The sequence below is a fragment of the Piliocolobus tephrosceles genome, chromosome 10 (assembly GCF_002776525.5).
Source record: "Piliocolobus tephrosceles isolate RC106 chromosome 10, ASM277652v3, whole genome shotgun sequence".
Lineage (NCBI taxonomy): Eukaryota > Metazoa > Chordata > Mammalia > Primates > Cercopithecidae > Piliocolobus > Piliocolobus tephrosceles.
Genome location: NC_045443.1, coordinates 54,698,698 through 54,765,442, shown reverse-complemented (window position 1 = coordinate 54,765,442; position 66,745 = coordinate 54,698,698). Strand labels below are relative to the sequence as shown.

The following is a 66,745-nucleotide window of genomic DNA, read 5'->3' as shown; positions in this document are numbered from 1 at the left end:
TTTTGTGTTTTTTAGTAGAGACGGGGTTTCACCATGTTAGCCAGGATGGTCTCGATCTCCTGACCTCATGATCTGCCCGTCTCAGCCTCCCAAAGTGCTGGGATTACAGGCTTGAGCCACCGTGACCGGCCATAAAATCATTTTTAAAGTAGAAAATCAAATTTTGTGTTTCCATTAGTGTATTTTTAATGTTAAAGCTAGTTTTAGGCTGGGCGCGGTGGCTCAAGCCTGTAATCCCAGCACTTTGGCAGGCCGAGACGGGTGGATCACGAGGTCAGGAGATCGAGACCATCCTGGCTAACACGGTGAAACCCCGTCTCTACTAAAAACTACAAAAAACTAGCCGGGCGAGGTGGCGGCGCCTGTAGTCCCAGCTACCCGGGAGGATGAGGCAGGAGAATGGCGTGAACTCGGGAGGCGGAGCTTGCAGTGAGCTGAGATCCGGCCACAGCACTCCAGCTCGAGACTCCGTCTCAAAAAAAAAAAAAAAAAAAAAAGCTAGTTTTAATAACATTTTATAAATCTATTCAGTTTTAATTAGTTTGACCATAAGGTAAGATTTATATAAACATTTTATAATGCTTTACAATATTTTTTTTCTCAGAGCAGAACAGTGTTCTAAGCAAACTCTGTTGTGCTTCTATTCCAATGTCCAATTTATGGGGAAAAAACTAAATAATGCCAATTTAACTTTAGCCAATATGTTCACACATAGAATCTCTTATAGTTAATTTTTATAAACCTTTCACAACTTGTTCAAACCTTTAGCTTTATTTAACTTAAAACAATCCTTTAACCCTCTAACCTAGGCAAAAATTTACATTCCCATGCTTTCTTATAATCTCTTACAAAAACACATTTTATTCTCTTACACATCTTGTATGTAAACTTATTTTTTCAGTAGTCTCAATTACATGTTACAATGTTAACTCTTAGTGACTTTTACTCTTGGTGAAAACCTTGGTAAGTAAGGGATTTTAATTATGTATTAGGTGTGGAGCCTAGGACCCAGAGAGAAATGCAAATAAGGTCTGACTCTTTCCAGTGACTAACTCCATGTGTCCCAGACCTTACCTAGCTGTAAAGCAGGCAAGCTGTACAGTTGAGTCATAGCAGAATTTTATGAAGCATTTAGGAGGCCTAATCACCTTTAAATTGTACAACATTTTTGGCATAAATTTCTTTTCTTAAATTCTTTCACAACTTACACAGACCATGTACAACATGTTTAGACTTTATGACTTGCCCTAAACATCCCTCTTTTAAACAACCAGTCCTTTTACTTTAGTACAAGAATTTACCATACAACATCCTTTTTATATAAAATCTCTTTTCTTTATAACCTTCTTTGCATAGCTAGAGGGCATGGCTGATTCCATACATCCCCATGCCTTATTTAGAATTTAATGTCTTCAAAATAAATTGAACAGTTTTCAAAAGTCAAAGCAGTTTATGACCTTAAAGCCTTTAGCAAACCTAATATCTGACTTGCATAATTTAGACAAAATGTTTTTATCAATAATCTTTAAAGCTATTTTTATTTGCCAAAGATTACTGACGTCACATGAACTAGAAGGCATTACTGTTTTTATTTTGCTGTGTGTGTGGTGTGTGTGTGTGTGTGAATTTGTTTTTATTGGGGAATAGAGCACAGGTTGGGAGATGTCACCTTGGGCTATGGTATGCCCCACCTCCCAGAGAATGTCCGTTTGCATTCTAATCTTCCTGGGATGCTTTATGGAACTTTTTCTTCTTCTTGGAGCTGCTCTTGCCAGTTGCCTCTTCAGGCCCACTGCTGACTGGCTCCTCTTTGGAGAATTTCCTCTTTTTCTTGGAGCCACTTCTGTGGCCTGCCTCTTCAGGGTCATTAACTGTTTCCTCCTTGGGTGAAGACTTCTTCCTTTTGGGAAGACTGGTGCTGCCACCGGTCTCTTCAAGATCACTACTCATCAACTCCTCCTTGGAAAAAGATTTCTTTTTCTTGGGTTTGGAGAAAGAGATAGATGGGTCTTCCATTCCATTCTCCTGAGGAACCTCCTGGGGCTTTTGCTTTTTCTTCTTTTTGGGTTCTTCACTCGTCCCTTCACACTCCTCTGGAGTACTACTGCTGTTTTCTAAAGATATGAGGACAAGTGCAACCAGCCGTTTCTTTTCCTTCTTTAAGAATTTCTGGCCGGGCGCGGTGGCTCAAGCCTGTAATCCCAGCACTTTGGGAGGCCGAGACGGGCGGATCACGAGGTCAGGAGATCGAGACCATCCTGGCTAACACGGTGAAACTGTCTCTACTAAAAATACAAAAACTAGCTGGGCAAGGTGGCGGGCGCCTGTAGTCTCAGCTACTCGGGAGGCTGAGGCAGGAGAATGGCGTAAACCCGGGAGGCGGAGCTTGCAGTGAGCTGAGATCCGGCCACTGCACTCCAGTCCAGGTGACAGAGCAAGACTCCGCCTCAAAAAAAAAAAAAAAAAAAAAAGAATTTCTTCTCCTGTTTCTCCAGCTTCCTAGTAATCTCAGCAGCCACTTCCTCTGTCTGAACCATTTCTTCCTTCATGACATCCAGATTCTTTCATGGTATCTCTCCGGTCTCATAGAAGGACAGTCGCTCTTCAACTTGTTCTCAAAGCCTTTCCCCAAGTACACTCGTGGGCACCTCAGAGAAGCAATTGATTCGTGAGGCAATACTGCATTTGTTTGCCAGGTATCGGGAGATGTGGCCTTTGTTCTTGGCAGCTGCTTGGCCAATGAAGGTGGAGTGGAAAATGAGTCCATATTTTGGTGTGTTACCCCTTGTCTTCAGGGCTCTAGAGACTTGGTCCCTTTGCTGGGCCCTGAGAATCACTCAAACACCAGGACTAGCTATTTTGCTTTTAAGAGTTTATTTTTGTTTAAGCCAACTAATCAAAGCTCTTTTATATAAACATTACACACAACACATATATAGTTACACAGAAAGACAGACAGAAGATTACTACAGTAGTTGTAAGATTTTTCATTTGCCAGTTTTTAAGTTTCTTAATTGGTTATTGGCTTTAGGGTGGAGCCCTTGGAAAAACAGGGCCAGGAAAGAGGTTGAATATCCACTTTTAATTAAGATGACTTTTAATCATAGCACTTTTTAATGAAATCCATTTAAAATTTCCTATTACCTAATGTTAGCCAGGCTAAATGGCCAATATTTCTGGCTTTCGAAACTTACCAGAGGTAACCTCCCAAGTGCTCAGAGAAAGGAAAATTTGTTTGAGGAGGAGTCTCGCTCTGTCACTCGGCTGCAGTGCAGTGGCACGATCCTGGCTCACTGCAACCTCTGCCTCCTGGGTTCAAGCAATTCTCCTGCCTCAGCTTCCCAAGTAGCTGGGACTATTGGTGTGTGCCACCATGTCCAGCTAATTTTTTTTTGAGACGGAGTCTCACTCTGTCACCCATGCTGGAGTGCAGTGGCGCGATCTCGGCTCACTGCAAGCTCCTTCTCCTGGGTTCACGCCATTTTCCTGCCTCAGCCTCCCGAGTAGCTGGGAATACAGGAGCCCGCTACTGCGCCCAGCTAATTTTTTTTGCATTTTTAGTAGAGACGGGGTTTCACCATGTTAGCCAGGATGGTCTCGATCTCCTGACCTTGTGATCCGCCCGTCTCGGCCTCCCAAAGGGCTGGGATTACAGGCGTGAGCCACTGCGCCCGGCTACTTTTTGTATTTGTAGTAGAGACAAGGTTTCACCATGTTGGCCAGGATGGTCTCAAACTCCTGACCTCATGATCAACCCACCTTGGCCTCCCAAAGTGCTGGGATTACAGGCATGAGCCACTGCACTTGACCAGAGAAAGGAAAATTTAAGATAGTCCATGGAGGAGAAAAGACTAGACAAGGTTATGCAGATATTAAACCAGAAAGGACTTACTTCCTAAACAGGGAATCAAACCTGGACTGCCAGTGTGAAATGCCAAAACACTAGCTACTGAGCTACAGCACAGGGTAGTCTCTGTTAGCTTTCCCAGAAGAAGTCTCGAGTAGTTAACGTTGAGCTTGCAGAACCTTTTAACTACTCTAGATAATTTTTAGAGCAACCTATGATATAAACTCTAAAATTCCTGTTCCCTGGAAGGCAGAGACCAAGAGGAAGTACTGCCATGTGGTTATAAGGTCAAGCACCCAAGGACATAAAACAAGATGGAGACCCCATTCAGTTGTTTGTTTGTTTGTTTCAGGGACATGCAGGAAAGTTTGTTATTAACCAGTTTGCTGGGTCATCTTGGGCAGCGAGTTTATGGGGTCCTAAGCCCATGTTTTATCCTAAGGTATCCCTCGACACAGAAAAACAAATTCATAGCACAAATACATCAGTTTGAGACTGGCCTCAGAATTTTTTTTTTTTTTTTTTTTTTTGCATTAATCACGACTTTACAGAAGAGTAAACAGTGACTTTTACCATTCATTCAACTGTTTACACAGACAGAGAGAAACCAGAAATCTGACTGGTAAGAAATTCTTACCCTTGGCTGGATACAGTGGCTCATGCCTGTAATCTCAGCACTTTGGGAGGTCGAGGTGGGCAGATCATGAGGTCAGGAGTTCAAGACCAGCCTGGCCAACATAGTGAAACCCCGTCTCTACTACAAATACAAAAATTAGCCGGGTGTGGTGGCACATGCCTGTACTACTCCCAGCTACTCGGGGGGCTGAGGCAGGAGAATCGCTTGAACCTGGGAGGCAGAGGTTGCAGTGAGCCGAGATTGTGCCACTGCCCTTGTGACAAAGCAAGACTTCAACTCAAAAAAAAAAGAAAAAAGAAATTCTTACCCTTTTGCCAGCATGCCAGGCTTCTGGGTTCCCTTTCCTTTGCCCCAGCGACCCAGCTTGTGCATCATCACACCAGGGGCCAAGCTTCATCATAAAGGAAAATTATCTTTTTTGGTTCTGACCAGAGTGAAATACATGTAATAAAACATAGACATTGGCCACTCTGCTTAGCACCCAATATCAAACTGGCAAGGCTTAAATTTGCTCACATGGGCCCCTTCATCTCTAATCCAACCTCCGACTAGGAGTTTCAACACATATTCTCTGGGCAATATGTTTGTCCTGAGTAACAGAAAAGATAAAAAAGGGAAAGGAGAGAGAAAGAGAGAGAGATTGAGAGAGAGAGAGAGAGAGAGAAAAAAAAAAAAAGCATTGCCTGTGGCAGGGTGGGGAAGGCGAAATGCTCAGGGAGCCCAGAGAAAGACCCACACTGAAAAGCTCAGTTGGCTGCAGCTGCTGTCATGAAGGGCTCATCAGAGCAGTCCCATCAGCTCTCAACTTTCCCCTTTTGGGGAAGGAAAAAGCTCCCCATGTCCCACAATCCCCTATATGCCTAATCCTGTCACCCACAGTTGTCAGCAAAGAGTGCAAGGCAGATTATTCCAATGGGAATAGCAGTTGACATCCTGTGGTGCCAAATTTGTTCTCAACCAAAAGGGACTTTACCGAGAGGCTTTTTTTTTTTTTTTTTAAGACAGTCTCACTCTGTTGCCAGGCTGGAGGGCAGTGGGGTGATCTTGGCTGCGATCTCGGCTCACCGCAACCTCCGACTCCCTGGTTCAAGCAATTCTGCTGCCTCAGGCTCCTAAGTAGCTGGAATTATACGCACATGCCACCACGCCCAGCTTTTTGTATTTTTAGTAGAGACAGGGTTTCACCATGTTGGCCAGGATGGTCTGGATCTCCTAACCTGGTGATCCGCCCACCTCAGCCTCCCAAAGTGCTGAGAATACAGGCTTGAGCCACCGCTCCTGGCCAAGAGCCTTCGTTTTTAAATGCATTGCTGTTCATTCAGAACGTTCCACTGTAAGTTATCTTTAGCAAGATTTTGCTGTTTCTGTAAGACTTCGCTACCTCCCAGGCCTAAAGTATAAGCTAGAAGGAACTCAGTTTTCCACAAATTAAGGATCACATTTTTACCAAAAATATTGGCTTTACTCTCAGGTTCTCTTGATCAACTTAGCCAATAATTTTTCCTACCTAATCATGCAAGAGAAATGAAACAAAAGGGTAGAACACAAAAATCCCTGTGAAGTTTCCAAAGCCAAATTTTATAATCCCTGAAATGTTACTGCTTACTACCAGTTCCTTTCTGACCCATTCAGATGTAAGACACCTCTAACTGGATCCAAGCCAGTTCATTACTGGATCAAATCCATTCCTGGACCCAGTCCAGTTTCTTTTTTTTTTTGAGACGGAGTCTTGCTCTGTCGCCCAGGCTGGAGTGCAGTGGCCAGATCTCAACTCACTGCAAGCTCTGCCTCCCGGGTTTACACCATTATCCTGCCTCAGCCTCCCAAGTAGCTGGGACTACAGGCGCCTGCCACCTCGCCCCGCTAGTTTTTTGTATTTTTAGTAGAGACGGGTTTCACCGTGTTAGCCAGGATGGTCTCGATCTCCTGACCTCGTGATCCGCCCGTCTCGGCCTCCCAAAGTGCTGGGATTACAGGCTTGAGCCACCCCGCCCGGCCTTTTTTTTCTTTTTTTTTTTTTTGAGATGGAGTCTGGCTCTATCCCCTAGGCTGGAGTGCAGTGGTGCGATCTCGGCTCACTGCAAGCTCCACCTCCCTGGTTCAGGCCATTCTCCTGCCTCAGCCTCCTGAGTATCTGGGACTACAGGCGCCCGCCACCACGCCTGGCTAATTTTTTTTGTATTTTTAGTAGAGACGGGGTTTCACCGTGGTCTCGATCTCCTGACCTTGTGATCCTCCCGCCTCAGCCTCCCAAAGTGCTGGGATTACAGGCGTGAGCCACCGCGCCCAGCTCCAGTCCAGTTTCTGTTGTGACTCCAAACCCAGTTTGAATCAGATATTTGCTCAGAGAAACTTGGAGAGCTCAAAACACAAATCTGTGGAACTCTGAAATCCAAGAGGAAGCTTATTTACAATCCCCAGCCACTCTGAGAGATCAATGGACACAAGTGGGTCCTGCAGTCACCTTGCATGTTCACTTGGCGCTCCTGGGGATCACTAGAAGCTCCACTTCAGATCCCGCTTCTGACACCATCTGATGAAAGAAAAACTTCAGCCAAATTAAATTTAAAGGAGTTTAATTGAGCAATGAGGGATTCACAAATCAGGCAGCCCCCAGTATCACAGCAGATTCACAGAGACTCCAGGGGTGCCTCATGGTCAGAACAAATTTATAGACAAAAAGTTAAAGTGACGTACAGAAATTGGAAGGGAGGTACAGAAACAGTGAGACTGGTTACAGTTCTGCATTTGCCTTATTTAACACCATTTGAACACTGAGCAGTCTATGAGTGGTTGAAGTATAGCCACTGAGATTGGCCAACACTCAGCTATTGTTACAGGTGCATACTATTAAGTTAGGTTTTCAATTTTGTCTGATTATTAAGCTAAGTTACAGTTCAAGCAGAAGGACTCCAATATAGAAGTATGGAGACCTTCTCAGGTCATATTTAGTTTGCTTTAACAGCCCTAAGCAGTTCCCAGCTTGACTTTTCCCTTTAGCTTAGTGACTTTGGGGGCCCCTGAGATTTATTTTCCTTTTACATTTCCCCCCTTTTCTTTTTAAAAATCTTTTCTAGAAAGCATTTTAAAAGGAAATGAGTCTCTGGTTTGAGGTTTTGTTTGATCTCTCATGGCTAGGATGGTTTATTCCTAGACAGGTAGGTCCGGAGCTATTAGGAAAGTTCATTTTTAGCAGGGTGTGAAGTCTCATGTCCTATAAAGAGAAAATAGGGGGAGGAAGGAAGAAAACAACAACAAACAAAGAAACAATCCTGGAAAATCAATATACGCCACATTACTCTGAAGTCCATACATCAGTAGGCAGGTATGAAAGTGCCTTATGTATGTAAATAAATTACTATTACTTTCTTCTGAAGTTTAAGTTGTCTAGCTTCAGTTTACAGGGTTTTATGAAAATACAGCTTAGTTTTTGGTGACTCCAAATTATAAAAAATGGGGGAAAAAGAAGGAAAAAAATTGAAAACATTATTTTGCAGGATTATAGCCAAGAAAAATTTGTCCAAATTGTAGGAAATAATAAAAATTGAAAAACATTAGGTAAGACTAGAATCTAACAACAGGTTACTGTAGTTTTTGAAACATATGTTTTTCTCTCTCCAGTTTCCCATTTTTACTAAAGACAAATCATGGTAGGACTAGTTTGCTTTATTATACTTGGCCTGATTATTTGTATACAATGCAGTCAATTTTTTTTTACATAGCCTTTTAAATTGGCTTTGATGGAACTTTGTTTCATAGAAGGAATTTCAGATAAGACGTTTTTAAAGCCAAGCCCAGCCATAGATTTGTACCATCAAATACCTATGAGTTAGGTGAATTCCTCTCCTCTTGAGGTTTTAAGACAAACTTAGGGCCTCTGAGCCTGTCAGAAAGTGACATTCTTTACTTACCACAGGTCAGTAACCCTGTACAGGGACTGTGTAGACAAAGGTGTGAGGCCTGTATTTCCAAGGGACTTTTATTGGCTCCATTAATCAAGTTTGATTCCTTAAAGGAAAGCACACAATTCCAGTCAAAGCCTTGGTAAAATAACCAGTTTCTTTAACTGTGACGTGTTACAAATGAAAACAGATTCTTATTGCACTTATGCAAATAACTGTATTGTCATAAGTTAAGAATACTCACAAATAGTTTCTAAATTCTGTAGATATCAGGTAGAAAGAAATGAATATACTCCAAATTGTGTTCACAGGAGTGTATTTTACTCAACCATTAAAAGCTGTAAATAGCTTAAAAGTTTTCTTGACTCTGAAAAATGAAACGAAAGATCAGCAATGTTTTTAGCAAAATGTTTAAAAGATCACTTCAGACTTCTATTATTTCAGTCCATGTAGTTAATTTCTCTTCTGCTTGATATTCATAAATATTTCAGCTCTCCATGAGTCCTGAAAGTTATTTCTCTATTCTGTTGTCACAATCATCAAAGTTATCAGAAACCTGCATTCAAAAGCACCTGTTAGAGTTTTATAGTTGATTATAAAACCACCTTCTAAAGACAATTGTTCATGGATGACAAAAAGTTTTAGGGCAGCCATAGCCAAAGACAAGGAAATTTGTTACCTCTGTGGCACACAATAATTTAACATAACAATTATAATTATTGCTGATAATGTACATTAAGCTATCAGAATTATAGGAGTTTCCCATAATTTGGGGACACATGCTAATAACATATTTATAGAGATACAGCCTAAGGAAAACCAAACAACACTTTATATCTGACAGTATTTCCTGTACAATTTTACACCAAATAAGCAAAATATGTCATTTTTGGACTTTAGGGAACCTAAATCTTAAAGGATTAATTAGGTCAGAAAAATATATAATTTATAATTACTTTTTTTGTGATATGGAGTCTTGCCCTGTTGCCCAGGCTGGAGTGCAGTGGCATGATCTTGGCTCACTGCAACCTCCACCTAACAGGTTCAAGCAATTCTCTTGCTGCAGCTTCCAGAGTAGCTGTGACTACAGGCATGCACCACCACACCCAGCTAATTTTTGTATTTTTTTAGTAGAGACCAGGTTTCGTCATTTTGGCCAGTCTAGTCTTGAACTCCTGACCTCAGGTGATCCACCCACCTTGGCCTCCCAAAGTGCTGGGATTCCAGACATGAGCCACCATACCTGGCCATAATTTATAATTTGATTTGGAAAGTTTATTCAATATAAAAAGTTTAAAACACCTGATATCACAAAGTACCATTACAGATCACTGTAAAATAAGTAATTTCATTTAACCAAAGTAATATCTCAAGGATTAAAAAAAAAGAAGGTAAAACTTTCATTCTTTGAGAGAGGAGACTTAATTTTCCAAACAATAAGCCCTAATAAAAACAGCATGAAGGCAATTAAATTTGTTTTTCAAAATTTTATGAACAATCTATAAAATTTTAATCTTTACCATAAAATATAGCTTCCATAAGCCTTTTATAACCTTTATTCAGGAGCTGGTTAACACCTCGAGAAAATCTTGCTAATCTGACACAGGGGCCTATATGCTGGTCTTACATTAGTGTGCCTTTGACATTGATGATTAATTTATAGAGAAACTGAACTCATTTTATCTCTTAAAATTGGCCTTTACAATCTCACATGTCTACCTCTTCCACAATAGTCCCTAGGCCTTGAGGAGTTTAATAACTTTAATTTCTGGCCCTGTGTCTCATAAATGCAGTTCATTTTGATTGGCATCTTCAACTGGGACTGAAGATGGGGTTTTAATTGCTGTCAGTGTTTAAAATTCAGCAGGACTTGGCATCCTTTTTAGACCTAGGAGTCAAAGCCCTGTAACTCAGTATCACAAGTGCTTTAAAAGCAGAAACAGAGAGACACACAGATGTAATAACCTTAATTTTTTTAAAAAATTGTATCTGTTTTTTTCTTAAGCAAACTAAAACTTTGCAATAATATGATAACTTGATCATATAAAAGTTTTTTTAGGTCAGGTGCAGTGGCTCACACCTGTAATCACAACACTTTGGGAGGCCAAGGCAGGCAGATCACCCGAGGTCAGAAGTTCGAGATCAGCCTGACCAGTAAGGAGGAACCTCGTTTCTACTAAAAATATATTAGCTGGACATAGTGGCACATGTCTGTATCCTAGCTACTCAGGAAGCTGAGGCAGGAGAATCGCTTGAACCCAGGAGGCAAAGGTTGCAGTGAGCCGAGATTGTGCCATTGCACTCCTGCCTAGTCAATAAGAACAAAACTCCATTTCAGAATAAAAAAAAGGTTTAAAAATAAATCCTCTCATTGTGACTTAGACCATTCACGACATGCTTGGACTTTCTGGTTTGGCCTGAACACCCTTCTTTCTTAAACAACCAGTTATTTTACTCTAGGACTAAATTTACCATACAAGATTCTTTCTCATATGAAAGTATTTCTTTTTCAGCTTTCTTACCAATAAAAAACACTTCATTTTTATCATTTATTTTACATTTCTCTTATTTCTGGGTTCCTTTTACCTTGTTTTACACATGACCTTTAAATAAGCCTTGAATTAGATGAAAATTGTTCACATTTTTTAAAAGGACACCCTTTTTTAAAAAGAATATTTCCTTACAAATACATTTTTATTGGAAAATAGCCAAATAATGAAATATCTATTATGTAATTTAATATAATTTAGCTTCTAAATTATGACGTTTGTCCACAAGTATGTATCCCACTACAATTACCAAATTATTTTATTTTAATTGTTTTCTGTTTGTTTGTTTGTTTTTGAAACAGAGTCTCACTCTGTCACCCAGGCTGGAGTGTAGTGACATGATATTGGCTCACTGCAACCTCCACCTCCTGGGTTCAAGCAATTCTTCTGCCTCAGCCTCCTAAGTAGCTGGGATTATAGGCATGTGCCACCACACCTGGTTAATTTTTTTTTGTTTTTTTAGTAGAGGTGGGATTTTGCCATGTTGGCCAGTGTGGTCTCAAATTCCTGACCTCAAGTGATTCACCTGTCTTGGCCTCCCAGGGTGCTGGGATTACAGGTATGAGACACCATGCCCAGCCTAATTGTTTACCTATATTGTTTATGAAAACTGCAATAGTCATTGTTTAAAGTTATGGAACCACCACTGCAAAATTGTAACTGAGACAGTAAAAAGATTCGACCTAACTGACTCCATCTAGCTTCTAACTTCCAAACTGTCCTTGTTCATTCCTGGACTTTGGGAGGAACTTAGCTTATAGTTTAGCTTTGAAACAAAGAAAATAGCAGTTCTTTGCCAAAACAAACCTCATTACTAGCTGTGGACTAGATGGCCTAAAGCCACAAGATTAGAAGTTATGGTAATTTTATTAAATAATTCAAGATGTAGCTATTTTCTTTTTTTCTTTTTTTTTTTTTTTTTTGAGGCAGAGTCTCGCTCTGTCGCCCAGACTGGAGTGCAGTGGCCGGATCTCAGCTCACCGCAAGCTCCGCCTCCCGGGTTCCCGCCATTCTCCTGCCTCAGCCTCCCGAGTAGCTGGGATTACAGGCGCCTGCCACCTCGCCCGGCTAGTTTTTGTATTTTTAGTAGAGACGGGGTTTTACCGTGTTAGCCAGGACGGTCTCGATCTCCTGACCTCGTGATCCGCCCGTCTCGGCCTCCCAAAGTGCTGGGATTACAGGCTTGAGCCACCGCGCCCGGCCAATGTAGCTATTTTCATTAAACCAATATCAATGCCTTATTTATTAAAGACTATAAAAGTAAAGTTTTATTCTGTCTTGGGCTGAGTTTATAATTTTGTAAGCCCTATGCCAAATTTTGACAACTTATAGTATTTGGCAGGGATAAGTATGAAATTGCTTGATTAAGAAATGCAAACAAAAATGTATGCTGGCAATTCTTAAGACATTTCTAATATTATTTTACCAATAATCTTAAAGCCAGTTTATTTATTAAAGATTTTACTTAAGTTCTGTAAACTTGAAAAATAATTTGACTAGTCTTTTCTTTTTTCTTGATAAAGTATGTAATTCAAGCGCTTTTACTCTCCTTTAAGTCAATTAATTAGAGCTCTTTTATATATTTTCAGTAGTGAAACATTGTGTACACAACACATAAATACATAGACATATTAGGCATGCCTATCAAAGTACATCTAATAGATTCAAAAAACCCTTTTTTTCTCCCCTATCTTAGACTTTCAGATTCTTGATAACCTGCTTCACAACCCTAGGCAGTTGTAAGCAAAACAGACTTAAATTTGCACATTAAAGGAAATAACCCAGGTGAAAATTAAATAGCAAAATTTACATCATAAGATACAGAGAGAGCTGGGCATGGTGGCTCATGCCTGTAATCCCAGCACTTTGGGAGGCTGAGGCGGGTGGATCACCTGAGGTCAGGAGTTCAAGACCAGCCTGACCAACATGGTGAAACTCCATCTCTACTAAAAATATAAAAAATTAGCCGGGCATGGTGGTGGGCACCTGTAATCCCAGTTACTTGGGAGACTGAGGCAGGAGAATCACTTGAAACCAGGAGGCAGAGGTTGCAGCGAGCCGAGATCATGCCATTACACTGCAGCCTGGGTGGCAAGAGCAAAACTCTGTCTCAAAAAAAAAAAACAACCAATCAGGCGTGGTGATTCATGCCTGTAATTTCAGCACTTTGGGAGGCCAAGGTGGGTGGATCACCTGAGGTCAGGAGTTCGAGACCAGCCTGGCCAATCAGGGTTTAGAGGAAACCCTGCCTCCTCTAAAAATACAAAAATTAGCTGGCCGTGGTGGCAGGCTCCTATAATCCCAGCTACTTGGGAGGCTGAGGCAGGAGAATCACTTGAACCCAGGAGGCGGAAGTTCCTGTGAGCCAAGATCACACCATTGCACTCCAGCCTGGGCTACAAGAACTAAACTCTGTCTCAAAAAAAAAAAAAAAGCCAGGCGTGGCGGCTCACACCTGTGATCCCAGCACTCTGGGAGGCTGAGGCAGGTAGATCACCTGAGATCAAGAGTTCGAGAACAGCCTGGTCAACATGGTGAAATCCCATCTCTACTAAAAACACAAAAATTAGCCAGGCATAGTGGCAGGCCCCTGTAATCCCAGCTACTTGGGAGGCTGAGGCAGGAGAATCACTTGAACCCAGGAGACAGAGGTTGCAGTGAGCCAAGATCGCACCACTGCATTCCAACCTGGGCAACAGAGAGGGACTCCGTCTCAAAAAAAAAAAAAAAAAGATTGGAAGTTTAATTGGCAAAAGAAAGTGAATAGCTCTCTGCTACAGACAGGGGTCCTGGAAAAGTGGATTGCTGGATCCACAGTGAAATGCAGGGAGTTTTATAGATGAGTTGGTGGGGAGGTAGTGTCTGATTTACATAGGGTGCAAAAAACTGGTTACAACCAGGTGTGCTATTTGCATAGGGCACGAATCTCTGGTAGCCTCCATCCTAATATTTTATTTATTTTATTTTATATTTTATTTTATTTTAGACTGGGTCTCACTGTGGTAAACCAGGTGCAATCTCGGTTCACTGCAGCCTCAACTTCCTGGGCTCCAGGTGATCCTTCCTCCTCAGCCTGTCAAGTAGCTGGGACTACAGGCATGCACCATCATGCCTGGCTAATTTTTTGCATATTTAGTGGAGACAAGTTTTGCCGTGTTGCCCAGGCTGGTCTCAAACTCCTGCACTCAAGTGATCCTCCTACTTCAGCCTCCCAAAGTGCTGGGATTACAGGTGTGAGTCACCATGCCCAGCCGCCTAATATTTTATCATGCAGATGAGTTCTTCATGATGAAATATTATGCCTGAACTATGCCATGTTACCCATTTCTTTCTTACTGTACACATGCTAACAAAAAAGGGAAGATGGAGCCTCCATGTTAGACATGCTTGGTCCCCAGCTAGCCCTTTTCTACTGACACAGCTGCCAGCATTCCCCTGTGCAAGCTTCCAGCTTGCTTATCTATGTTTGCAGCTCGATTTTTCAGGCTTCTCTATTTTAGGGAAAAAAAAAAGATTTTGAGGGACTGCTTATTGTTAGAGGGGAAGCTCTGCCGAGGGCTCTTTTGTCCTCACTATCTGCCTAAATAATTTCTTTCTACCTCCTGTGTCATTACCATATTTCAGCTACAACAAATTGCTGCTGTTTCAGAAGTACCAAGTATCAAACCAGAAAGGGCTTGATTTAGGAACAAAACCCCAGGCTGCCATGGTGGAAAAAAGAAAGCAGACCCTTAGCTATTGAACTGTAGCATGGGGCAACAGCCATTACTTTCAGTTTGGCCTGGCTAGCAAAAGGTGGCCTTGTTATGTAAATAAAGCCCCTTTAGTAATCAAAATCAAAAATCTTCCCTCCTTTTTTTTTCTTTTGCTGGACATTTTTCTCCACCACACCACCTTTTTTGTGTGTGATAGAATTTAGACATTTCAGAGGACTTGTTCCCCATAATTTGGAACTTCCTTTGTATTTGATCAAGTTGGATAGAGTTGACCAAACCCAATAGGAAAAAGATCGAAACAACAACAAAAGCAGAAACAAACAAACGAACAACAAAAAAGATGTAAACTTATTTGATCACTTAGTACTCTAATGGTAAGGAGAAATTAAGACCAGCTGGTTGTTAACTTTAACTTTAGCCACGACAATCCCCAATTCAGTTACTGACCTAGGGATGGGTCTCAGGCTGTAAAACTGCTCTCTACCATTTTAGAAGCAGGAAAAAAACTCACCTTCCCTGTTGGAAGCGAGCTGAAACTCTGTAAAGGAGTTACCTGCCTTCCATCGTCATGGAAACAGGAAATCTTGCCTTCCTTGTTGGAAGCAGTAAAACTCCAAAAAATAAAAGGAGTTGCAGAGCAAAATAAACTTTAGATTTCAACCAAATTTGGGGAGATCAGAGATTTTCTGGAGGGGGTGCTCTCAGGCCTCAGCAAATTGTCCTATTGGTTTGATCCATGAAGTTAGCTGATGCTGGTTCCAAGCATTGATAGGAGATTTATCAAAGGTCAGGGGCATCCACAATCAGAATCGCCCCATGGTTACCAAAATGTGAACCCCAAAAATCTGAGACAGGTCTCAGTTAATTTTGAAAGTTTATTTTGCCAAGGTTGAGGACACGTGCCTGTGGCACAGCCTCAGGAAGTCCTGATGACATGTCCCCAAGGTGGTCAGAGCAATTTGGTTTTATACATTTTGGGGAGACATGAGACATCAATCAACGTGTGTAAGATGAACATTAGTTCAGTCTGGAAAGGCTGGACAACTCGAAGTGTGGAGGGAGCTTCTAGGTCATAGGTAGATAAGAGGGAAATGGTTGCATTCTTTTGAATTTCTGATTAGCCTCTCAAAAGGATGCAATCAGATAATGCATTTATCTCAGTGAGCAGAGGGGTGACTTTGAATAGAATGGGAGGCAGGTTTGCCCTATGCAGTTCCCAGCTTAACTTTGTCCTTTAACTTAGTGATCTAGGGGGCCCCAAGATTTATTTTCCTTTCACAGAAGTATCATATAATATTGAACCAATAGAATGTAAGGCATATCTAAAACACCCAAAGCCCAAGCCAGCATAAAAATCCCAGCCTGCCACCAAACACTGGTGGACAAGAACGCTACTCTCCCTTTGTCTCTCTGGAGTAGCCGTGAGGTCTTTATGACTCCCTTGTGCTGGTTAGGGTAAATGAAATCCACGACCAAAAGGATACTTTGATGAAAACAGCCAAGAAAAGCTGACCAAATCCTGGCCCTAAAGTAGCATGGGGCTTTAGTGCAAAAACTACGTTTTGTTAGTTCTCATCACCAGCTAATTGAGCAATACACTGATTTTTATTAACTTGTTGAATGCGAATAAATGTGTGTATGGCAAGCATTAACTGGCTAACAGTTTTCTTGGTTGCCTTTTCTGATTGACATCTTTGAACTAGGTCTTTGCTGTAATCTAAGCAAAAAATTTAAATTAAAGAACAATGACATAATAGTTGGCATTCAGTTTAAATATATCGGGCATATTTATAGCAGTTCACCAAGTATGTTTATTGCAGTACTGTTTGTAATGAAAAGGAAGTGTTAATTAATATATTCATTTGATGTAGTAATATGCAAATTTTTTTTTTTTTTTTTTTGAGATGGAGTCTTGCTCTGTTGCCCAGGCTGGAGTGCAGTGGCGCAATCTCTGCTCACTGCAAGCTCTGCCGCCTCCTGGGTTCACACCATTCTCCTGCCTCAGCCTCCCTAGAAGCTGGGACTACAGGCGCCTGCCACCATGCCCGGCTAATATTTTTGTATTTTTAGTAGAGACGGGGTTTCACCATGTTCGCCAGGATGGTCTCGATCTCCTGACCTTATGATCTGCCCACCTCAGCCTCCCAAAGTGCTGGGATTACAGGCGTGAGCCACCGTGCCCAGCCAATATGCAAAATTTTAAATGAGATATATTTTCATGTGCTCTTATAAAGAGACTTCCAAGATATATGTGTCATGTAAAAAAGCAGTATGGGGTTCCACAGTATAGTATAATTTCTTTCCTGTTTTTAAAAAAAAGTTTTTAAGGCCGGGCGCGGTGGCTCAAGCCTGTAATCCCAGCACTTTGGGAGGTCGAGGCGGGCGGATCACGAGGTCAAGAGATCGAGACCATCCTGGCTAACACAGTGAAACCCCGCCTCTACTAAAAAAATACAAAAAAAACTAGCCGGGCGAGGTGGCAGGCGCCTGTAGTCCCAGCTACTTGGGAGGCTGAGGCAGGAGAATGGTGTAAACCCAGGAGGCGGAGCTTGCAGTGAGCAGAGATTGCGCCACTGCACTCCAGCCTGGGCGACAGAGCGAGACTCCGTCTCAAAAAAAAAAAAAAAGTTTTTAAGCAGACAATTTGTAGGGTCGCTTCCATCAAAATGATTGAGTAAATTCAAGGGAAAATCCTTCCTTCACTCCAAACAGATCAAATTAAAATGACAGGTAATATATTCCAAATACGTATTAAAAAGACAAGCCAAGTTCAATAAACAAAATAAGCAACTCTTTGAATTGTTAAGGGAAAGGTAACAGCTGGGGGCTTAAGTCACAGGTCTGCTGGGCCGCAGGACAAGAAACAGCACCTGCCAGGAACCCAGGTCCTTTGGAGAACTTACTGGATGTTTTCTGATGCATGACAGGGGGCTGTATAACATTGTGACTGCTAGCTGGGCTCCATCCATTTAGAGCCACTTGCCTAGAGTGACTGAGAAGAGCAGAGAGGATGCGACTAGCCCAGCCTGTCCCCAGCCCTCTAGGCTGCCATGCAGAATTGGACTTTGCCTGCAGCTGGCTGGGGATAGGATCAAGCAACATACTCTCTGTATTTTTTTTTTTTTTAATGTAATTCCCATGCCTGTCAAATGTAAATTCTGGTTCTAGGCTATGGAGGCAGACTTGACACCACTCAACATGAAGGGATGCAGTGGGGAGAGAGGGAAACCCACAACTCCAAAGTGGACTGGCATATTTAGCACCCATTACAATCTTTTCCTAATGAAACTGACTCTGCTGGAGTACAAAAAACTGCGTTTTCTGAGCTCCCTCTGAGTTAGCGTTCCTTGTGTCAATCACGTGCACACTTGAGAAATCTGAATTGGGATAAGGCTTATATGGGAAAACACCGGAGGACCTTGAGTGGAAGGTGTCTACTTTTCTAATATAAATTGTGGCAGAGGCATTGGGGTTCCTCAGCAAGCAGTAGCTTCCCAGTTTTGAAAGCTTGCTGCGCCGGGCATGGTGGCTCATGCCTGTAATCCCAGCACTTTGGGAGGCCAAAGCAGGTGGATCATTTGAGGTCAGGAGTTCAAGACCAGCCTGGCCAACATGGTGAAACCCCATCTCTACTAAAAATACAAAAATTAACCGGACATGGTGGCAGGCGCCTGTAATCCTAGCTACTTGGGAGGCTGAGGCAGGAGAATCATTTGAACCCAGGAAGAGGAGGTTGCAGTGAGCCAAGATCACGACACTGCACTCCAGCCTAGGCAACAGAGTGAGACTCCATATTAAAAAAAAGAGAGAGAGAGAGAGAGCTTGCTGCAGTTGTGACCCCAGTTTTGCTGATACCAACAGAGTTGTGTGATTCTGGAGGCAGGGAGCAGTTTCTAGAAGTTCTGCCTAAAGCAGTGCTTCTCCATTGAGTTTCTTTCGGTGTCTAGGGAAGGGCAAGTCTTTGTAGCACAGGCTTGTTCTGTTCATCGTAGGACATTTAGCTCAGTTGACACCTGCCTACCAATTGCTGGCAGCTGGCCCAGCTATTATGACAACCCCAAATGGCCCCACATATTTCCAAAAGCCTGGGGAAGCACTATCACCCATGGCACAAAAAAAAAAGCCCCCAAATCACACTGTAAGCCCCCTAATGCCAAGAAATGAACCCCTGTCATCTACAATGTTTCTGTCATCTACAATGAACCCTAACAAAGATACACACATGTGCAAGAAATTCACATACAAAAAACAAACTAGCAAACTAAAATTTCAAAGCTCTTCATGAAAATTAACATCATGAAAGATAACAAGCTTAATAAACAAGAGAATTTTATTCTAGAGCAAATGGAAATAATAGGCCAACTTGAAAAAAACTTTTAAATATAGTCATCCCTCATTTCTCAATTGTCTGCAGAGGTTTGGTTCCAAGACTCTCGTAGGTACCAAAATCCCAGAATACTTAAGTTCCTTACATGATATGGTATATTTTTTATATACAATCTGTGTGCATACTCTCCTATACTTTAAATCATTTCTAGTTTCTTTATACCTAATACAATGTAAATGCTGTGCAAATTGTTATACTTTAAAATTTGTATTATTTTAATTGTTATATTGTTATTTTTTTCCAAATATTTTTGATCAGCAGGTGGCAGAACTGCACTAGGTGAACCCAGAGAGCCCACTGTAAGTATGTTTAATATCCTCAAAGATGAGGAAACAAAAAGACAAGACAACTAAATACACTAAGTAAAAAATCAGCCGGGTGTGTTGGTGAGCACCTGTAGTTCCACTGCTTGGAGGCCGAGGCGGGCTTGAGTCCAGGAGGTGGAGGCTTCAGTGAGCCAAGATCACACCACTGCCCCTCAGCCTGGACAACAGAGACTCAAATCTCAAAAAAAAAAAAAAAAAAAGTCTTAATGTCTACAAAACGTGAGAAAAAGAGAGAGAGAATTAAAATCAGTATTTCGGTATTCAGCTGAGGCTAAATATCACCATCATAGACTGAAATGCTGAGATACAGGAATTAATATGAAGTTCTATTAGAAAGTTTTATTATTAATACTTCATTATGAAAAAACTTTAGTTGTCATTTTTAGAAAGTGTGACAGCTATGTGCTAAAACAATTTCTCAGTAATGTCACCAAATTATTAAATAGACACTCACTTTCTTGTTTGTTTGTTTTCAAGATGGAGTCTCACTCTTGTCACCCAGGCTGGAGTGCAATGGCGTGATCTCGGCTCACTGCAACCTCCACCTCCTGGGTTCAAGCCGTTCTCCTGCCTCAGCCTCTGGAGTAGCTGGGATTACAGGTGCCCGCCACCATGGTCAGCTAATTTTTGTATTTTTAGTAGAGACTGGGCTTCACCATGTTGGCCAGGCTGGTCTCGAACTCCTGAGCTCAGATGATCCTCCCGCCTCTGCCTCCCAAAGCACTGAGATCATAGGCGTGAGCCACCACACCCGGCCAACACTCGCTTTCAACTAAAGTAAATAAAGGAGTGATTTTTTTCTTTTTAGTTTTTAATTTGAAATAATTTCAAACTTAGATATTTAAAGAATACAGAGCACTCCCACATATCATTTATTCAGCTTCACCAATTTTTCACATTTGGTCACATTTTATCATTTTCTCTCTATACATAATTTTATATAATTTATAATAAAATAATGTAATTAATAATTATTAAATTAACAATGAAATATAAATTATAAATTATATATACCACATATATATTATATAAATGTGTCACATACACATTCCTATTATTTATTTTTTCTGAACAATTTGAGAGTAGATTGCAGACATCCTTCCACTTTACCCTTTAACACTTTAGGTCATATACTCTAAGAACAGGGATATTTTATTATATACACACAGTTATCAGCTTTGGGAAATTTAATATTTACCATTTATCTTTTAACAAAGATAAAACAACTTTTATCTAATCAACTTTCCATATTCCAATTTGTTTTTTTAGAAAACAAAAAAGATAGGTTCTTGTTCTGTTACCCAAACTGGAGTGCAGTGGTGCAATCACAGCTCACTGCAGTCTCAAACTCCTGGGCTCAAGCAATCCTCCCACCTCAGCCTCATGAGTAGCTGGTACGACAGCCACGTGCCACCACACCTGGCTAATTTTTTTTTTAAGTTTTTGTAGCCCTGCTAGGTGGCTCACACCTGTGATCCCAAAACTTTAGGAGGCCCAGGCAGAAGGATTGCTTGAGGCTAGAAGTTGGAGACCAACCTGGGCAGTATAGCAAGACTCCATTTCTACAAAAAATAAAAATAAAAATAAATTTCTGTAGAGATGAAATCTCATTATATTGCCCAGGCTAGTCTCAAAGGCCTGGTCTCAAGCGATCCTCCTACTTTGGCCTCCCAAAGTGCTGAGATTACGGGGATGAACCACCTCACCTGGCCCCAATTTTTTAAACAGTTCCCCAAAATGTCTGTTATATCACTTTTAATCTAGGATCACATATTGCATTGAGTCGTCATGTCTCTTTAGTCTCCTTTAATCTGGACCAGTTCCTCATTCTTTGTCTTTCAAGACCGACATTTTAAAAAAATACTAGCCACTTTCTTTTTTTTTTTTTTTTTTTTGGAGACAAGAGTCTCGGTCTGTCACCCAGACTGGAATGCAGTGGTGAAATCTTGGCTCCCTGAAACCTTTGCCTCCCAAGTTTAAGTGATGCTCATGCCTCAGCCTCCCAAGTAGCTGGGACTACAGGTGTGAGCCACCATGCCCGGCTTATGCCCAGTTAATTTTTTTATTAAGTTTCTTTTACTTTTTTTTTCTTTGTGACAGGGTCTCACTCTGTCACCCAGGCTGAAGTGCAGTGGTGCAATCTTGGCTCACTGCAACGTCCATCTCTGGGTTCCAGGGTTCAAGCGATTCTCCTGCCTCAGCCTCCAGAGTAGCTGGGATTACAGGCATGAACCACTATGCCCGGCTAATTTTTGTATTTTTGGTAGAAACAGGGTTTCACCATGTTGGCCGGACTGGTCTCTAACTCCTGACCTCAAGTGATCTACCCACCTCGGCCTCCCAGAATGCTAGAGTTACAGGCATGAGCCACCGTGCCCAGCCTAAGTTTCTTTTATACATAGAAAATATTGCTTACTTGGAGTCTGTTTCTTTGTATTTAAAATCAAGTTATGTGGCCGGGCGCGGTGGCCCAAGCCTGTAATCCCAGCACTTTGGGAGGCCGAGACGGGCGGATCACGAGGTCAGGAGATCGAGACCATCCTGGCTAACACGGTGAAACCCCGTCTCTACTAAAAATACAAAAAACTAGCCGGGCGAGGTGGCGGGCGCCTGTAGTCCCAGCTACTTGGGAGGCTGAGGCAGGAGAATGGCCTAAACCCGGGAGGCGGAGCTTGCAGTGAGCTGAGATCCGGCCACCGCACTCCAGCCCGGGCGACAGAGCAAGACTCCGTCTCAAAAAATAAAAAAAATAAAATAAATAAAATAAAATAAAATCAAGTTATGTATTCCCAGCCAGATCACTACATAAATGATGTCAGGCTTTCTCAAGGGAGCATTTCTGGAGGCACATGATATTCTTCTGTCCCTCATTGGTGATGTTAATTTTGGCCACCAGGACAAGGTGCTGTCTGGTTTTCCCACTGCGCAGTTACAATTTTTCCTCTTGCAGTGAATAAGCCAACTATGGGGAGATACTTTAAGGTATGTACATACCCTGCTTCTGTCAAACTTCCCCCTAGAATTAGCATTCATTGATAATTCTTGCCCAAACCAACTTTTACTCTGATGCAAAATAGTTATTTTCTGACTCCATCAGCTCCCTCCACATTTATTAATTGGCATTCTCCCTTCTCCTTCGTTCATTTAATTAATTAATTATCCATGTATTATCAGGGTGGAGTCATGGATTCCTATGTTTTCAATGGTTCATAATTCATTCCTGGTCATCCATGTATTATCAGGGTGGAGTCATGGATTCCTATGTTTTCAATGGTTCATAATTCATTCCTGGTCATCACCGCTGGGGGCACCAACCAGATAAAGTATACCTGTCTTACATGTTACAAATACTTTTTTCACAGTTTGTCATTTCTCTCTCAAATTTAGTTTATGTTAATTTCTTCACTCACGTTTTTCATATAGTCAGATTTATTAATATTTCCCTTTACATCTGGCTTAGAGATCTCTTCCCTACTCCAAGACCATAAACAAAACAAAAATTCCATAATTTCTGTTTTTTGAGACACAGTCTCGCTCTGTCACCCAGGCTACAGTGCCATGGCACCATCTCAGCTCACTGCAGCTTCAACTTCCCGGGCTCAAGCAAGCTTCCCACTTCAACCTCCTGAGCAGTTGGACTACAGGTGTGAGCCACCTTGCTGAGCTAATTTTTAAATTTTTTGTAGAGACAGGGGTCTCACCATGTTGCCCAGGATGGTCTTGAACTCCTGGTCTCCTGTCGCCTCAGCCTCCCAAAGTGCTGGGATTACAAGCATAAGCCACTGTGCTGAGTTTCATGATTTCTTCACTACTTTTATGACTTCACCTTTAATATTAAAATATTTAATAGATTTGGAATTTTGGTGTAAGAAGGGTAGAGATTCCACTTTTCCCCCAGCTGATTTTAGTCATTTATTTGTATAAAATTCATTCATTCAATAATTAACCACACACACACACATATTTTCATAATGTTTTATATTTCTTATTATGTCCTTTTTTCCTATTGAATCTTGATGCATCTTTTATTAGAACCATGGAGCCACAGAACTCTGATTCTCAGCAGTGTGAAGTATCAGGCTGTCTATGACCTAAGGCTTCCAGGCAGAACTACCGCCGATCTGGCCTCTCTGGGGTTCCCTTCCTCCTGCAAGGTTGCACCAAGCGGCAGTTTGGGGAAATAGGCCCTTGAATTACCCAGTGTGTATCTCGAGTGTCTGTTAAATAATGAGGGGCAGGGCGGGGGAGGAGGGGAAGAGGGAGGCTGTGTATCAGTCTTTGTTAGCCAGGCAGAGCGTTTATTTTCCAGGGGTTGTTTCTTTTATCTTCACCCTAACATTCAAACTTGACGTGGGTTTTAGCGCGCCCCCGCCCTACCTCCTCCCAAAGCCCTTATTTGCCCATCCTTGCCTACAAGCTCAGAACGAGCCGGCAACGGAATGGCTGGTCTTGGGAGCAGGCGGTTGAGATGCCAGGGTTTGGAGGCTAAGGGCTGGGGGTTGCGAGCGAGGACCTTCCCGCGTCTGCTCCTCGCCCCCGCAGTTTCCTCCGCGCCCACTAGAAGGCGCCGGGGCGCTCGCATTCCCAGCGCGGAGCCGAAGCAGCCGCAACCAGCCGGGAGCTGAGCTGTGCTGCGCTGCGGTGCGAAGAGCCGGGAGGCGGCCAGAGCCCTCCCTGCGCTGCCAGTGGGACACGGAGCCAGGGATCCCCGGCTTTGCCCCCGGGGCTGGGGTGCAACGGACTATTAACTTGGTCCTCGCGCCCCGCCAACCGCCCCCGGGCAGGAAACGCCCAGAACCACCACCGAGCCGCGCTCCACAAAAGCCCCGAGAGTTCCAAGGCGGGAGGGGTCGGGCTCGCTCCAGAGGCAGGAGGGTCCCCCACACCCTCAGGCTCACGCCCAGCTGCCCCATCGATCAGCCCCTAGCCCCATGAGGACCCTCAGGCGGGGGCAGAGAGCCGGCACAGCCCGGACCGAAATTTTGCGGCTGCCTTAGAGCATTAGACAGGTCAGTGCCCGAGGCGGGGGATGAGGGGCGGAGCAGGAGGCGGGAGGAGGCGCGCTTCCCGGTCCACCCTGTCCCCCGCGCCGCTTCCCGAGGCCACTCATCGGGTCACCTCCGCCGGGGGCGCCCGCCAGCACGGGCGTGATTCTGCATTTTTTCCTGACAGGCTAGGTGTGGAGCCGCCCTCCGCAGCCCACCCCAGCCCAGGTGATGCTCGGACTGAGGAGTGGGGGGCCCGCCGGCCAGGGCGGGCTGCGGGCTTCGGGACTGCCACTGCCCTAATAGAGCGGGGCTTTTCCAAAGCTCACGCACGGCCGCGTCGAAACCGCGGCATCCAAATGTCTTCAGCATTAAGATGCCAGGCCTCGGGTGTGAGAGGAAACCGAGATGCGGGAGAGGGCGAGAAGAAAGGAGGCCGGGAGACCCTGGGGCCTGAGAAGTGAGGGGAGGGGCACCGAGAAAACCGCGGCTGGCAGTGCAAATCCTAGCGCGATGTGTAGAGTGGAGAGCGCTCTTGGGAGCCGGCAGGAGCCTCTGAGGACGCGGGGGCCAAGGGCCCCATCCCTTGCTCTCCCTTCTTCCCTCCCTTTCTCACTCCCCACCCTACTCCCACCTAGGATGTGGCTGGGCCGCCGGGCCCTGTGCGCGCTGGTCCTTCTGCTCGCCTGCGCCTCGCTGGGGTTCCTGTACGCGAGCACCCGGGACGCGCCCGGCCTCCGGGCACCTCTTGCGCCGTGGGCGCCCCCGCAGAGCCCCCGCAGGCCCGAGCTGCCAGATCTTGCTCCTGAGCCCCGCTACGCACACATCCCGGTCAGGATCAAGGAGCAAGTAGTGGGGTGAGTGCCGACCGCGGCGGCGCAGCGCGGCGCTTGCTGGGGATGGTCTGGGGGCTTTTGTTTCCTCCACCGCTGGGCTCAGATGCCTGCGTTCTCCTAACGGGTTGTGTGGAGTGAAGTGGGAGGTGGAAGTGGGAGGCTGCTGAGGCTTGGACTGGGGAAAATCTGTTCTCCCTGAATCTTGCCATGGGGATGAGGATGGGGATGGGCGTGGGAGGTTGTGCAGTCAAGGGAGGGCCCTGAAAGACTCCCTGAGGTCCTGTTTCAGGTATGAGAAGAGACTCCAGGTGGGCTCCTGGTTGGTGGGTAGGCAGCTCCTGAAATCCTAGTAATTGGCCCTGTCCTACAACTCTAAAATCCAAATTTAGGGGCTAGGTCGTCCAATCCTTGGTCCCCCTCCCGAAGACTATTTGAAGGGCAGCGTTTAAGGGGATGGATCCTAGATGGATAGAATTTCAGGGCCAAGGTGTGGGGTGCTATGTCAGTGTTTATGGGATGAATGGAGCTGTGTAGCTGGGTCTGATGACCCTTACTACCCCCTTCAGGCTGCTGGCTTGGAACAACTGCAGTTGTGAGTCCAGTGGGGGGGGCCTCCCCCTCCCCTTCCAGAAACAAGTCCGAGCCATTGACCTCACCAAGGCCTTTGACCCTGCAGAGCTGAGGGCTGCCTCTGCCACAAGAGAGCAGGAGTTCCAGGCCTTTCTGTCAAGGTACCAGCTTAAAAGAAGGGCATGACTCCACAGGGGGAGAGCAGTGATTGTGCCGGGAGGGAGAGACCCTCTCCCCCTGACTCTGCTCTGTCCTCTCCTTCCTCCACTGCCAGGAGCCAGTCCCCAGCTGACCAACTGCTCATAGCCCCTGCCAACTCCCCGCTCCAGTACCCCCTACAAGGTGTGGAAGTTCAGCCCCTCAGGAGCATCTTGGTGCCAGGTAGGGACGAGGGTCCCAGAGGATGACCTCAGCCACAATGGGGGTGGCAGAGCCCAAGGCTGGGTGGGGAAGAATGGGAGATGATTGGAATGGGAGATGGGAATCTCTGATGAAAGAGGGACTTAAGCTCAAAAGGGGGCTTATAAGGTGGGAGGTGAGGACGGAAGGGACTCTAGGAATCTCAGAAGACTGTAACTGGGGAGTTTTGGGGGAAAGAATCTATTCTTTTCTGACTAACCATTGGTTAGGTGGTGGGCAGGGCAGGCCATAGGGCAAGCTTTGATGGGAAGGGTTCAAAAATCAGTCACTGTAGGCTATGTTACAGTGTGCCCTGCTGAGGCCTTAATGAGAAGAATGGGTGGAAAGTTCTCTATTGTGTGTGGTGACAGCAGGGAGAGAAAATGAGAAAGAATTCAGGGCTGCCTATGTGATTCTGATCCCCGCCTCCTTTCTCCTAGGGCTGAGCCTTCAGGCAGCTTCTGGTCAGGAGGTATACCAGGTGAGAGAAAACAGGAAGGCAAGGAGGCCAAGTAGGCATCAAGAATGCTGAGAAGGAGGCAGGGCTACTAAGGGAAGGATGGACGAATCAGGGAGGCAAGAAGTGGGTCTGGGGCCTAACCCTGCACTCCCCAATCTCCTCCTAGGTAAACCTGACTGCCTCCCTAGGCACCTGGGACGTGGCAGGGGAAGTGACTGGAGTGACTCTCACTGGAGAGGGGCAGGCAGATCTCACCCTTGTCAGCCCAGGGCTGGACCAACTCAACAGGCAACTACAACTGGTCACTTACAGCAGCCGAAGCTACCAGACCAACACAGCAGACACAGGTGCGAGGCCTGGGTGGGGAGAGGGGCAGGCTGGGCAAACAGAGAAGAACCGGAAAGGCCGGAGTGGGCAAATGGCAGAGGGCATGGGAGGCATCTGGGCTATGGCCAGAGCTGTCCTGCCACACAATGGGTGCTTCAACTGGACCAGCAGGGCCAGAGAGGGAGAAAAGGGGCCTTTGTTCATCTGGGGCTGGAGTAGGCCAGAGGGAAACCTGAGCTTTGGGTGTGTCTCCCCTTTAGGCCAACCATGGGGGCCCCAGGAAGAGACTGGTCTAAGGAGTTAGAAGACTATATTTCCAACCCACCCCTTACTAGATGGCAAAGCCCTTTACTTTCCTGAGTTCCCATTTCTCTTCCAGCAAAAGGGGCCTCAGAGCCCTCCTTCTCCCCAAAGCTGGTTTGTTGCACTAAGTTTGCTTCGACCTTAGGGCCTTTGCACTTGCTGTTTTCTCAGCCTGGAATGCTCTTCCCCAGATTTTTGCAGACTGGCTCCTTCTTATCGTTTAGATCTCAGCTCAAATGTCTTCTCTTCACTATTACATTACTTATTTGTCTTATTTTCCATTCAATACTTACCAGTATCTGAATTTTTAAATTCACTTAGCCTGGCACCAGACTGACTAGGTTGCTATCAGTTGTGTTGCTTAATAGTTGTGTAAATGTGGCAAGTTACTTTTCTGTGTCTCAGCTTCTTTTTCTGTTGTAGGAATCTACTTAATAGGGCTATCATGAGGATAAAATGAGTTCATATGTTTAAGGTAATTTTTTAACAGGTCTGGCACATAGTAAGTGCTCAATAAAGGTTAGCTTTTACTTAAAATTTTCTTTATTGTTTTTCTCCTACCCATTAGAATGTAAGTTCCATGAAGGTATGAACCTTGTGTTTTTTTCCACCAAGGCCTAGAAAGGTAGGACACAGAGTAGGCACTTAAATATTGATTGGCTGAAAACAGAATGTTGTCCCACCCTTCAGGGTCAAACGCCATGTCCTTTCTTCCCAGTCCGGTTCTCCACCGAGGGACATGAGGCTGCTTTCACCATCCGCATAAGACACCCACCCAACCCTCGGCTGTACCCACCTGGGTCTCTACCTCAGGGAGGTGAGGCTGGTAGGGGCAGGGACATACTAGATCCAGCATTGGTGGGGAGCAAGTAGGGAGAAGGCAGTCCTGGGAGGGGATATCTACCTGTTCCCCTCTCCCAACTCGCCTTGTCTACACCCAACCCTGTGCCCTCCATCTCAGCCCAGTACAACATCAGCGCTCTAGTCACGATTGCCACCAAGACCTTCCTCCGTTATGATCGGCTACGGGCTCTCATCACCAGTATCCGCCGCTTTTACCCAACGGTTACCGTGGTCATCGCCGACGACAGCGACAAGCCAGAGCGCGTTAGTGGCCCCTACGTGGAACACTATCTCATGCCCTTCGGCAAGGTGTGCAGCTAGCAGGCTGAACGGCAGGCCAGAGGACTCCCGCAGTGGGTGCGCCCTCAATCTGCAGCCTCCAGGGTATTGATTCGAGGGCCACCTGCCTCAGAATCATGGGGTGCCTGTTAAGCATGAGGATTCCTGGAATGTAAGCTTCGTGGGAGCAGGAAATTCTCTCTGCATTCGTAGAATGGTGCTTAGTGCATAATGGCATTCAATAAAATAGCTGATTAATGAATAAATAAATGCACACAGAAATTAAACGCATTCCGAGACCACTGACTTGGAACCTCTGTGGGGGATCTGCATTTTTTTACCTAGCTCCTGGCCATTCGAAAGCACTCAAAAGTCTGGAGAAGAATACAAGCTGAGAAGGGTCGGGGGAGAGAGAGAAAGGTGGCAGAGGGCCATGTCCTATTTCTGCAGCCTCCCCAACCACACACACCTTTCCGCCAGGGCTGGTTCGCAGGCCGGAACCTGGCCGTGTCCCAAGTAACCACCAAGTACGTGCTGTGGGTGGACGACGACTTCGTCTTCACCGCGCGGACGCGGCTGGAGAGGCTTGTGGACGTGCTGGAGCGGACGCCCCTGGACCTGGTAGGGCAGGGGCCGCAGGATGTGTGGGTGGAGAAGGGCCTTGAACAGGCTAAGGCCACAGCGGGGACGCTGCGGCTAGGAACAGCCAGCCCTGGGACAGAAAGAGGACCACGAAGTGGGGCCTGGGGACTGTCTGGGTCTTGCAGGGGTGAAGCGGAAGAGGATGGGGCAGGGGTACCCCCGAAGGCACCAGAGCGCAGACCGTGTCCCCTTCGGGTGCCCGATCCCCGGCTGCCTGGAGCCAGCCTCCCTCTCCCTGCAGGTGGGGGGCGCGGTGCGAGAGATCTCCGGCTTCGCCACCACTTACCGGCAGCTGCTGAGCGTGGAGCCCGGCGCCCCAGGCCTCGGGAACTGCCTCCGGCAAAGGCGCGGCTTCCACCACGAGCTCGTCGGCTTCCCAGGCTGCGTGGTCACCGACGGCGTGGTTAACTTCTTCCTGGCGCGGACTGACAAGGTGCGCGAGGTCGGCTTCGACCCCCGCCTCAGCCGCGTGGCTCATCTGGGTGAGTGGCGCCCCCTCCCGGTCGACCCTGGCAGGAACCCCACAGAGAGCTGGCGCACCCGCCTCTCCTGGGCTGCACCCGCGCCCAGCCGCCACCGGGAACCCTAGAACAGTTCTGCAATGATTTACCAAGACCTGCACCTGGACGACAGACAGAGCTCCCACCCTCTTCCAGCCCCGCATACCCTTTAAATCTCTATTCCTGGCACAACCGCTGGGCCCCTCCTCCCCGCCCCCGTAAGCTTCCCCGTCACTGTTTCCGCCACCCCTACTCTACTCCCAGCGCTTCCCCTAGTTCAGACCATAGGCGGTGCAACCCATCTGGCGTTTATTTAACCTCTGGGAGTGGGGGTAGGTTTTTCCATTTTCAAAGCACAAGTATATTGACTCCATTTACACGAGAGTAAAACTGAGACCCAGGGAGTTGATTTACTTGCTCAAGGTCCTTCGAAACAAGCCTTTGCACACACACTTTCCACACCCTAAATTTGAGAGTTCTCCCTTACCGGTCGGCCTTCTGCACCCTTGGGATCCCTCACTGTGTACTCCCCTCCACCCCCAGAATTCTTCTTGGATGGGCTTGGTTCCCTTCGGGTTGGCTCCTGCTCCGACGTCGTGGTGGATCATGCATCCAAATTGAAGCTGCCTTGGACATCAAGGGATGCCGGGGCAGAGACTTACGCCCGGTACCGTTATCCAGGATCACTGGATGAGAGCCAGATGGCCAAACACCGGCTGCTCTTCTTCAAACACCGGCTGCAGTGCATGACCTCCCAGTGATGGCCCGCAGGGGATTTCTGACTCTCAGGCTGGGCCTGCTTCCTTGTCCCTGCCAGGAATTTCCAACAAACCCCACCCACCCTGTGAGCACTCTACTGGCAGTCGCTGAGCCTCTAGTTCCTCACTCTTCCTTTTCAGAACCTTATGCTGAATAGGGGTTGTCCTGGTGACACCCCTCCTTTTTCGAGTGCCCAGAGGCCTGGTGGAGCCATAACCTCTCCCACAGCCAGTGCCAAGTTCTCCCCCTCCCTGTTCTCATGGGGCAGGAAATGGGGGGATCACTTTCCAAGTGCCAAAGAGCCCAGGGGGACTCTACGAACTAAGGTGGAAACACTGTCCTCTCATCTTCTTGGGACTGAGGGGGTGGGGAAGCTCCCCAACACATAATCCCAAGACTGTACCCCTCACCCGCATCTTCAGATCCAGTACTCTGTGTACCTGCTCCAGGCCCACCCCCACAGAGATAACTTGCGGCAATGGGGCTGGGGTGAGGGCCGGTGAACACATGGTGAAAGCCATTCTTAGTTGTGTCTCTGCAATGCTGTGGGCACAAAAGACGGAGCACCAGAGTCCCTGTGCAAACACCTAGACTCACTTCATGGATTCCAAAGCACTCAGCTTCATTTTATTAGTTACGTTAGGTAAGGGAGCTCAAGGTCATGGTCTTCATCACACACATGTCATCGGGGCCCTCTGCACTCCACATGATGAGGTCAGACCCACACTGTGCAAATCTTTGGGTCAGTGAGCTCCTGGAGATGAGAGGAGACATGTCAGAAATAGATTAGGCACCCTCTCCCTTGATGAAATGTGGCAGTCCTCTCACGGGTACCCCATCTGCTTAGGGATCTGAGTTCTTCAGTTCCTCACCCATAGCTCAGCCTGGGCTCCCTGAGTTGGTCTTCAATCCACTATTCATTCCATCCCCACCCTTTTCTTCTTGATCTTCCTCCGCAGACCCTTTCCCAAACCCCTCTCCCTGAGTCTCCAGCCACTTACCCCTGCCTCACTTGCCGCAGCCCAGTGCCTCCCGGCTCTCGCTCCTGGTGCTACTGCCCCTTACCAGGCTCCCCAGGGCATAAGCAGCTGCATCCTGCACACTCACAAACAGCTGATCTGGGGTCACCCTGTCCAGGAGTCCTGCCCGAGTCAGTGTCCCCAGCACCGAGGCTATGTGGGGAGGGTGTCAGGCTCTGAGACCCTAAGTCCACACCGGGTCCTTTTCCCTCCCGCAGGTGTCCAGTCATTGCCCAGGCACTGGGCCCCACTCTTCACACATCTCACCATTACACTGAGCCAGGAGGAGGCGGATCCTAGCATCTCGACATCGGCTGGCCAGCTGCAGGGATGGGGCAAAGGGGTTAAGATCAGAGGGTACGAGTGAGATGCTAAGGGGTTTCTCCTCAACCTGCCCTCTCCCTCACCTGTACCACTTCTCTGGCCCCAGCAGCATCTGCAAAGGTGACACCACTGAAGTCTAGGACCACCACCCTGACAGGCTCAGCAACTAGAATGGGAGAAGACAGGAGTACCCAGGTGCCACCATGCAACATGTCCAAATCTTCCTTCTTGTCACCCCATCTTACCTGCAACAGTTGGGCCATCTGGCTTTGAAGTCTCCTATGAGTAAAGAAGGGCAGTCACCACAACTGAGACACAGCATGAACATGCACCCCTTGAGCACAAGGATCCCCCTCAGACCGCCCACCTGCCTCCCACTCCCCGAGGATCCACATTACTCCTAAACCAAGCTCCCTCACCTTTTCTCCTTCTCCAAGCCCCAGGTGCCACTCCAGGTTGCGGCGAAACTGCCCACGGGTCCCAAAGTACAGCGGCGTTGGATAGCTCAGGATGCAGAGCCCCGGGACCTGGAGGAGCTAAGAGGTCAGAGGGTCAGAGAAACATCTGGGGCTAATCTTCGCTTCCTTCTTTGGCTGCAGCCCACCCACCTTGTGGCTTCCTCTGAGTGGCCTGTAGAGCTCTGTTCCCTCAGCCTGTCCAAGTGCCAGGCACTGCACCCTAGGGAAGAAGGTGGAGCCAGATTTCCAGCTTAGCCTGGCCTGGCTGGAGAGTCACCCCAAGCACCTCATTCTCTCCCCTGCCCTGACCTCAACTCCACTCATCTCTATGCCCACCTCTGGGTGCGGCAGACCACAGTCATCATGGAGAAGACTACACCCACAGCGAGGCCCAAATCCACATTCAGGGTCACTACAGCCACCCAGGTGACCATCCACACAGCCTGCAGGACAGGGATAAGGGTGGATTGCCCAAAAGAAAAGGCAGGCCATCACTGCTGGGGACAGAGATCCAGGGCAGTGATTACCAAGGCAAGTGATGGGGAGAGATGACCCAGGAAGAAGCAGAAAGCATGACAGAGGGAAAGAACAGGGTTGATTCAATGGGACACACCCCAAAGGTAATGACCTGCACCAGTTGGGAAGTTACAAATATTCAGGTCCAAAGGGTTCAAACCCCATCCTTTCCCTTGCCTGTGAGTAAAGCGTATTAGGAGTTACATTTGTTGGGGGAGTGGGTGGGTTGCAGAACTTAGGACCAGGACAGTTAGCTTTGGTTCAGGGCAGAGGCTGGGGATGCTAAGAAGATGGGAGGGGGCCATCTGGGGGTAATGGCATTTCTCACAAAGTCCACACGACTGATGTGCCATAGTTGTGGAAGTTCCTGCATCTGGAAGAACATCTGGCGCATGCTGGAGATGTTTATGCAAGCCAGGACAGCCTTGAGCCAGAAGAGGTGGGCTGACTACCTCCATGTCCTGGAATACCGCCACCCCTCCCAGCCATGCTCATGCCTCCTCTGCTCCTTACCTTGGGCAGATAGTAAAAGAAGGGCCCCAGCCACAGCAGCACCGACAGGACCACTATGCAGGAGAAGAGGCCTGCCAGCTAGAGGGAAGGAGGGACAGGAGCAAAAAAAGGGAGTCTCCCACCCCCACATGAGAGCTGGTCTCCCTGTCCACTCTGCCTTACCTTCCTCAGAAGTCTCCCTTCTCCCAAATCTCCTTCCACACATACCCCTTCTTAATATTCTGCCATTCACATCTAACCCTCCCCTCCCCCCAATTAATTAAATGCCCATTATTCACCAATCTCCCTGTAGATGTCTGTTGTTCAAGTTCCCCAGTTTTGCAGCCCACCTCCACCTTAAAAGCCACTGTTGGGTTACCCTATAAGCAGGCTCACCATGTGCTTAGGGCACCAGCAAAGTAAGGGAAACCAAAAATATTAGGGGAAGACTTTGATATGTGATATTCCTTTTAAAAAGACAATGTCATTGTGTGAAAAAAATAATTTTATCTCAAGTTTATTTTATAGTTTTGTGTTTTTATTTTGAACCACATCTGGGGCACCATAAACTTTTTCAGTGCTTAGAGCCTACAAAGGTCTTACTGGAACATTGTTATCTTCCATCTCTCCTATCTATAATTCCATCTCTTTGCTCACCCTTTCTCACAGATCCCCAGTCTTCTCTATATAGGTGCCACCTGGGTATCTAACCATCTTCCACCTGTTTCTCCAGCACCACCACTTTGCCTGGATGGCCCATCCTTTCTCCTCATTCAAGGATGCCCTCTTACCTGTGTTTTCCCACCAGCAGCCACCAGTAGACTGGTGGTGGCCAGCGTAGCCGAGTTGGGAAAGCAAGAGAAGAGGGAGGAGATGAGGTTGGAGGCACCATGTGCCAGGAGCTCCTGGAGGGATGCAGTGAGATGAAGTGGGAGAGACAAAGGCATGGTGGGAAGTCAAATGAGAGGGTTGGGGTCCACAGTCAGAATCCCACCTGGTTGAAGTCAATAGTGTAGCTATACTTGTCTGCATAGATGGAGGCCAGGGAGGCAGACACCGCAAAAGTAACCAGTGCGATGGGCAGCGAGTCAGCCAGAATCCTCGGCAGCTCAGCCAGGTTGGGGAGGAGGGGTTGGGGAAATCTGGAGAGGGAGGGATCCATGGTGAGGAGGAGTTGGGTGCTTCAGTGAGATAAGGAAAGCAAAGAAAATAGGGGGTGGAGATAAGAAGTGTTAGGTGGGAGAGGTGGGAGAAGAGAAAGCTGGCGTCTTTTCATTCTGTCTTACCCTCCAGGCAACAACCCCACTATCTGGACATGGTATCTTGTGTCCAGAGAAGAGGCGAAGCAGAGCACGGAGGACAGAAGCACCTGAGAAAGAGAGCAAAATGAAGGCATGGGAAGAGATGGGGTCCCTGGCAGAAGCTAGAAGGGGCTGACCATGAGAGAGGACTATAATGCAGGTCTAGCTGGTTGCAGGAGCCCAGCACCTGGGGGAGCAGGGATGTGTTTGGGATGGGGGCCTGACAACTGATTTGGAGTGTGGAGCTGGGAAAGAGGGATGACATATGCCTGAGGCCACAGAGCGCTGGAGCCACCAAAGTAAGATGGTGGATATGAAAAGATGCCACTGAGCCTTCCAAAGAGGGAAGCTGGACGATATCTAGTGATATACTGGCATCTGTGGAGACGCGGAACGTTTATTTAGTGGGGTAGAGAGAGAAATGTCAGTGGAGGGTGGAGAGGAAGATGCACTGTGAATTACAGGGAAGGACCCTCGTGAGGACAGGCGTCAGAGAAAGTGCTGTGACCAGCAGGACCTCAAGGGAGCGCTGTAGGATGGTAGAAGGAACTCCAAGAGGTGTAGGGGGTGTTCCGTGAGAGACGTGGGACAGTGTCGAGGGGGACTGTGGAAGGTCAAAGCATCCTCCTGCAGGAGGCCAGGGCAAGTGAGTGTGAGATGGCCCTCTGTTCCGTGGCCTCTCTGCACTCCACCAGGGGGCGGCAGCGGCCAGTTCCCACAGGACCGCAGGGTCTGGGCGGGCAGGGTGCCGGCGCGCATGGCCATCCTCACCATGACGACTTCCCCCGGGATCGGCGTGGGTAACCGGTCTCGGAATCTCACGTTCAATTCCTTGACCGGCACGAGCAGCGCCAGGCTGAGCGCCGAGATGGTCAGTTCGGCCGGACTGCTCCGGGGCAGCGCAGTCAGCACGGCGGCCAGCGTCTGCGGGCAGGGGCTGTGAGCAGAGGGCCCCTTGCCAGCGTTCATGCGCCCCGGCGCGGGCCCCCCAGAGCGAGGCCCTCTCTCCCCAGTGCCACCAGGGCTTCCAACTCCGCAGCGCCCTCGGTCAGCCACGTGGCTCCAATTTCCTTTCCTGCGCCCTTGTCACACACTAGCCCTTCACCCTCCGGCCTTCCTCCCTTTTCGAATTTCCCTATTCCCGGGACCTCTAGAAGCCCCTTCTCCTCTCTTCTCCCATCCCCACCTTGAAGAGAGAGAAGCAGCCGATCTGGCGCGGGAGGGACAACCCCAAGAGGCTCGGCAGCTGGGACACGAGCACGTGCAGCGCCACCCCACTGGTCAGCGCCTTGACCACAGGCTCGGACAAAAAGGTGGACAGGACGCCGAGTTGCAACACGAACATCCCCAGCTGCGGGGGAGAAGACGTGCAGTCACCAACTAGAGGAGGAGCAAACCAACCCCGCGCACCTCCGCCCTCCCGAACCCAAGCTGAAGGCTGGTCCCTCCCTCTCCCCCTGCCCAATTTCCCGGGCCCCCCAGCAGGGATCCCCCGGGATCCTCCCCGGGTCCTCCCTCACCATCAGCGCCCCGCTCCCGAAGGCCACGGCTGCGGCTACCCCAACCCGCTGAGCGTCCAACTGCTCCTTCTCGATTCCGCTGAGGTTCCCCACAAGGGGTTCTGGCACCAGCCGCTCAACGGCCGAGCCTGTCATGAGGCTGAGTATGGCGAACGTTCCTGCAGCCCGGGGACAAATACAGACATCACCAGCTGTGCAGCCCTGGGCAGGACAACAGCTCAGGCTCCACGCCCTGGGGCCGAGATGCTGCTGCCAGACTCTGCTCTCCAAAAAGGCTGCTGCCCGGTCAAGACTGTGGGGCGCCAAGAGCTGCACCAGCCGGCAAAAACTACTCCCTCCTGCAGATTCTCTGCCTACTGCGCGCCCCTTTTGGGGACCATGCACCTATTCTTCCCCTTTCAAGTCCCTGAGATGTTCATTTTAACCAAATTTCATAGCGAAAAAAAGTTCAGGTAAACTCCCACCTCTTTGCACCCACTCTAGCAAGCATTGCCTAGGTCAGTTTCCTGGCAGGACTGGGCAAGGAGGGAGGTGAAGACGGGAGAGGTGAACAGGGAAATGAGGAAGAAGGCAAATAACAGCCCCTGTCCATTTTCATCCCACAGGGAAGAAGAGTCATTGGAAGTTCCTGGTCACTCACCTGTGGACAGGTGTCTCCCAGTACCCAGCAAGCTGTAGATGAGGACTGGGAAGAAAGAAGTGTAGAGTCCAAACACCGGGGGCACGGAGGCCAGGAGAGCAAAGGCCATACCTGGGATAGAAGTGGATGGAAAGGTGTGTTGTGCGGAGGGGGCCTTGTCCAACCTCCAGGACTTAAACGCCCTTCCCAGACTCTTAGGGGCTGGCATCGAGGATGCTAAATCATGCCTCATGAGGGAACTGAGGGGTTAATGGGGCTCAGTGGGCGATCATGGGGCAGACAAGGTCAGGAACGCTGTGGCCAAGTCCTGGGGGCCAGACGTTGTGCCTCTCTCCAGTTCTCTGAGCCAGAACCTGTCCAGGGCTTCTTGCAGGATTGTGCAGATGAGGGGAGGTGGGGGTGGGGATCTGATGGAGCTCCACAGTCCTTACCCCAAACTTGGCCTCATATCCCTCTCTCCTACCCGCAGCGGCAGGAACCCACCATCTGCTCCCAGATTCCCAGCTCCCTAAGCCTCCTCCTCCCCGAAGCCCTCTAGAGCTTGTGCTCCAGACAGACTGCTGTTAAGGCCTCTCACCCTGGGGCACGTGCACGATGCCCACGGTCACTCCGGCCACCGCATCTCCGAGCAGCCAGGCCCGCCAGCGGTAATGGGGCAGCCAGTGCAGCGGGGGCAGCCGAGCCAGCAGCAGGCGCCACGCCCCCGTCCCGGAATAAGCGCGAGCCCGCAGCCTCCACAGCCCGAAGAGCCGGGAAAAGCGACGCTCCGCAGGTAGCTCCGGTTCCTGCTCTTCGCCCCCGAAGAGCTGATGGAACCGAACCTCGGTGAGAGCTTCCCTGAGCCTGGTTCCCAAGGGGTACTTAAGGTCAGAGGTGTCCCCCGCGCCTGGGTAGGTCCTGGTGCCCTGAATCCCGCTCATTTCGCCCTTGGCCACTTTCAACTCCGCCCCGTCTTAAATACTCCTCCGCCAGCTAAGCCCTGAGTCCCGCCTCCCACGAAGCAGGGTCCAATCCGGCCCTGAGGACACCCTCTCTTGAGGACCTTCTCCAGTCTGGCGAGAGCCGCGGCTTGGAGAGGGAGAGTCTCTATGTTAGGCGTTTCTGCAGACATCCTTGGCCGGATCCAATCGCTGGCTCTGGGGTGGCTGTGGAATTGTGTAGAGATTAGAGAGAGAGAAGCCGAAAGGCAAGCGCACCCCGACACTCAACACCCGCTATTTACCCCTCCTTAGACTTTTCACTTCACTCCCAGTTCCTTTCCCCATCCGCACCTTGGGCGGAGAGAGGCTGGTTCCTCTTGGGTCCTTCCCTGAGCCGCTACATTCTCCCAGCCAGAACATAAAGTTCAGCACCCGTCCCACACCTCACCCAGACCCACATCTTCATGGGGCACAGCTGGCTCCAAGAAGCAGTTTCATGTCCTACTGACATGGAATGCAGCCACATGTATTGATTGGACAGGGATAATGACAGAACCAGAACCCACACCTCTGTGAGGAGCGGCTGGGCCTAGTTCAGGGCCTCAGGGGAAATATTGAACCCACAGGAAATTTTTTTCTTAGGAGCCAAAAAAACGGAAGCACCATTTATCACATTCAAATGCTTTTCACAGGCCAGGGGCAATGGCTCATGTCTGTAATCCCAGGACTTTGTGAGGCCGAGGCAGGTGGATCACCTGAGGTCAGGAGTTCGAGACCAGCCTGACCAACATGGTGAAACCCCGTCTCTACTAAAAAATACAAAAATTAGCTGGGCATAATGGCAGGTGCCTGTAATCCCAAGCTACTTGGGAGGCTGAGGCAGGATAATTGCTTGAACCCAGGAGGTGGAGGTTGCAGTGAGCTGAGATGGAGCTACTGCATTCAAACCTGGGTGACGGAGCGAGACTCCATCTCAAAAAAAAAAAAAAAGCAAATGCTGTTCACAAAGTAGGCATTCAAAAGCACATACATGGACATATGTGGTTAAACTAAGTGCAAAGGAGTCAGTCACCCACCTCATGTGTACCTATGGTTCCTAAAGAAATACAAAGATTCTAACTCCAGAATCCTGCTGTTGGCCACGATCCCCTCCTCCATTGGCAAGAATCTTCGGCACCCCTCCCCATGATCCTCTGGTCCCCCAGTCCATGACCCCAAAGCCCTGGGGGTGGGGTGCAGTGAGGGTGGGTCTCCCCTCTTCAATTCCTCCTATTGTTCCACAGAAGTCTTATCTAGGCGCTACGTCCTGTCCCCCCCTTAGGAATCCCTCCCCCTATTGTTGGCCAAAGGGACCTCGGGCCCACAGGGAGGCTCCAGCTCTCCTCCTCACCCTCCCACCCCAGCAGTCTATTGTCTGTTGAGGAAACCCAAGTACACGTGACTGAGCCCAAGGGACCAATGGATACAGTGGACTCAGAGATGCATAAGGACCCAGGACGGCATCTGGACATGGCTGCCTGAATGTTTGGCTCCCTCTGGTCCAGCAGCTCTCCCAGAAGTTGGGAGGGGCGAAGATCCCCTTGGGCTGTCCCTTCTTGGGTCCATGGCTTGAAGAAGAATCCCCTTCTGCTCACTATGAACATGGCTTATGACCTCACAGAGAGCAAAGATAAGGAGACCCAGAGCCAGGAAAAGGCTGCAGCCCCCAGGATCCTCTCCACCTTCCCATCCTCCCTCAGCTGAACATGGCAGCCTCAGAAGCAAAGGTACATTGGCATTTTGTGCTTTAGTATCTGGGTGTTGGGGGAACAGTGAGAAGTCACACTGCATTGGGCTTTCTGGTGGGGTCTAGACGAGAGGGTGGGTAGGGAAAAAGAAGGACTGGGTAAAGATGATACATCAAGAATCTAGGGCTGGCCAGGTGCAATGGCTCATGGCTGTAATCCCAGCACTTTGGGAGGGCAAGAGAGGTGGACCACTTGAGCCCAGGAGTTCAAGACCAGCTTGGGCAACATAGTGAGACCCTAACTCTACAAAAAAAAAAAAAAAAAGAAGAAGAAGAATCTAGGGCTTTCCAGTGGTTCCATGCCTCAGTCTTTGTCCCTCAACTGCTGCAACTGCAGTTGAGGGACAAAGATAGCAACATCTTTTATCTTACACCCTGTCCCCTTCTCCTTTCACCAGACCCCCTCCTCCAATGGCTGGGGCCAACTGGTCTCTTTCATATCACTCCACCCCACCTACCCCCACTACGGCCTCCCCTTCCCTCTGCCAAGACAGCAGCCTCAGTGATATAACAAAACCTTTATTCTCAGAAAACAGGAAAAACAAAATTAAAAAACAAAACCAATAATTTCTATCTGGCCCTTGCCCCAGCCCTCCCACCCACCCACATATCCTCCTTTTCGGGGAACCATGATGCATGCATAGGGATGGGAGCTGAAGGAAACTGTGTTCCTTGGGCAGAAAAAAGTCCTTGGGTCTAGGTGCTCTCCTCCAAGTTGATATCCCTCCCAGCCTTGCCCACCCTTCCTCCAGACACACCAAGAAGGAAGAATTCTGGAGCAGTGCCAGAAAGACTGCCCTGAAGCTTCTTGGGGAATAGGCAGTTGAGTCAGCACCATCCCCATGGTTTTCACCAGTTACAGCTCATCTTCATCCAGCTTGGCAAGTCTGGCTTGGCAGGGAGGGGTGTTTGGAGTTGGAGAGACTGGAGGAGAGCCATGGGGAGCCTGAGGGATGTCACTGAGGGCCTGAAGAAAAGATTCAAGTCAGGGGATTAAAAAGGCCAGAAATCTACCCTCACTTCTCTCTTTTCAGTTTAAGTCCCTAGCCAAGCCACCTCCTCTTGCCAGATATCTTACACTGTCTGAGACTATCAGCTTCTCCAGAGTTAAAATAGAGGGGAGAAGGGTAAGGGATAGGAAGTAGGAAGGACCAGATAAAAGGAATGATATGCGGAGGGAGCTTGGGGTCCCAGAACAAGAGAGGCTCTCCCCTTTTTATCCCTACAATGAGGGAGCTCTCTTCATCATACCTGTTTATCCAGGGGCAAGGGGGCTCTGGCCACCTCCCCTTTGGGTGACAGCAGCAGGGAGGGGAGAGAGCCATTGATGGGTGTGTGCGTGCTGCCCTGGGCCTGATCTCCAAGCCGAATTCTCCCAGGGCTCCCCACTCCAGGCCCTCCTGGCCGCCCCAGGCTGTTGGTCTGGCTCTCCCGTCTCTGGTACTCAATGGGTGACTGCAATGCTGGAGCAAAGAGAGGAACAGGAGGGTTATTGCAGAGACAGGTCTCTTCCCTAGGGCCTGTATCATTCTCCTACTTTGCCCTCCCTCCCTGTCAGCCAGTGTAAATTGCTTGGGGTTTTAGGGGATTCTATCAAATTTTGAGCTAGCAGTAGAAAAGGGGATGGGCCATGGTCAGAGAGTAGGCCATGGAGACTGGGCAGTGAGGGATTCAGGAGGTCAAGGGGCTGAGAGAACACATCAGGGAGAAAGGATGAAAGCTTCACCGTTGAGGAAGTCCCGTTGGCTTTCCAAGATCTGAGCCACATGCTTGATCCAGGCCTGACTGATAGCAGGGTCTGCAGCCTGCAGGACATAGCGCTGGATCCCACCCTCTGGCCCTCTGGAGGTCAGTGCAAAGCGGCAAGGGTCACCTTGGAGGTTCCCCTCCAGTCCCAGGCAGCTCACCTGAATTGGCAGATAGGAGACAGCCCCCAGATTCCTCAGGCCCTCTCTGGCTCCTCTGAGACATCCTCTCAGAGGCCTCATGCCTTCTCTGTCCAAGCCCTCTCTCATGGCCCCCTTCCCACCTTAATGCTGCTCTTGTATACATATCCAGGCTGTGTTCCACCTCTCACTCCTCCTCCCAGGGCTTCACTGAAGATGATGATTTGCTCAAAGAGGAAGACACGCCTCTCTCGACCTCGAGAAGACAGCAGCCCCCCAGCCTCAGGCTCGATGACCCAGAAAGTGTCCTGGCCCAAGAGCTTCCCCTGAGCAGTCAGTTTGCCCTGAAACGAAAGGGATAGTGGCCTTGGAAAAAGAACAAGAAAAAGGGCAATTCTCTGCTCCTCCCTTCCTCGCCTGACATGCCCAACCAACCAACCAACCATGGGGTCAGCCCCAGGAGAAGACAACTCCCCATAAGGACTTCCGGAGTGCTAGCGCTGGGGCAGAAGAGCATCGGGCCTCCAGTTTCTTGCCCTGTCTCCGTACCTCAAATCCCCGCAATCTCCCCAGCGTCATCATATCGTTGCAGCGCTTGGGCACAAAGCACATGACCTCCACAGCTTGCTGGGATACAGGTGAGGGAGGCACATTGTTGGGTGAAGAGAGTCATTATTGGGAAAGAGGCCTCCTGAGCCAGTTGCCTCTTCAGACGGTGTCTCAACCCCAAACAGCCTCCCCCTAAAAACCAGACAGCTGTAAACCACCCAAGGGGCTGGGGGAACCCATGATAGCCTAGGAGGATAAGGAGCACATGGTGTGTCCTGGAAGATCTGGGGTCCTCACCTCTAGCTCCGCAGTATCCATCCCAGCTCTATTGTAATACTTGAGAAAATCCTAAGACAGAGAGAAGAAATGCTCAAGGAGGTCGTGAGGATACCCTTAGAAGCTTTCACATCCTCCCCTGAGGACACCAGTGAGGGCCCTCAGGAAGTCTGGGGGAGCCTTAAGAACCCTGGGGAGATGAATGATGAAACGGCTGTGCCAGCCAGCTGTGCCCCCAGGAAAAAGGGGGTCCTGACCTTGAGCAGCAGCTGGTATTTCATGATCCGCTGCACAGGTTTGATGAGGAGGTCGTTCAGCTGCAGGCGGTGCCCCAGCTGCTGCCGGAGCTCCTGGGGACAGGGACAGGGTGGTTATGCAGCCTGGAAAGTCCCAGTTCTGTTCTCCTTCCCACCAAGACATCTCAGCCACTGACCTCAAAGTAGCTGTCCCCAAACTCTGACACCACATGCTCTGACTTGGGCTTATTCTGACAGTACACCACATACATATGCAGCCGGCGCTCCTAACAGGGGTAATGTTTAAGAGAGAGTAGGGTGGGCAAGGAGGGAAGACACATCTCCAGAGACTCCCAGCCCATTCCTAAGCCCCGCCCCCTCAAGCCTCACGTGTTTGATGAATAGCTGAGCCAGCCAATCAGGATCTTTCAAACACCGCTGTAGCTCTTGCAAGAAATAGCTGGAGTGGTTGGTAGAGAAGGGCAGGTCAAATACATTTCAGAACCCCCACCTCGCCCACTCCCCGCAATTTCGAGCTGTCTGCCCTGGTAGTGTGCCCTACAAAACTTCTCCAAACATTCCTTAAGTCGCAATGGGCTGATGTTGAGATACAGGGACAACCAGATGAGGGCCCCTCCCCAGCAACTAGCTGTCAGGGTTCCACCACTCACTCCCGGTGCCACTCATAGATTTGCTGGATGTTCCCAAACACAATCCTGTCACGGCCTCGAAGAGTTTCGGGGACCCCCTGAGCAGCCATGGTGGCCATGTAACCCTGTGGGAAAGTGGAGGTTGGGTCATAAGCATGTGGTGGCCCCCTCCCCACCTTAATGGTGCGCCTGTACACATATCCAGGGTGTGTTCCACCTCCCCCTCCCTGGTGGGAGCCGCCCTGCCCCCAGAGTAGGAAGGTCCAGGAGTGGGGAGACTTGAGAGGTGAGACAGAGGAGCACCTAGGCACCTTCTGAAAATAGCCCTGGGCAAATGGAAAGCCAGGCAAGAAGGGGCTGGGAAGGGGTAAAGGGAGCTACCTCCACAATCTGCCCCAAGTCATCCACGTACATTTTCTCTGTTTCTACCAGTTCACTCAGGACGTACCTAGGATGAAAGCAGGAGGAGGCCCCCACTTCAGCGTCAGAGCTCATCCTTAGTTCATCCCATTCCTCCCTCCTCCCCTTCATCATCATAGCCAACCTTGGAGGAAATTCCATCTAAAATGTGAGGGACAGTCTTCCGGAAGTTGTGCAACTGCAGGGAAGGGCTGTGGACACTTACATACTCCTTTCCAGAGCCTTCTTCTTCTGTTCCGCCTCACTCTCAGGGGCTTGGGACAAAGTCTCCTCTTCAGGTGGCTGGAAGGAAAGAACATCCTAGGGTGAGCAAATGAATGCCCCTTGAGTGAAAGGAGCCTCCCCAGAGCCTGTCCTCACACCTGTGTCTTATCTCCAGGGCCCTCCAACAATGTGGTCAGCAAGGTCAGTTCCGGCAGCTCCTCTCCTGTGGCTAGAGCTGGCTCCAACATCCAGTTCTGGGGGCCAGAAATCAAGTGTCAGAGGTCAGGGACGGTAGCTGGGTGGCCCCAACCTGCCCTCTCTGCCAGTGTCCTTCATAGATGTCCCACGTGCTTTGGTGCCGTTCCCCGCTCACCTCATATGGTCCCGCCTGACGACTGTCTGCCTCAGTTTCCACACTGAGACAATGTTTGGAATGATCCAACCATCTCCTCAGGCCACTGACGGGCCCTGGGGGGCCTGGGGAACAGGGGCCAGAGCTGAGGCCAGAGCTGGGGCCAGAGGGGGCAGCCAGACCGGAGGCAGCAGAAGCCGATATACTCCCCTCACTGCCAGCAATGGAATAGGATTCTAATGGGAGGAAAAAGAGAGGAGGTGATAGACCTTGCCCCAGCTCCAGACTCAGGGTCCCCAGGGAACTCCCAGGGTCTTCTCTCCATGATGCTCAGCCTCTCTCTCCAAGGGCTCACTCTCTTGCCATCCTCATTTGAGTTGCCCCCAGGATAGAAAATTTCACCAGGGCACCCCTGGGAGAAAGCACAGTAAGGTAAACACCTGGCTCTCCAGGCCTGGAACCCCCAGTTACATGTGGAGGTTCCCCATATCCTGAGCATAGCATAGATATGGGGGTGGGGGCAGCCATCTGGGCAGACACTGGAAGCTGGGGGTGGCCATCTGCTCTCCTACAACCCTCCCCCTTTCAATGGGTACAGACCATTCTCTGGGAAGGGGGGAGGATGAGCTGGGTCCATCTGCCACTCCCAGTCCCCTCCTCCACCAATTGCAGTAATCACTATAAAAAGAAAAGACTTCTGCAGCCCACCTCCCCAACACATGCGTACACCCAATAGAGGAGGCCAGTGAGGAGGGTCCATCAGGGTTATCTATGGCCTGGGCTCAGGGACAGAAGAGCTGTGATTCCTTATAAAGCCCCTTGTAGAACCACCTCATTCTCATTCCTCCATTCCCCTGTCCCTCTTCAGAAGTAGATTCTTAGCAAAAGGTTTGAGGAAAGATAATCGGTTCTAGGCCTAACGGGATTGTGGATGGGTTTTTCTCAAACCCATTTGACTAAGGGAAAGAGATGAGTTCCCTGCCCCTTCCCCAATTTCCATAACTTGAACTAACAGAAATTGGGAGGCAGAAGGGACCTTAGGGATCACTTAAGAAATCACTTTGCTGGAAAACGCATACAGTCTCCAACCCTAAATCCCAAGGGCCAGGGCAAACAGATGCCCTGAACCCCCAGCCCGCCCCCCACTCAACACTGGGCCCTTTCGACCTGGCACTCACCACGTCCCCCCCGGGCGAAGCAGCAGCCGCATTTTGCCAGCACTTTTCGGATCACACGGGGACAGGCACAGCGACCCCCTTTGTGCCCCCCCCGCATGGCGCCCGGGCCCCCCCGCGTCCCCCACCCGGGCCGGCCATGCAGGGGGAATCACGGGGGGCGGGGCGGGGACGGCGCTGGGCGCACACCCCCCCTCCCTCCTACCCCGGTCCAGGCTGTGGGAGTGGGGGAGGGAGGGGACCGGGTGGAGGTGTCCAGGGGTAGGCGGAAGTCTAGTCTTGAGGCGGGCTGGGGGGCTCTAGAGAGAGGGAGGCGCAGGGCCCGGCCGCCGGGCTGGGCGGGGAGGGTTTCCGGAACCCTGTCGGTGCGGGGGCCCAGGGTCCAGATGTCCAGTGGAAGTGGGAGGGATGGTAGGGGAGGCTGGGCCGGGATGCGGCAGCGGCTCCAGCTGTCTCCGGCCTCTGGTTGGGGGTGGCTCTAGGCCCAGGCCTGGGAGGGGGCGAGAGCCGACCCCCGAGCCACTGGCGCTGTGCGGGTCCCAGCGGAGCGGCAAGCTGAATAACAGGCCTGGCCGCGGGGCCGCCACGGGGCGGGGCCTCTGCGGCCCAGCTCCGCCCTCTCCATCGCGTTCCCCCTCCTGCCTGCGCCGGGTTCCCGCCCCGATCGCCCCTCCCCCAGGCACCACCACGTTCCCACTCCACGTCCCCAGCGCTATTTCCCCTCCCCAGCCTGGGCTCCCCCGCCCCGGGGTCCCCTCCCTCCCGCATCGCGGGCTCTTTGGAGCGCTGGGGTCGGGGTTCAGCCTGTCGGCAGGGTCTGCCCAGGTCTCCCCTTGGCCTCTGAGGTGAAGGAGCACTCGGTGGATGGGGCCTTGGCCTGTGCGAAGACGTTCTGGGTTTGGGGTTGTCCCCTGCCGCGTGGACAGAGGACCCCCGGTACAGGGTGCGTGTATGGGGAGTCTTTTGTGGGTGAACACAACCCAGATGCCGCCCTCTCTCAGAACCCTTCTTTCCTCCAGGCCCCGGGACTCCAGCTAAGACTAATCGCCAATTAAGGCGAAGTCCTGGAGCCCGGGCTGGCGAGGGGCCAGGGGTGGGGCGCGGGGACACTCTGCCTGCGGGGGCTCGGGACCGACTGGGATGGGGGACACACATTGGACTCGAGGGCGAGAAGAGTGGAGGTCTCTGCGATTAAATGGGTCTCATGCAAATTAGATGCGAACTTTATGCTAATAAAAGCAGAATATTTTTGAATTCGCCACTTGGCGCAGGATAGCAAATTGTCCCACCCCACCCCCAGCTTCTTACCGGGCTGCAGAGCCCAGGCGAGGACCTCATCTTCGCGATCCCTTCTGTGATCTCCCTCCATACGTTCAGACTCTGGCTCGGTATCCCCCGACCCTAGGGGGCTTCTCCTCGGGGGCTGCAGGGACAGAACCACTGTAAGGAACCCCCCTCCTAGACAGCCCTGACCTCCCTTTCCCCTTCTCCCACCTGTCAAAATCTACATTATTATAAAAGGGTCGCCCAGAACGGGGCTAAGGCCCTCGTAATGAAACTCCTGTATTCCTGCGACTGCCCCGCAGAACTCGTTTTCGGATAAATAGAGGTGTGGGTGCAGCCCTTCTGAAGGCCCCGAAAGACCCCCGACCCCACCGCGGGCCCCCATTCTTACCCCCTCCTGCCCGGGGAGGGCGCATGCGCGCAGCATGCTCCCCATGACCCCCAGTATCCGGTCAGTGCGGCCAGGGGCGGGGCGGTCCGGGGGCTTCATACTGAACCCCCACCCAGCTCCAAGTTTCAGGGTCGAGGGGGCACGGAAGCTGGGGGGCTTTGAGGCCTGCTCGCGTCCAGGGAGTTGCTGCTGTGGAATCCGCCCCCTGCCCGGCTCCGCCCCCACTCCCACCCCAGCCAAACTTCGCAAAGTGGGTAGGGTTGTTCTTTTTCTACAACGATGGTTGAACAACAAAAAAACACCCTCAATACTAATTCCAACATCGTAGTGTGGCCCAGGGTTTCCCAGTATTACTACAGAGCCGGCTGGTGCATCCCGTTCCCCAGGTCCTCAGGAGGCAAAGGGACTGGGAGGGCACGCTGGGATCTCCCTATCACCCCCTCTCCCCTTTCCAGCAGGTCCCTCTCCCCACCCCACCCCCACCCAGTCCCTGGAAAGGAACGGGTGTGGTATGAAGAGTTGCATATTTTACTTTATTTTTATTAAATTAAAAGCTACAGTCTGGCAGCGATTCCAGAACAGGGTAAGGAGGTTCCTCATAGGGGTCAGAGAAGAGTGGAGAAAGACAGACTGACGGAGACTGGGACACAGGAAAGGACAAGGTTAAGGAAGAACTGTATCTGATGAACACACACAGCCGGCTCCATGGGGGGTGGTGGGGAGCTCACATCAGCCCAATTCCTCCTCTCCAGCAGCGGTGAAGCAGTATGTGGGGGCAGTTGGGAATCGAGAGACCCTCTCTTCCCCACCCTAGGTCCTTTCTCGGCTTGGTCATGGAGCACAGCACATACCAGAAAAAGCGAAGGGCATTGGAGGGGCAGGGAAACCGGGAGTATATATACACTGGGAGCGGAGAACAGAGCCTTGGAGGTCGGCCTCTGCCAGAAGGGAGTGGCTCACACTGCATTGAAACACTTGGCCGGTGGGGGATGGGGGAAGGGATTGCCCCCTCCCTCTCAGAACGCCCTTCCCAGTCAGACAGGTCCCCTACAGGTGTGTTGTGGGGGGCAGGGGGCAGAGAGGAGAAAGAGGCTTCTGCTGGGTCCTAGTAGAGGTGGACAGCAGGGGCCTTGGCAAAGGCGATGTCCTTCAGTCATCTGTGATACCCTTCGCTCTCAGCTCCTCTTGCACCCGGGTCAGGTAGGTGGGGTCTGGGTACCCAAACCTGGGAGCAAAGAGAAATGAGGGTGAGAGTTGTTAGCTGTTGGAACTTGCTATTATTCCCAAGCTCACCCTCATTCTAAGTGGCTCAGATACCTCTCCACCTCCCCTAAGGGAGGACACCTCCAAACCCAAGATAACTTAGCCCAATTCTGCTTATTTTTGTAGGCTAAGCTGGGCACACCAGGACCAGGTTGAATGTAGGAGAAACTGAGACGGCTGAACAGTTTGGAAGTGGTCCTCTCCAGTTAGGAGGCTCTCAGAGCAAGGGGTTGGTGGGTCCCTCAGTGGAAATGGAGGAAAGGGGAGGAGCCAAGGGAAAGGAAATGAAGAGGGGTCGCACAGCTGGGGTCCCCCTGTGCAGCTGGTCTTGTGGTGGATGTCATTCCAGGTGATGACATTCGGTCTCCCTGTGGTCATGGACGTGCCGATAGTGAAGGTGAGACGCTGGTCAAACGCCTTGCGGAACAGGGTCAGCACCTTGTTGCCCTCAGGGCAGTCCGGGAGGTAGGCCACCCGTGTGGTGCCAGGATACCGAACTCCTGGGTTTGGGTGTTCAGCCTGGGAGGAAGGTGAAGCAGAGTGGGCAGTGAGCAGCCAGGCATCCTAAGGCCCAGATGCCAGTGAAGCGTCATCCAGGCCAGTCTCTGTCTGAGCACCCCCAGCTAATGCAGATAGGGCAGCAACAGGCTGACAGCTTTCCACAGAAGGAGAGATTATATGGCCTGGGCAGCAAGAGCCTGTTTCAGAGCATAATCTTTACGTGTTAAGAGGTTTTTTTCTGCTGTCTCAATCCCTCAAGTCTCCATTCAGCAACAAATGAATTCTCAGAAGTCATGGAAGGTAGTTGGTCCCTATACTCCAGACAACTCAGCAGAAATGTGAAGACAGAATAATCTGTCTTTCAGCCTTCCCTTAACCTGAAAATACTCCTAATGTTTCTGCCACTGTCTAACCTGTTCCATTTTCCATCAGTCTTCTCTGCAGCTTCTTCACCCCTCTGCAGCCAGAATTGCACATTACTCTTTGTCCAGCAGGAAGACACCTATAGGCCTTGACCACTCCCGTTTTTACAGAGTGATGCTCCTGGCTCTGTTGGGTTGGTCAGATCCCTTCCTATTGTGCCTCCCTGCCCCTAAGCCACCACCTCCACAGAATTTACCTCTGCCAAGATGGCAGCACAGTATTTGTGTTCATCAAGGAAATAATATGCAATTTCTTTCTCTCGTATCTGATTTTTTTTTTTTTTCCTAGCTCATATCTGATTTTCACATGTGCCTTGGGATCACAGGGATGGAAAAGGTGGGCTTCACAGGGACCTCCCAGGTCTAGGGCACTGAGTAAGAGGGCATAGTGGAAGACAGCAAGACTGTCTCACATCTAACAAGCACACTCACCCTCACCCGGTTTTCCTAGGTCAGAGCTTGGGGAGAGCCAAAGGGTAAGGGCGGGCCATGGTCTTCTTACCCCCTGGACACCGGGCGGGAAGACGTACTGGATGACAATGGTGCCATACTTCTCATAGCTGGGTAGTAGGAGGGTGGCGTCCTTAGAGACCAGCATCCGCCCATTCTGGGGCTGGTTGCCCACCAGCTGCCCATAGAAGCGGCCGCACATGGGGCAGGCCTTTTTCACCTGCAGAGCCCGGGTGATGCAGCCCTCGCAGAATGAATGCCGGCACTTCTCCAATGTCTTGGCATTCTGGATCTCCCCCAGACAGATGGGGCAGGTGCTCTCCTGCTCTTCTGCCTCCTCCCGAAGGCGAGGAGGAAGAGGTGGGGGCAGGGGGGGAGGAGGAGGGGGGAGCCCCCGAGCCCCTGGGGGCAGAAGTGGGGCTGCTCGGAGAGGGGGTGGGCCTGCGCGGTGCATCTCAGGGTGCTCCCCTCCACCCCCCAGAGCCAGGCAGCCCATCAGCTCCCCCTGCCTCTGAGCTTTCTTCAGCTCTTTCTCTGCCTCTTTTAGCAGCCCCTTAAGAGCCTTCCGGGCTAGGTAGAGCCCATTGGGAGGGGCCGGGGGAGGGCCCTGTGGGGAAAGCTGGAGAACATAGATGTCAGAAGTCTCGCCATCTATGAGGATGGACACACGATGCTCCTCCCGAAGCCGGGCCAGCCGGGCTGGGGTCTCTTTGCTCAGGAAGTCCCACACAGGCTTGGAGACAGTCACTTTGTTCTTGCAGGTGCCTCCACAGGCTGCCATTCTGGACAGGACGAACGACACTGCCCCCAGGGTGAAAGGGACTCAGGGTGGGGGGGCCCCCATTTGACACGTATCAGTGCCTCCTACTTCAGGTTCCTTCCAAACCCTCTGTTACCTCTGTTTTCTCAAAGCCTAATCCCCAACCCTTCCCCCAAATTCATATTCTGTCTCCCCTTGTCTTCCAAACCCAGCGCCCACTGAAGAACAAAAAACTTTCCAGAGCTGTATTATCATCTAAGCCAAGTATCAGTCTTGTTTCTCCTGTCATTTCTCCCAGATCATAGAAACAATTTGCCCCTCCCACCTCTGGGGGGAAAATGGGCTTAAATAAAGGGGAGGGAGACTTTTTGCCCCTCCTTTTTGCTTACTTTGATCCTGAAGAGCTTAGAATTGGCATGCAGGCTCACTCTTTTTTCCCTGCTCCCTACTTGTAGGTCGTGTGAGCTGGTAGGGCGGAAAAAAAGGAAGGAAAGTGAGAAACCCCTTCTCCCAATTCCCATGGCCCCCAACCCAGCAGCCCATGGCACAGAGACAGAAACCTGGGTATAGGTTACTGAGAATGGTATTACTTGGAACATGGAATGAAGGAAACCAGCTTAAGGGTGAAAATTGAGGATCCCTTGTGGGGGAGATACCTGGGAAGCCCATGGAAGATGATGGCAGCAGAAATCCTTCTACTTCCACTCAGCTGACCAGGACTGGGAGTAGGGGAAGGGTAAAAAGTTATGACGGCAAATGTTACCATTTCCCTCAGCCAACCCAGAAATAAAAACTCCACTTCCATCTTCTCTCTCCTCTGCAGAATTCCATCATCAGCTTCTCCCCAAGTTGCCCAAGAAGGAACATACTAACCTTCCTCCTTTCTTCCCCAGCTCTGAGGCCCCCAAGAAAGCCTAGGGCACACATAAAAGATGTCAGGAAAGAAAACGCCCACACAGGTGGAGGTCTTCTTGCCACCTCCCTCAGATCACATGGACCGGAATGTTTCCTATGTTCTCCAACTCCTCGCCCTGCTCCACATTCCCAAACAATTCAGCCCCTATTGCCAGGGAGCCTTCCTTGAGAGCTAACTCAGTCCCTTCTGCTGAAGTCTGTTAAGGATGTGAACAAAGTGGCAGCAGCCCCTGCAATAACAAAGTTCTCATTGTCACCTTTTAAACCCAGCACAGGCAGGGCTGTCTGTCAGCTCCCAAGTCTGGCATTTAGGGAGGGGCGGGGCTCACACAAGGGCACAGCTGGAGGGGCCTGATGTTTCCCTGAGTCTGGTCGCATTGGGCTACGAGGCTGTACCCACAACACTTCCAAATGCAGCTCAAACAGAAAGAAGGGCCATTAGTGTGACCTCCATTCAATGACTGATCCAAAAAGGAGCAGCTGTCCCTTCATGCCTCCATCATCGTCCCCCAAGGCCAGATGCACCTCGAGATTCATAAAGTGAAAATGGAACCCTAGAGTCTCAGCCCATACAGTGTATCTGCGATGCAACACCCCCCTCCCCATCACAGGGGACCCAGGACCTAGGTGTCCTAGCTCCAAGTCCTGCTGGCACAGAAAAGGGAGGCGGGGCCACAGTTTAGGGTGGGTCTGTGATTCCTCTGTGGCAACCCAGGCCGGACAAGGGACAGTCTCTCCTTCCAGACAGAGGCCAGAGGGAGGGACAGCCCGGAAGGGCAAGGGTCCCTGGGGGCATCCACTGAGGCAGCTCCCGCCCTACCCCCACGGCCTCCTACAAGACCCGACCCGGAACCAACTCCCCACATCCCTCACTCGCCAAAGCCCCCGGATCCCCATTGCCGGGCGGGGGTGCATGTCGGCCCGATCGCAGCCCTCAGAACCCCCGAATGGAGGCCAAGGCTGGAGGGTGCTAGAAAGATGATCGGCCGGGCACGGAGCGGGGAACCCGGAGCCGCGCGCGGGGAGGGGAGGTGGAGGAGGGGGCGCCGGGGGAGCGAGGGGCGTGTGAGGGGTGCGAGCGGGGCCTGGGGGGCGCGCGGTGGGTGTGGGGGGCGCCGGGCTCACCTACCTCTCGTCAGCGCCGCCATTGCCGGTCACATGACTGAGGCTGTTGCTGGGATGACGGTCCGGGCCTTAGCAACAAGGAGGGGGGAGACCCCGAAAGGTTGGGGGTTGCAGGGGGTGCAGGCTGAGGGAAAGGGAAGGAGAGAGGACAGCACCCTCTTTCCCCTCACAGGTGATATTCACCGTTCCTTTGACCCCCTTCTATCCGCAAGCCCCTGCCCTTCCTCCCCAAAACAAAAATGGAGGCGCTGTTCCAGTCTTTGGAGGGAGGGGGTGGCGTCATGGAACTGAGGGTAGGAGGTTAAATCCCTGGAGACGCCACCCTTCTCGCTCCCCGCTCCCGGCGGAGCACTCTCCCTTTTCTTTCCCAGCCAGCTGCGTAGCAGCTCCGGGAGGTGGTGGTGGATGGGTGGGTGAAGTGTTGGTGGGTATATAGGGATTCGGGGGGGAGGGCGGCAATTTTTTGAATCCTTATGGTAGAAGGGCCTTTGAGGAACAATGTGGGATGGGAAGAGTCATAGTAAAAAAAAGCATTGGTTTTAAAAAATAAACAAATCCGGGTACTAAACTATTTCAATCCCCTCCCTCATCTGCCTCTTTCTAGATTGTTACCTCCTGTGACCCCCACAACCTGCTCTCAGTTGGTCATTGGTAAGTGCCTCAGGTTTTTCTCTTTCCACAGGGATATGGAGGCTGGTGCAGAATGGGAAGCGAATACATTTTTTAAAAAGTGGCTTGAGGTGGTGGTACTGTCAAGTGTGTATGGTTCCAAGAGTTAAAAACTCTCAAAGACAGAAAAAAAAAAAAAAAAAAAAAAAGCTTTGCTCTGCTTCCCACATCAAGCAGTCTCTGCCCAATTCAACTCACTTCCCTGGGGCCACATCAAGCCAGGTTTTTCCACCAGCCAAAAGACTTCCTCAGCCAAGACAGGAATCTCCCAAACTGGCAACAAGCTCTATTCATCCACCCCTTTTTCACTCCCCCTCTAGACTGGAGGCCTGGTCACTTTCTTCACTTTCCCAGGACTCTGCTGTACTCTTCCTTCCCTCCAGGAAGAAAACAGCTTTCCCAGGAAGCCTGGGGGAATACTGGATTCCGTTTCTTTTAGCTGGTGGGCTGAGAGGCCTACTCACCTTTACAAAGACGGAGTGTTAGCAAGCCCAGAACTCAGGAAAGAGGAAGGGTCCCATCACCCTACCCTTCCCTGGCCCTCACTACCGCTGACCTCCCACGAAGTTGAAGACTTAAGTTTTCCATTCCCGTGCACACCCTTCACAGCTTTTTTAAAAAAGTTCCCAGCCATCTGTCTAGAAACCCACATCCTTAGTTAGGGGCCCAACACCTTGAACACAAGAATTCTTCAGCTGGTCTCTGCACCCTTAAGCACAGAGAAGTGAAATTTAAAAAAAAAAAAAACAAAAAAACATTTCTGTACAGGAATTTGGATTGAATAATTTATTCCCTGTATTATGATAGTAATGGGAGCAAATACACAATTTTTTATTAATAAAACAAAAAAAGATGAAAAACAGAAGCAACAAATGAAGACATCCATACTGCCCATAATACATCAGCCATGCAATCAGAAAACTCATTTCTAAAGAACAACGGTTGCTGGTGTCAGAGTTTTATTGCATTCATCGGGGGAAAGGGAGATGGTTGGAATGAAAAAGATCCATCAGTCTTCTGACAGGAAGATGTTATAAGGGGGCTCCAACCCCTAATGGGTACTCCTTTTGTTACCACCTTTGGAGCAGAAGATGAAGGGGAGAGCGAGCTTCTCCCTATGGCCTCATGGCTTCTTGTGAGACACATCAGTCCAGCCAGATACAGAGCAAAGCAGCTTTGCATCACCACAGGCCAGCTGCTGGTGCCCACCCTTATGTTTAAAAAAAAAAAAAAGTGGAAGCCTCAAGAGGTATGGAGGATACCAAGAAGAATGGGTGCCTTGGCCCCAGAGGCATTGTAGGGAGGGGAAGACAATATATCTCATCAGGGTTCTCAACATTATGAGAATATCACACATCAACTCAACTATCTTTGGAGGGGCTGAGTGATTGAGTTACGGCTCTGACTCCTCTCTGGGGGTGGAGAGTGAAGATGACAAAGAAGGCCATCTGTCCCCTAGGAGACACAGTTGCAGTATAAGGACAGAAGAGAACAGAAAAACAAATCCAACCAGAAAAAGGGGTGGGAGAAGGAAGTGTGCTAGGCACACACATCCAGGGAGTAGGGGAAGTTCCCACACTTGAGGCCTCCATCCTCTTGAAATGACCAGAACTGATCCAAGTAGAGATATTTCTTTCTTCTGGAAATAAACCTTGGGGATGGCTAGGCAGGATGAAAGGAAATTTAACATGGAGAATGAATCTTACACCCTGGCCCATCATCCCAGCCTCCAAAACTGGCCACACACCCACTGAAGGGTTCCAGTCCCAGGAGAGGTGTGAGGTTCTGGTGAAGAGCAGCAATAGCCAAACACCTTCCCCCAGGCTTGAATGATTTTGGCCATCTCTGGGCTCCTGTGCCCAGACGTAGAGATGAGTGGAGATAGAATTGAGGTGAGGGAAGAGATTACTCAATCTTTGACAGAGACCCAATCCAATTCTCTGCATAATCGTAAGAGTTCTCTTAGGTCCCACCTCTGTGAGGTGCCAGGCTGCTGACCCACTCTTTACCCCACCTGGGTAGGACTGGCCATATTCCATCGTGTGTGTGCATGCCTGCACCCACATCTGTAGTATCCTGACTGTCATCCATCCTAGGGCCCACCAGGAGGGAAGCATGCCATAGTGAATTCTATAAAGTCATCAGCAAAATTCAGACACTTTTAGTTCATCCCACACAGCAACGTGCATCCAGAGTAGTTGCTTGAGCCAGGTCCATCTGTCCAGTCAGGTCCTGAAGATGACAAACAACCCCTTTCCCCTAGCTCCTATATCATAGAAACAACAGGAGATATTACAAAGATCAAGGCACTTGGGAGAGAGTCAACAATAACATTCTAATACTACAAGCAGACTTCTTATGGGGAGGGAGAGAGAAGAAAAATGGGCAAAGGGGAAAAAGAACAATGTATTTCTGAGGGTCAGAAAGAGCCTACTCAACAGGATGGAGTTATCTGGATGGAAGGAGCCTGCAGCCTGAATTTAGCAAAGGAAGAAGAGAAGTGGTGGCTAGAATATCCACAATTCCCCCAAGCGTCTCAGAACCCCACCACCTTGAACATCAGAGAGAATCAGGCAGTCTCTTAGGCAAAGATGTTGGTAATAAAATCCAGGAATCGCTTAGCATACTGCTCCGGATGGACAGTAGAGATCTCTGCCCCAGCCTGTGAGAAGAGATATGGAACAATGTGTCAGGCCACCCTAGCACCTGTCCCCATCACCCCCACCCAATCTACCCCAGACAACTTCCATTCTTTTGCCACCCCATTGCTCTGGCACAAGAGGCTCTCTCTTCCCAAAGAACAGTCAAGACAGGAAAGGAAAGGCTTTTGGGAGCTCTCACCCCATGCTTGACAGTTTTGGCTGCATGAGCTGCTTTCTTCTTGGCATCATACTGTGTAAGGATATCAATGAGGCCCATGAAATAGACCTCCTTCTGGGGGGCTCCTGGGAGAGAGACCAACAATTCAGAGCAGGTTTAGTTCCAATTCCCTTTCTCCAGGAACCAGTCAGTTTTGTTCTGAAAAGCTCATCAGGCTCTCCCCTACCACTCTGGTCTCTGTCCTTCAGGAACAATCCCCTCTCCACCCTTAAATTGTCCCGGTTCTCTCACCTTCAGCACTCCGGATGGCGTAGACATCAATGAAGGACTCAAACTCTCCTGGGCCCAGGGGCCGATGGGAATGGATGTAGCCTCCGATACCCTCTGGGGAGGTGCCATAGGAGCCCACCAGAGCAGGAGGTCCAGTCAGGCTGCAGTCCCCATCCACCTCTGACTCATCCTCCCGCACGGGCCCTTCCTCCTCTGGTTCAGAGCCCCGAATGATGTCGTGGATGCCCAGCAGGAGGCTGTAGTCCATGATCTTCAGCTGCACTAGAAACTGAGACCCACTGACAAATCAGACACCTCTCTCTCACTCTTCACTGCTAGGTATCACCCCTGTACCTGTACCTTTGAATTTCTGGGGCCCTCCTGGGGAAAGGAAGTGTAAAAATTAAGGTTGCAGGGCATACCACTGCCCTTTAGTGCCTACATGTCCTGGTATCTAAGATCATCCTTTTAGCTTATTCCAGCCACCCCTTCCATGGGTCAACTCCAGGGGTTTTTCATGTCTCATACTAAACCCCCATACATACAGAGGACCTGAAGAATAAAGGGAAGGGGTGGAGCTCCCTCATACTGTGAATGAAAGAGACAACTACCCTCTAGGGAGCAAAAAAAGGAAAAGCCATTTCCCAGAGCCCCCCAGTCATCACCTCCACATCTCTCTTTAGCTTCTCCAGAAATATTTTCTTCTCTTCTTCACCAATATATACTTTCTGGTTCTTGTTGAGAAAGTCCATATCCTTAAGGGTGGGCAATTCTTTAACCTAAGAATAGGTAAAGGGACATCTTGGGAGCATATCCCTTTCCCAAGGTCTCAAAATCCCACCTTCTGTGTCTAGGGCTCTATGCTAGCTCAGTTAGATCTCATCTAACTCCACACTGTGATGCTTCCCTGGTTTGTTCTCACCTCCAGTGACTTCCACAGACTCAGTCACTACAGCTGTATCCCAAATCACATCCCACTACTCTCTGCTTATGGTTTTCAGTCAAGACCCTCCAGGCTGACTTTTTTTTTTTTTTTGAGATAGGCTCTCGATCACTCTGTTGCCCAGGCTGGAATGATAGTGGTGTGATCTCAGCTCACTGTAGCCTCAACCTCCTGGACTCAAGTGATTCTCCCACCTCAGCCTCCCGAGTAGCTGGGACTACAGGCACATGCCACCACGCCCAGCTAATTTTTTTGTTTTTTGTAGAGATTACGTTGCCCAGGCTGGTCTGGAACTCCTGGGCTCAAGCAGTCCTCCTGTCTTGGCCTTCTAAAGTGCTGGGATTACATGCATGAGCCACCTGCCCAGCCTGTGTCTTCTTAAGCAAAATAGCTGCTTGAATAAAATAACCCAGAATGGGAAGTGGAAGTTAAACATTTTGCTCTTTAAGTCTGGCATCCTCACCTATCCCCAAGCCTTCCATATGGAATAATCCATGCCAGTGTTAAAGCAGCTGCTCCCACTGCCCCTTCCAAACAATCCCTGGATCAACAGAAGTTTACCCCCCCTCTTCTTTTAAGTGGTTTAAGATAATAAATAGCTAGTAATCCCTATTCCTATATAAAGTGGCCTCTGCATCCTAAGAAGTTCCCCTCATCTGCCCTCCCTCATCCCTCATCCCTCATCCTAGCACAAAAAATTACTATCACCTTTTCCTTATCGCTGGCTTCCCGGGACACTAGGGAACCCTGCAGAGAGACCCAAAGACCAAGTCAGTAGAAGTGGCTAAAAGAACAGTCAGAACCCAGCCCCTAAGATGAGTACTCAAACCCAGCCTTCTTTCCCTTAAAAGGAATCATCCAAAGACCTCCCAGGGTCTTCCCCATTCTCAGGCTATCAGGAGCCTCCCTCTAAGTCCGAGATATCCTCTTCTTACCTTTAGGTCATACTTCCTGTGCACAGGAAGACGGTGGCTAAACATATTGCGCATCACAAGCATGTAGCTGTCTTCATTGTCCACACTGACTCGGTACATCCCCAGGAACTGGGGCAGAAGCGTGTTACCATGGCACTTCACAATGTACTATAGTGAAAGAGGGGGAAGGAATGGGGAGAGACTGAGTAGTAGATACACAAACAGCCCAGGGAAATTCAAACACTGCCATTCCAGGGTGGAGCAGAAGACTTCAAGTAGAGAGGTTACAAAGTCAAAAGTGGTAGAAGCTTCCCCAAAATGCTCCAGGTTGTCCATGCCATTTCTGAATCCCCCTTTCCTCTGATTCTTTCCATTTTACCTCTCTTAATTTTAAAGTGTTATCTCTCGATTCACCTTTATCATTCTTTGAGATGAGGGAGGTTAAGTGTTGTTATCCTTATTTTAGACCCTCTCTATATGCAAGTGGCACAGAACCAGGATTAAAACTTACATCTTATCAATTAAATCATTTTATCTAGAGCAGTGTTTCTTCATAGGCTAGATTCCCATAGTTTAAAATGTCTGTATCGGGTTGGGCTGTACTGTGTCATTCTGTCACTGTAATATAAACACAGATTTTTACACCTAAAAAAAAAAAAAAAGTCTGCGTGATGGCCTACAATTTGGATTCTTTTTTTTTTTTTTTGGAGATGGAGTCTCACTCTGTTGCCCAGGCTGGACTGCAGTGGCGCAATCTCGACTCACTGCAAGCTCCGCCTTCCAGGTTCAAGCAATTCTCCTGCCACAGCCTCCCGAGTAGCTGGGAGTACAGGTGCACGCTGCCATGCTCAGCTAATTTTTTGTATTTAGTAGAGGTGGGGTTTCACTGTGTTACCCAGGCTGGTCTCGAACTCCTGAACTCAGGCAATCTGCCCACTTCGGCCTCCCAAAGTGCTAGGATTACAGGCATGCGCCACTGCGCCTGGCCTACAATTTGGATTCTTTTTAAAAAATTATCCTATTAAGCCAGGCTCACACCTGTAATCCCAGCTACTTGGGAGGCTGAGGCAGGAGGATGGCTTGAGCCTAGGAGTTTGAGACCAGTCTGGGCAACATAGTGAGATCCTGTCTCTCGGAAAAAAAAAAAAAATTATTTCTTCAGTGCTTACCATCTCTCTTTCTGTGTGCTGCCTCTTTCTCTTCACAGCCAACCTTCTCAGAAAAGTAATCAGCAATAAATTCATTTCCTGTCTCTCATGCACACCTTGAATCACTGAAATCAGGTTTATACCTCATTTCTCCTCTGAAATCTCCCCCATATCCCTCAGTTGTCAAATCTAGTAAGTATTCTAGTCATTGCTGTATTTCAGCTTCATGGCACTTGATCCTATTGACCAGTCTCTTCTTAAAACTCTCTTCATCCTCAGCTCTTATTATACTACCTTCCTGATTTTCCCCTCCTCTCTGTCCTCGAATCCTTTATGGAATGTAGTACAGCATAAATAACTAAAAGTGTCAATCTACTCTTAGTTTCCTTTATGGGCTCATTTCTTCACTTTATCCTTTAGGTTCTGTCCTCAATTTTCTTTTCATTTCACTGCATACAACCTCCCTACGATAATCATATCTATAGTCATGGTTTTAATGATCACTTATTCACATATAATTCTCAAACCTATACTCCCAGCCTAATCCTTTTTCCTGAATTCTGTACCCATGCCCCAACCACTTACTGGACATCCTCATCTGGATGAATTGCAGAAACCTCAAATTCAGTATGTCCAAATCAGAACTTTCTTCCTCCAAAAACCTGTTCCTCTGTTTCTAATTTCTGGCGAATGGGCACCCAGTTATCCCTCACCAGGAACTTGGAGGCCCCTGTCTCTTAACTCTCAGTTCTCCCATAGGTCTTCCTTTCTATCCCCATCACCATCACTCCCCCAGGCCTTCACCGTTTCTACCCTGGACTATTAAAATTGCCTCCTAACTGGTATCCACCCTCCGAGTGTTACCTCCCACCAATCCATTCTCTAAAATGCTGTCACATTTGCTAAATATTTCTAAATAACAAATATATCACGCCCTTTGCAAAACCACCTTCAGGATAAAGCCCAAACTTCTTTGTGGCTTCTTCAAAATCTGGTTCCTGCCTATTTCCACAATATTATATCCCACCCAAATGGAATTTCTTGCAGTTTCCTAACGCCAAGTTCTCTCACGGCTCTGTACCTTACTAGTGCTGTTTCCCTTTGCCTAGAATGCTCTTCCACCCTGTCCAGTGGTTAATCTCTACTAGTCCTTCAAGGATCAACTCTTACAGTATGTCCTCTAAAAAACTCTCTTAGCCGGGCGCGGTGGCTCAAGCCTGTAATCCCAGCACTTTGGGAGGCTGAGACGGGCAGATCACGAGGTCAGGAAATCGAGACCATCCTGGCTAACAAGGTGAAACCCCGTCTCTACTAAAAATACAAAAAACTAGCCGGGCGAGGTGGCAGGCGCCTGTAGTCCCAGCTACTCAGGAGGCTGAGGCAGGAGAATGGCGTAAACCCGGAGGCGGAGCCTGCAGTAAGCTGAGATCCGGCCACTGCACTCCAGCCCGGGCGACAGAGCAAGACTCTGTCTTGCTCTGTCTCAAAAAAAAAAAAAAAAAAAAACAACTCTCTTTAGCCTCCCAAGTTCACTTCTTTCCCCAGGTGAGTTAGGATGCTCTTCTCTAGCTTCAGAACATTCTGTACAGACTTCTACTATTGTATATATCTTGCTGTGTGCTACTGAGTCACTGGTCACTGCCATTAGACCAAAGGATCTGTAAGGGCCACAAATGTTCCACTTACCTCCTTCTCCACTGCCTAACATAGGGCCTAATAAGAGATACTCAATATTCGTTGCATAAACCAACGACTCCTTTTGGACTCTGATGTATTCCCCTTGCTCACTGATTTTGGTGAAATTTTTCTTCAGTAGAGACATTCAAGAAGAGTTTTTACTGCCAAAACATTCCATAAACTCCACACTCCCAGTAAATCTTTTGTTTAATCTTTTTTCTTTTTCTTTCTTTTTTTTTTTTTAGACACAGTTTTGCTCTTGTTGCCCAGGCTGGAGTGCAAATGCATGATCTCGGCTCACCACAACCTCTGCCTCCCAGGTTCAAGCAATTGTCCTGCCTCAGCCTCCTGAGCAGCTGGGATTACAGGAATGAGTCACCGTGCCCAGCTAATTTTGTATTTTTAGTAGAGACAGGGTTTCTTCATGTTGGTCACACTGGTCTTGAACTCCCGACCTCAGGTGATCCTCCCGCCTCGGCCTCCCAAAGTGCTGGGACTACAGGTGTGAGCCACTGCGCCCGGCCTGTGAATCTTATCAGACAGAATAGCTTCCCTCATCCCATTTAGGGCTAGATACGATTATGGTTTCCCTCTTCCAATGAGTTTTCTCCCCAGTCAGCATCTACTACTGATAGCAGCTGAGCTATATGTGAGTAGGAAGGAAAGAGAAAGAATGGGGCTAGAGAGAGGCCTGACCTGGTGATAGTTGGAGAGGTTGCTATGCATGTCAGCAATGTCCTCACTGGATACTTCTTTGATGACCAGAGTCCGATCGTAGGAGATAAGGAAGCGACCATCACTGCCTTCACTTTCGCTGGGGGGGTTTCGGGTAAGGGACACCTGGGGACACAGAATGGGCCAGAGGCTCTTTTCCTCCCCCTTTATATGCAGAAACAAGTCATAAGAAAATGGTCAGCTGAAAGTGGATGAATCCCTGGGGTAGGAGATTCAGCACAGGTTCCTCATCAGGTGTTCATATGTGGACTGAAAGAAACTGAATGCAAAATTCTTTTTTTTTTTTTTTTTTTATTTTTTGACAAGGAGTCTCACTCTGTCACCCAGGCTGGAGTGTAGTGGTGCGATCTCAGCTCACTGCAATCTCCACCTCCCAAGTTCAGGCAATTCTCCTGCCTCAGCCTCCCAAGTAGCAGGGACTACAGATGTGCACCACCACACCCAGCTAATTTTCATATCTTTAGTAGAGATGGGGTTTTGCCATGTTGGCCAGGCTGGTCTCGAACTCCTGACCTCAGGTGATCTGCCCACCTCGGCCTCCCAAAGTGTTGGGATTACAGGCGTGAGCCACCGCGCCTGGCCAAAATTCTTAATGTATCTACATCTTTTCTCCCAAGGACAAGGTTTATAGTTTTCATTTAATTTTTGAAAATGCTGCAATCACAAAAAGGTAAAGAATCATATTTGCCAAGGCTTCTCATTTCTCCAAATATGGCTGTCCCAAATAGTACTCCTCAGTTGCTGGGGAGAAAGGGCTACCCTCACCCCTGAATGGACTCTCACCAAGTAATCTTGGTCATCAATGCCAAATCGATCACGGAGGTTCCTGAAGACCTGGGGACAATACTCCTTGAACTTGAAATGACTGGGCAGATTTTCTCTGAAATTCAGGTTTTCAAAGTAAGAAAACAAACAATATTACATTTACATACACTTGGTAGTTTATAGTGTACCTTCAGACATATTACCTCATTTGATTCTCATAAAACTCTGTGAGGTCCTTTATTTATTTTTTATTATTATTATTTTTTGAGACAGAGTCTCACTCTGTTGCCAGGTTGGAGTGCAGTGGTGCAATCTCGGCTCACCGCAACCTCCGTCCCCCGGGTTCAAGCAATTCTCCTGCCTCAGCCTCCCAAGTAGCTGGGACCACAGGCATGTGCCACCATGCCTGGCTAATTTTTTGTATTTTTAGTAGAGACAGGGTTTTGCCATGTTGGCCAGTCTGGTCTCGAACTCCTGACCTCAAGTGATCCACCTGCCTTGGCCTCCCAAAGTGCTAGGATTACAGGCATGAGCCACCACGCCTGGCTCTTGCGAGATTCCTATAAAAAATATATTATTTCCATTTTATAGAAGGGAAGACTGTCTCAGAGTGACTCAGTGATCCGCCTAAGTAACATGGTTGGTAAGTGGTATAGTAGAACCAGGATCTACTACCCATCCAAACTAGACCCATCCAAACCAGGATCTACTACCTTGAGATTTGCTTCCCAAATCTCAAGCAAGTCAGAGGCATTCCAAAGTCAGCAACAGACACCACTGTTTTGAATGGCATCTTCTTTTACTAGGAGGGCTTAGAGAACTCAAGTTTTTCTTTCAAGGAGTCCCTGTCAGAAGCTAATGGTTCTCATGGCATCTCCAAAGTCACAAGCAGAAAAAGAGAGAAAGAGCAGGTAATGGTATCTGCACATATTTACTCTATGGAATTGCCAGGCTAGAGGGCAGATAACACTGATTCATATAAGGATATAGGGAACACCAGAAATTATTCTCATGGTTTCCTTGCACAAAACTAATTTCTGCATTTGGGAAGGATGTTAAATTTTCAGCTCACTGAAACTTTTAAAATTACTTATTACTCCGTTCTGAGAAGGCTGACATGAGAATGGCAAGGATCATCACTTACCTGTGGAAAAGGTGATTGTTGACCTTGATCTTGGAGCTGGCCTTAAAGTCATCTGGCAGTAGCATCACTGGGAGAGGCACCTGGCTGAGCTCATTGATCTGATAAGCCAAAGCACGAATAGGGAAGACAGAGGGAAGGGTGTAGAGAGCTACCCATACACTGTGTCTGGGCAGCAGTCACGCAAAGGCCACTCAAACCTCATTCCTTTAAAAACACTGGCTATGCATATGCTTGACAGAAGTGAGAGAATGTGTCTAACCCTTCTGCTGCCCAAGAAGGACTACAGTAAGCAACTCTCACACACAGCCCCCAACACGCCCACCCTGTGGAACTTCATGCTCACAACAGTCATTTTATATTAGGCTAACCCTGTAAGGAACTCAGGACTATTTTTAAAGCTGTGAGAAATTCTAGAAAAAAAAAAAAACTCTGCAAACTCAAGGCAGCTACATGTTCCATTAGAAAAAGAAAAAAAGGCATTTTTAATATGCACAAGAGCGTTAATGGGATTCTGTGGGGCCAACCGCAGCAAAAAGGATAAATGTCCAGATCCTGCAAAAGGCATCTCTTTGCAAACAGGACCAGTCTTCGTAGACCACTCTGACCCATTTGTTTGCAGTAGGCCCCCACCTGTCTAGGTGTAAGGTAAAGGAAGAGCAGCTGATTTCAGAGCGAATGCAGGCAATCAGAGGCTATGAACTCATTAAGGCATATGTTCCCTAAAGCCAAACTAACCCATAGCCCAAAGGACACAAGCATCACATGCTCTCCTCGGCCCCCAGGATCTGCAGTCTGCTAATTCAGGGTACAAAGGGAGCTCTGGAAATCCTGAGCTGTGCTTTCTCCTTAGTGTTGCCACAGTACCTTTCACTTGCCTTTTTTACTGCATGACTCCAATCACTAGTTTATGTAAGTTCACCCATCCAGATTGCAAGCTCTTCAAGAGCAAGCGCTCATTCTAGTCGTCTGCATCTCTCAGGTGTCTAACTAGCACAATGTTTGGCACACAGTGATCCTGACATGTCTATTAACTGAATAAATGAATGCCTTACCTATTCTTACTAGATCATTCCACAGAGGCTATGAACTGCAGTCTAACCTAAATCACACACACTGCAGTGCAACCAACTCTGCCTGTTCTCAGTAGAAAAGGAGGACAGAACATATTCCTCCAGACAAAAAAAAAAAAAAAAGCCACTTGAGATTCTGAGCCTAAAATTCAGCTACAGCTCCTCCTGCCCCCTCCTCTCCACCTGCTAGGCAAGCTGAATCATCACTAAGACATATGTTCAAGGAATTTCTCCATTCCAAACACTTGAAGTAGATGTGTGTTGGCAGAGGGTGGGGTGCTGGGGCTAGAGTATATATACCTAGGGAAGCTGAGGTAGGTCTTACATGTAACTCCCCCAATCCTTAACAAGGGAAAACCCTCCCTGTTAAGCATCCCACAGGGAATAGATGAATCACCTGGAAGGTACATATGAGAGGCAGTCCTACCTCCATCAGCCTTCCCCATACCAAGTGCCTTCCACTGAATACTCACTAAGAGCTTACCACCCGGAGAGCCACAAATCCAAAAGGGATCAGACTGGCCACAAACAACATTCTTAATTTGTGGTTAAGAAAATCTTTACCACAAATTAAAAATGTGACAGAACGGATATTCTTCCTCACAACTTCCATCTCCACAGCCTAGCCAAGACCATAATCATTCAAGAACGTTGATTTCGAAAATATTCCGTGTCACATTAGAGATCACTGCATTTCTCCCACTCCAGACCCGATGGAAGATGGGTAATGGCTGTGCTTCTTTCAGCTGAGGTATCCTCAGGAAAGGGGATGGAGGTCTCCTTGGCCTCCTCCTAACTCCCAGAGCAGTTTCCTGCTTCAAAAGTTCACCACCATAGTGACCCCAGGAACAGAGCTCCTCAGCCTTCTCTTTGGTCAACAATCGCCACCACCTACACCAAACACGATCGCTCCAGCCAGCGATAAGGATGCAGTTAAGACCTAAGAGAGTGCAACTTCTAGCTCAGGGTGGGGTAGCTTCTCTGAAATGCTGTACCTCTAGAAGGGAAAGGAAGGGACAAGCAGGATTAGAAAGTCCAGGAAACCTGGAGCTTCACCGAGACAATGCCAAGATTCAAAAGCCAAGGACCGGGGCTGGGAAGCAAGGTGGAAAGCAAAGTGAAAGAACTTCATCCATCTACTCCCCTCGGCCTCTCACCCTCCACCTACACTCTCACCAACAACCACCGGAGAAAAAGCCACTCCCCCTAATGTCCTCCCCTCTTGCGCCTGGTCCTGGTCAGTCCCCGTAGCCTGGGGCTGAAGCTAGACATGGCAAGAAGGAGTCAAAGTACAGGGAGCTGGATTTCACGGGGGGAAGGTGGAACTAGAGTGGAGCAGTAAAGGACTGATGGGGAGAAGAAAGCCCACAGTCAGAAAACCTGCTGGGGGAACACCTGGAGGTGGGTGGGCAGGGACCAAGACAGCCCGGGGGAGGGGAGTGGCACTGCGTGGGGCTCCGGAGGCTGGAGCCTGGAACAGGCACGCCTCGGAGCCGAGGGGTTTGGACGGGACTGCGGGGGTCTAGGGCTGGTTCTCACCGAGTGGGCTACGCCCCACAGGAACACACCCATCAGGGGGTCGGCCGCCCGGAACACCTTCACCTTCTGCTGCACGAAATGCTTCTTCTTGGTTTTGGAGGCAAAGCCGAAACCTGGGCCGGGGCCTGCTGTCGCCGCCGGCACCGTGGCTGGTGGGACCGACGAGGACGCCATAGTCTCCCGCGCAACCGACCAAGTGGAAGCCCGAGCCGGCAGCAATCCAGGAGCCCGACCCCGGAAGCGGCGCTCACCTGCGCCGCTGTCACGTGACCGGAGGCCGGACAACGGACGCGCGAACAGGGAGGGGCGGGGCGGGGCGGGGCGACGCTGGCCCCGCCCCCGGCGCCTGCCTCCCCCAATGTCCGCGCAGTGTGTGGGCTCACCTGGCGCGCGGGATCCCTGTAAGCTGACGACGGAAGCGGCCCGCGAGGCCCCTCGACCTGTCAAGTAGGAGACCGTGGCGCGGCCTGGGTTGGCCTGATTGACTCCCAAGGCTTCTTTGCTGCAAAGTGGCCGCCTTCTGGCTTTGCCCAGTTTCTAATGAGTAACCTCGGACCTGATGCTAATGCGAAAGCATTCTTACCGAATGGGGGTTGGGAAGGGGAGGGTTTTGGAAACCCAAAATTCTTACCAGTGGTCTCAGGCGTCTTGAAATTCATTCATTCGTTTAACAAGTATTTATTGAGCACTTACTTGTACTAGGTCCTGGTCTAGAGGCTGGTTTTCCTTTTATTAAAGCAGAGGATAGGACAGTGACTGCTCTGAAGTAGCTGGGAGTCTAATGGCACTGGTTGGCCAGTGGAGATCAAGTTTGCAGTATGCGAGGTATGAGCTATCCTAGAGCTGTGTATGAAGCAAAGCCAATGATACAAAGAAAGGAGGTGTAGCTGGTCAGGGAAGGCTTCAAAGAGGATAGAGACTTTACTGAGTTTGGAAGGGTAGGTGGAGT

General features: G+C 49.4%; 6 protein-coding genes and 2 long non-coding RNA genes across 22 annotated transcripts; 3 read left to right on the top strand and 5 right to left on the bottom strand.

Annotated features, from left to right (window-relative positions):
- Positions 1-1,688: 1,688 nt before the first annotated feature.
- Positions 1,689-2,549, bottom strand: LOC113224897 (nucleolar protein 56-like). The gene is made up of 2 exons (XM_026454630.2): positions 2,480-2,549; positions 1,689-2,171 (listed from the first exon to the last, which is right to left on the bottom strand). Exons 1-2 carry the CDS (start codon positions 2,547-2,549, stop codon positions 1,717-1,719), a joined length of 525 nt encoding a protein of 174 aa, XP_026310415.1. The 3' UTR covers positions 1,689-1,716.
- A 21,393-nt stretch (positions 2,550-23,942) lies between these two features.
- On the top strand, positions 23,943-33,596 carry B4GALNT1 (beta-1,4-N-acetyl-galactosaminyltransferase 1). 3 transcript variants are annotated; one of them, XM_023210666.2, is made up of 11 exons: positions 23,943-24,373; positions 24,988-25,206; positions 25,752-25,916; positions 26,030-26,136; positions 26,595-26,635; positions 26,781-26,961; positions 27,963-28,061; positions 28,206-28,396; positions 28,847-28,987; positions 29,250-29,490; positions 30,052-33,596. In XM_023210666.2, the coding sequence occupies exons 2-11, from the start codon at positions 24,989-24,991 to the stop codon at positions 30,267-30,269; spliced, it is 1,602 nt and encodes a 533-aa protein (XP_023066434.1). In that variant the 5' UTR covers positions 23,943-24,373; position 24,988; the 3' UTR covers positions 30,270-33,596. The 3 variants fall into 3 exon arrangements, with proteins under 3 accessions (XP_023066434.1, XP_023066435.1, XP_023066433.1); XM_023210667.3 differs by lacking the exons at positions 23,943-24,373; positions 25,752-25,916 and adding an exon at positions 24,439-24,577; XM_023210665.1 differs by lacking the exons at positions 23,943-24,373; positions 25,752-25,916 and having other exon boundaries at positions 24,758-25,206; positions 30,052-30,269.
- SLC26A10 (solute carrier family 26 member 10) lies at positions 30,869-37,083 on the bottom strand. Its single transcript, XM_023210664.1, has 14 exons — positions 36,538-37,083; positions 35,898-36,055; positions 35,564-35,728; positions 35,149-35,301; positions 34,363-34,445; positions 34,071-34,218; positions 33,868-33,981; positions 33,098-33,175; positions 32,913-33,008; positions 32,030-32,146; positions 31,856-31,889; positions 31,682-31,776; positions 31,554-31,608; positions 30,869-31,439 (listed from the first exon to the last, which is right to left on the bottom strand). The coding sequence occupies exons 1-14, from the start codon at positions 36,767-36,769 to the stop codon at positions 31,276-31,278; spliced, it is 1,692 nt and encodes a 563-aa protein (XP_023066432.1). The 5' UTR covers positions 36,770-37,083; the 3' UTR covers positions 30,869-31,275.
- LOC111541798 lies at positions 35,088-38,581 on the top strand. Its single transcript, XR_002731368.1, has 4 exons — positions 35,088-36,349; positions 36,503-37,362; positions 38,150-38,249; positions 38,360-38,581. It is a non-coding gene; the product is annotated as an uncharacterized LOC111541798 (long non-coding RNA).
- Positions 38,582-38,941: 360 nt separating this feature from the next.
- Positions 38,942-44,646, top strand: LOC111541799. The gene is made up of 3 exons (XR_002731369.2): positions 38,942-39,223; positions 41,333-41,767; positions 43,273-44,646. It is a non-coding gene; the product is annotated as an uncharacterized LOC111541799 (long non-coding RNA).
- Positions 39,747-45,579, bottom strand: ARHGEF25 (Rho guanine nucleotide exchange factor 25). Its single transcript, XM_023210663.3, has 15 exons — positions 44,995-45,579; positions 43,838-44,052; positions 43,623-43,718; positions 43,466-43,542; positions 43,222-43,288; positions 42,862-42,965; positions 42,581-42,650; positions 42,388-42,477; positions 42,212-42,304; positions 41,976-42,026; positions 41,679-41,756; positions 41,273-41,473; positions 40,970-41,150; positions 40,495-40,706; positions 39,747-40,210 (listed from the first exon to the last, which is right to left on the bottom strand). Exons 1-15 carry the CDS (start codon positions 45,089-45,091, stop codon positions 40,100-40,102), a joined length of 1,743 nt encoding a protein of 580 aa, XP_023066431.1. The 5' UTR covers positions 45,092-45,579; the 3' UTR covers positions 39,747-40,099.
- Positions 45,580-47,178: 1,599 nt separating this feature from the next.
- On the bottom strand, positions 47,179-52,356 carry DTX3 (deltex E3 ubiquitin ligase 3). 12 transcript variants are annotated; one of them, XM_023210681.3, is made up of 7 exons: positions 52,107-52,356; positions 51,235-51,394; positions 50,719-50,781; positions 50,452-50,527; positions 49,355-50,103; positions 48,231-48,448; positions 47,179-47,891 (listed from the first exon to the last, which is right to left on the bottom strand). In XM_023210681.3, coding segments are annotated over exons 4-7 (1,044 nt in total). In that variant the 5' UTR covers positions 50,453-50,527; positions 50,719-50,781; positions 51,235-51,394; positions 52,107-52,356; the 3' UTR covers positions 47,179-47,815. The 12 variants fall into 12 exon arrangements, with proteins under 12 accessions (XP_023066449.1, XP_023066448.1, XP_023066444.1 ...); XM_023210680.3 differs by lacking the exon at positions 51,235-51,394; XM_023210676.3 differs by lacking the exon at positions 51,235-51,394 and having other exon boundaries at positions 49,355-50,084.
- A 1,186-nt stretch (positions 52,357-53,542) lies between these two features.
- On the bottom strand, positions 53,543-66,092 carry PIP4K2C (phosphatidylinositol-5-phosphate 4-kinase type 2 gamma). Of its 2 annotated transcripts, XM_023210672.3 has the most exons (11): positions 65,797-66,092; positions 63,188-63,285; positions 62,062-62,158; positions 61,240-61,383; positions 57,740-57,886; positions 57,513-57,551; positions 56,527-56,640; positions 55,883-56,150; positions 55,613-55,716; positions 55,323-55,433; positions 53,550-55,037 (listed from the first exon to the last, which is right to left on the bottom strand). In XM_023210672.3, exons 1-10 carry the CDS (start codon positions 65,968-65,970, stop codon positions 55,353-55,355), a joined length of 1,266 nt encoding a protein of 421 aa, XP_023066440.1. In that variant the 5' UTR covers positions 65,971-66,092; the 3' UTR covers positions 53,550-55,037; positions 55,323-55,352. The 2 variants fall into 2 exon arrangements, with proteins under 2 accessions (XP_023066439.1, XP_023066440.1); XM_023210671.3 differs by having other exon boundaries at positions 53,543-55,433.
- Positions 66,093-66,745: the final 653 nt, after the last annotated feature.

Excerpts from the sequence above, each read along its gene's own strand:
- DTX3 (XM_031936326.1), bottom strand. The coding sequence starts at position 50,480 with ATGCCAATTCTAAGCTCTTCAGGATCAAA. Across the intron at positions 50,085-50,451 it reads CTAAGCTCTTCAGGATCAAA|AATGGCAGCCTGTGGAGGCA; the intron begins GTAAGCAAAAAG and ends CGTCCTGTCCAG. Across the intron at positions 48,449-49,354 it reads TCCCGCCCGGTGTCCAGGGG|GCTGAACACCCAAACCCAGG; the intron begins GTAAGAAGACCA and ends CCTTCCTCCCAG.
- PIP4K2C (XM_023210671.3), bottom strand. The coding sequence starts at position 65,970 with ATGGCGTCCTCGTCGGTCCCACCAGCCACGGTGCCGGCGGCGACAGCA. Across the intron at positions 61,384-62,061 it reads TTGATGACCAAGATTACTTG|GTGTCCCTTACCCGAAACCC; the intron begins GTGAGAGTCCAT and ends CTGTGTCCCCAG. Across the intron at positions 55,434-55,612 it reads CCAAAACTGTCAAGCATGGG|GCTGGGGCAGAGATCTCTAC; the intron begins GTGAGAGCTCCC and ends CTCTTCTCACAG.
- ARHGEF25 (XM_023210663.3), bottom strand. The coding sequence starts at position 45,091 with ATGCGGGGGGGGCACAAAGGGGGTCGCTGTGCCTGTCCCCGTGTGATC. Across the intron at positions 42,651-42,861 it reads ATCTATGAGTGGCACCGGGA|CTATTTCTTGCAAGAGCTAC; the intron begins GTGAGTGGTGGA and ends CAACCACTCCAG. Across the intron at positions 42,478-42,580 it reads CTCAGCTATTCATCAAACAC|GAGCGCCGGCTGCATATGTA; the intron begins GTGAGGCTTGAG and ends TACCCCTGTTAG.
- LOC113224897 (XM_026454630.2), bottom strand. The coding sequence starts at position 2,549 with ATGAAGGAAGAAATGGTTCAGACAGAGGAAGTGGCTGCTGAGATTACT. Across the intron at positions 2,172-2,479 it reads GAAGCTGGAGAAACAGGAGA|AGAAATTCTTAAAGAAGGAA; the intron begins AGAAATTCTTTT and ends CCGCGCCCGGCC.
- B4GALNT1 (XM_023210665.1), top strand. The coding sequence starts at position 24,758 with ATGCGGGAGAGGGCGAGAAGAAAGGAGGCCGGGAGACCCTGGGGCCTG. Across the intron at positions 28,397-28,846 it reads ATCTCATGCCCTTCGGCAAG|GGCTGGTTCGCAGGCCGGAA; the intron begins GTGTGCAGCTAG and ends CCTTTCCGCCAG. Across the intron at positions 28,988-29,249 it reads AGCGGACGCCCCTGGACCTG|GTGGGGGGCGCGGTGCGAGA; the intron begins GTAGGGCAGGGG and ends CTCTCCCTGCAG.
- SLC26A10 (XM_023210664.1), bottom strand. The coding sequence starts at position 36,769 with ATGAGGCATGATTTAGCATCCTCGATGCCAGCCCCTAAGAGTCTGGGA. Across the intron at positions 35,729-35,897 it reads TCGGGAGCGGGGCGCTGATG|CTGGGGATGTTCGTGTTGCA; the intron begins GTGAGGGAGGAC and ends TCTCCCCCGCAG. Across the intron at positions 35,302-35,563 it reads GCTGCTTCTCTCTCTTCAAG|ACGCTGGCCGCCGTGCTGAC; the intron begins GTGGGGATGGGA and ends CCCTGCCCGCAG.